Source organism: Helianthus annuus, chromosome 13 (genome assembly GCF_002127325.2).
Source record: "Helianthus annuus cultivar XRQ/B chromosome 13, HanXRQr2.0-SUNRISE, whole genome shotgun sequence".
NCBI lineage: Eukaryota > Viridiplantae > Streptophyta > Magnoliopsida > Asterales > Asteraceae > Helianthus > Helianthus annuus.
This window is the reverse complement of record NC_035445.2, coordinates 54,678,571-54,750,659: the sequence shown is the minus strand read 5'-3', so window position 1 is coordinate 54,750,659 and position 72,089 is coordinate 54,678,571. Positions and strand designations below refer to the sequence as shown.

Below are 72,089 nucleotides of genomic sequence, written 5' to 3'. Positions count from 1 at the left end.
AGGTCTCGAGTGAGATCTCGAGTCAAGTCTCGACTAATCTTGTAACATTTTTGAGGTCTCGACTCATTTAAGGTCTCGAGTCGCAACCTCAGTGTCTCAAGTCGTAATCATGGTCTCGACTAATGTGTTTTATGAGATCCCGAGTGCTTGATGAGGTCTCGAGTCGCAACCATGGTCTCGAGTTGTGATGATTGAAGCCCTTAGTCGAAATCTCAGCGGTCTCGAGTCGAAACCTTATGGTCTCAAGTCGAAATCGTTGTCTTGAGTTGTAAAGATTTGAGAGCACTTATGATTTCGAGTTGAGACCTCATGGTCTCGAGTCCACTGTTAACAGCTGTTAATGGAAAATAACTGAAAACTCGAAATTTTAGGGATTGTGTGATAGTGTTTCCTGTATTATTGTTGATCTAAACTTATCAAGGATTTTGAAAAATTATAACTGATTATCTTGTAACAGTTTTCGAAGATTCTAAGGGATAAAATTCAGATCAAAACAGTAAAAAAACACCCACTAATCCAGATTTCATTCCAAAACTTAAGGAATTTTCGAGTTTTTCTTAGAATGTGTGATGAACCCTAAAAAAATTAAACATAAATTCTGAAACCCGAAACCTGGATTTTAATTGTTTCTAAACAGATTTCGGTCATAAACATAACCCAGTTGATTTCAAGTGAGCATATAATTAATCTCGAGTGGACCCTTATAACTCGAAACCGGCTGTTACATTTATTAAGTTATCAAAATTCCGTTTTCCAGATTTCTATCCCAGAATTGATGGATACGAAAACAGAACTGACTAATCAACATATGCTCTGATACCACATGTTGGATCAGTTCTGTTTAAACATAATGGAAAACATGAAAACATACATGTTACAGCAGACAGTGCAGAGGAGAATCCAGTAAGAGATGATGCCATCGAGTTCGACATGTCAGTCAACGTGATCTGGTTCCTCCTTAGGGTGCTAACTTATGATGGTGATGAAACCGAATAGGGGATTCGGTATGGAGAAGAGGCCGATTGTGATGCTATGATTATTAGGTTAGGTCTAAGTGTGTAACCCTTTAACCTCCACATAAGTCTCCTTATATAAGCACCCAAGAGGAAACCTAATTAGTTAATAAGGGTAATATGGTCCATCAACAATTACCAACTAATTATTTAATAGGTTAATATATATTTTGATCTATATAATGTAAATGATTATAATGGCTACTAGATTAAATATTAAATCATAGTATATTTAATCTTACATGGGAGGCAATCCGGGTTTGGTATTTGGGTGTTGATCGAGTCCAAATGGCATGCTTGCGGCCGCTCAGGAGTGACCTAGAGATGATTTAGATGAAAGAGGCGGAATCGATAGATGAATTCGTCGGCAAGTTAAATTGGATGCCGTCAAAGTATAAGAGTCAAGGATTGACACAACATGGTGTGGTACTTGTGAGAAAGTTCTTAAATTCTATGCCAGATAAGTATTTTCCAATCGTTACTTCAAGTGAGCAATACTTAGAGGTTGAGTCAATGTCATTTGAAAAGGTGATAGGTCGTTTGAAAGCTTATAAGGAGCAACTGAATCCTACATCTCTATTGAAGATGTTCGTGGCCAACTAGTGTTCACTCATAATGATGGGAGAGGTAAAGCGAACAATGGTGGATGTAGATACTATGAGTGTTGCTAAAACGATGGGAAAAAGAAAACCGATGAAACTAATTTGGGTCGTGAAGGTCGGATCGGTTCAAGTGGTAATCAATCAGAACAAGGCGAAAAATGAGAGCCAAGAACAACACAACACAAGTCTCGAGTCAAGTTTTTTCGGTGTGAAGAGTTTGGTCGTTTTGCGTGGGAATGTCCAAAGGAAAAAACCGAAGTATGAGGAAGTGAACACGTATTAATGTGATTAGTAGGGTGCCAGCGCGATGCGGTGGGGGCGACACTTTGCATTGCGGCACTCGTTTCTGATAGTTTTCTTTTTCGTGTAATATTTATGATAATATTATTGTGGTGGATATATGTCATAAGTGTTACACATATGTAAAATCTTGGTTTTTTTATAAAAATTAATAATTAAAAGACAAAAAAATATTGTTTTTGTTATAAAAATTTATAATCAAAAGACAAAAAATAAAAGATAAGTTGTTATAATTGTAAAGTATGTTTTTTTTATTGGTTAAATTATAAAGTATAATTTTATTCTTTAAAGTTCATAATTTTTTTTAAATATCCACATAGTACTCATCCAATAAACTTTAAGTTTAAAATTTTTATTTTTATAAAAATAAAAAATAGTATTTGACTCGTAAGTACGTTTTATACCTTTAACTTAAATTATTAAATTTCGTTTTCTTCCAGATATAATTTTTTTGTATTTTTATAAAATTTCAATAACTGTTTTTATAAAAATAAAATAGGGGGTTAAGAGTTTATATCTTTATTAACTTTATATCATACTAAGTTCAGATTTCTAGTTCCTAACTAATCTTATCTATATGAGTCTACTTTTAACTTATAAACCTTAAAAATATGCAACAAAATCTACTATATATCTAGTCAAATTGGTAAAAAATTCTTTTGAAACTGACTAATATTATCTATAACAATATAGTTGAACTTATAATTCTTAAAAAATTCCAACACAATTTAGTATTTATCTAGCAATGATTGTAAATTTCTGGAGTATTTTATTTATATTACTTGTTACAAAAAATGTTTATAAAATAAATATTTTTTTATAAAAACAGATTTTTTTGTTTATAAATAAAGTAAAAAAAATGTTTTACACATGTAAAGTTTCGTTTTTTAATAAAAAAATAAAAGATAAGTTGATCTAGTTGTAAAGTAGGTTTATTTTGTTGGTTAAATGATAAAGTTTATAATTTTATTCTTTAAAGTTCATAACCTTTTTTAAATATTCACATGGTATTCATCTAATAAACTTAAAATTTAAAATTTTTGTTTTTTTGAAAATAAAAAATAGTAGTTGATACGTAAGTACGTTTTACACCTTTAACTCTAACTGTTAAATTTCGTTTATATATATATATATATATATAATTTATACTTCTATAAAATTATAAAAATAGTTTTTATAAAAAAAATAGGATGTTGAGAGTTTATATCTTGATTAACATTATATCATAGTAAGTTTATATTTTTTAATTAAGAAATGCAAAAATATTAGATTAATATCCAAGAATAACTGCAATATTTTATAATTTCAGCTTTACTATATCTAACTGCAATATCTATTTATTGCAACTTTAGGATATTAACTTATATAAGTTCAGTTGATTTGTAAATTTAGGATACTAACTTTATTTTAAACTTTATTGGTATGGTCTTGCATTATATTAACACCAAAAATAAATTTCAAATATAAAATAAACTTTATTCATACATCTAAATCAACATAACAACTGAAAATGAAAAAAAAACATAAAAACACTTGATAGATTTCATATTAGACTGCATGAAATCCGTTCCGGTTCTGAATTGACACTCGAGGTATTTTAATCAGGTTTTCTAGTTTGTGCTTGAATCAGCAGTATCTTCTAATTCTTCTTCTTTGTCATTGTCCTTAGAATCGTCTAAATTAATAACCTCACTCCATTTCCATTCAGATACTCTATTGGATCTCTTCCTTTGAGTCTCAAACTTCTGATCTTTAAAAAGAACAAAAAATGAATACAAAAGTTAAAAAAAAAAAGATTAAATAAACATTAAAATTACCTCTTCACTAAATTCACGTTGAAGATTAGACTTGTATGGACTAAACATTGCACCATTAGAAATAATATCAACACTTTTATCATCGTCATCCTGCAATAAAACACACATATAATAACATAACGAACATGTTAATATGAAAGATATACACAAAAATAATACTTAACAACCAGAGGTGTCCTGCTATGTATTTATAGTAGTAACTAAAGAAGTGCATTAGGGTTTAATTTTAGATTTGTCACCCCTTTATTTAGGAAGTTTGTTGTGGTTAGTTTAAGTTTTTATAAGATATATCTAAGTATAGATATTAGGCAGTTTTAATAAAATAAAATGTGACACATAATATCATCATTTTATGTTACGGTACTTTTAATTCTTTTTGTTTTTGTTTGCATAAATCGAGCCCATCTTTGTAGATTAGGCGTATTCGATCACAAGTATTAATTACTTGTATATTAAAGCATTATCGACTTATATCTTTTAATCCGTGTGTCGATATTGAACAAGACAACTATCGAAACGTCCACAAAAATGTGTAGGTCGTCATGCTGTATTTGGATTTTTTTAAACAAAATAGTTTATAAGATATGTCAAGAATACGTAACAAAAAATTATAAGTTTGTTGTGGAGGGGTTAATTGTAACTAATTATCTGTAATTTTGTTAAAACATCAGGGATTTAAGTGTAATAAGTTTATGGGCTAAAAAATAAATAGTGTTTAAAAGACCAAATTACCCTCATTTTAGGGGTCTTTCTACAAATAAAGGGGGGGGAGTTCTTATTTTTTGGGTATCTTAAAATACCCATCCCTCATGCAATATAATATAGTATAGATGAGAGTCGAATTAAGATAGGGGGATGTTGATTAAATCTTGATTTATTTATTTTTTTTTTCAATTTATGTTTGTCGGTTGAAGTCTAGATAATGTTATGAATCTATCATTTATATGGTGACTCTCCACATACATAACTCCTATAACTCCTATCTCTTTGATTTATTTTGTATTAATGTATGTGCCTATATATAGTGGCATTTGTATATGGTGTACATAGATCAATCAATAAGATTTATATTCTCTCATTCTCTTATTCTTCTGTTTATATTACTAATAGGTTTAGTTGTTTCACAACATGTTATCAGCACGAAGTGCTCTCACCAAAACTCTAATCCCCTGCCATGGAATCATAACATTCAAAGTTAATATAAAAGATTATCATAGCATGTTCAACAAGACTATCCCACACAAAGGCGGCTTAATGAAGATTCAAATTATTGTTATTACATTAGAACGTGCCCGATTTTGTTGGTAAGTTTTCAATTGAGTTTTACTTTAACCATTAGATTTGGCGTATTAGTTTGGATCCATATAGGCCCGTATGAATTTTATAGTTATGTGGCGTTTGATTGTCTTATGGGATGTTCGGGTTTAATCCGTCACCAAAACTGATATACGCATCTTAATTTCCAAACTCTTATTTTAATAATATAGCCTCATGTGTTTTGAATTGGAAATAACTAATAACAATAATAACAGTAATTAATTTTGATATACATACATATTCTTTAGTGGTTTCTAATACTAGCTTATTAATGTTTTAATAAAATTATGGTTCCGATGATACTATATTGTAATGAATTAATGGGATTGTAAGAATTTTATATTCGGTTGAGGTTGGACAATATAATTACACGCCATATCAATGTTTTTTTATTACTATACATGTTATTTTGTAAAATTTTAATAGTATTTGATTTAATCATTACTATACATGTTATTTTGTTTTAGTAATGCAAATAAGTGTTTAATCATAATTTAGTGATGCAAATAAGTGTTTAATCATAAAAGTATATAAATTGAATTATGTATGCGTGTGTTTTATGGCTAGTGATTTTATTATGCTATTAATCAGTATGGTTAATGTGATTTTTTAAGATATTTTATTAAGTTACTGTTTTGGCATACATAAAGTTTATATTCTTTTTTTATTTTGAAAACAAGTATTTGTGGAATATATGGTGAATGTTGATGATAAACTAACCATCTAAATATTTGATATAATTAATTTGTTATGAAGTTATTTACTAAAAATATATGGTTCAGATTTAATTGTTATTTCTACTCATATATATATATTACTTGAACTGAATATATTAAATAAATTAAGTAACTGTCGTTAGAAAAATTGGTTTTAAGATTATTTTATGACTTATGTAATTGGCTACATAGAAAATTATTCTAAATCTATTTGTCTTGTTTGTACATCAATAGCACATGCCTTAAATGATAAAACCATATAAACATATTCTAAGTCAATATGAGTTTTTATTATACGTTAAGTGTATTATTTAAATTGTTGATTCGTGAACCAACACTATTTTGTAACATGTGTTAACTGAATTGCATAATATTTCAATATAAACTAAATCAACTAAGATGATGATAATTTTGCATGATATTATCACATATTATTTGGTGTAAGTAATAGGCTTCTTTATTTCATATTGAAAATATTTTATAGATGTTTCTATTTTTTATGTGAGAGCATCAAATATTTTATATAAGATATGCATGTGTTTGGTCATGACATGATAAGTTAACGCATAATTTATATATTTTGCTTGAATGTGATGACATATTATTATTTCATAAGGATTTATTATAACCTTGTATTATTTGATAACATGTTATAATGTTATGTATTGTTTGATTTAACTTTGTAGTATATGTCATCTATATGCTATATATTGTTTGTATGTAGATATTATTAGATAAATCAAGCAAATAAAAAACCAAAATTTGTGATTTATCAACTCTCATAAATTATTATAAATATGTTCAGGTATGACATTTAAAGTGTGTCATACTCTCTGAAAGGTCATCATATGTTGACCAATAAATCTTATACGAGTCGGTCATGTAAGTTTTTCTCAAATTATATATTAATGAGAAAATAAGATTGTTTTTAAGAAAAAAACAAGATAAAGTTTTCCATTGTCACATCTGAGATATACTCTTGAAGTAGCAATATCAAATGAAAAGTTTGAAATGATTTCAGCTATGAAGCATTTTTTGGCTTTCCTTCATTCTTCAAAGTGAATGTGACTATATATTGATTATTGTGATCATAAACATAACTGAAAAATTGGTATGATGATCAAATTAATAATGAAATCGATTATAAAAAGTGTAATGATGGTCATGTTAACAACGAGATAGACCACCAAAAGAGGCGAATAAAGAGAGCGATCATATAAGAATAAAGTGTTGAAAGTTTGAGTTGCTGATACGATGTTGTCTCGTATTTTATATGTTTAGTATACAAACAATGTGCACATAAAACATAGTGCAAGTAATACATATATGACCATATGCTCATAAAGTAGCAATATTGTTAAAGAATATTCAAGGTTATTACAAGAATAAAAGTGGCGCGGAGCTATCCATTCCCTAAAGTGAATGTAATGATATAACGATCAGTGAAAGGTCACAATCATGTAATAACTAAGGAAATTGTAATGATGCCACCATGAATTTTGTATGATTATTCCTTGAATAAAATGTGATGATATAATAATTAGTGCAAAGATCGTGATCATGGTAATTGAGAAATGATGCTCATGTAATGAGATCAACCATGTTTATATGACTATTAAACGATTGTTATAAAGGTCATGATCATGGTAAATGAGGAAACTGTAATGATCCTCAACCATGTTTATATTGAAATCGACCACAAGAAGTGGCAACATAGCGGAGTGATTATACGAGAATAAAATATGGAAAACATGTTATAATATGAATGATTGAAATAATAATTGTTATTCTCTTGTATTTTCTATTTGTGTATTGAACAAACACGAGTGCAACTAACAGAATATATGATGATCACAAACCCGAAGTTTATAGTTCATAATTATTTAAAATGATTGGCATGACTGGTTAGACCATACCGAGTCTAGATGATGTGAAAAATATCAAAGAACTAGAAGATTCTTCATGGTACTTACACATGCAATATTTGCTCTCAAGGGAAGTTAATGATATACCTACTAAAGTATGGTTTAGATCCCTAAATATTTTGGAAATAATAAGGGAATATGTGTATCCCGACATGATACCATTTAGTATTCTGAAATCGATGCATCGTCTAAATGGTTATCAAATCCACAACCTGAAGCTTGTGAGATTGTGGTTGTGGCTTAGCTAATGTGATAGCAAGCTTATTAATCCAGATTACTATTGGTTACAAAACCAATGATCATTAGAGGAGTAAAAGTTCATTTAGGTACATGTAATTTTATATATAGTACCATCAATCACATCAAGCCAATAAGTTATAGTTCTCCCCATACAGTTGGTTTTGGTCAGGAACCAAAGATGTCTCATAAAAGATTTTGGTTGTGCGACATATATTGAAACTCATCCACCACACCGCACAAAGATGGGACTTCTAAAAAGTTTGAGAATGTTGGGTATAAATAATCGTCTATGATTGCATACTTAAAGCCATTAGTGAGAAATTTGTTTATGGCTCATTGGTTTTCACTTTAGTGAATGAATGTTCCCAATATTAGTGGGAGATAACAAGCAGTTGGAAAGTGAAAAGTGAATTGAATTATAATGTCATCTTGATCCTCAGAATATAAACTATGAACTAGAAGTTTAAAGTATAATTCATTTACTAATATTAAAGAACAAATTACTAGACAAGTTCACTGACCTAAATAGAGTGACTAAGTAAGTCACTTAATCAACTGCTTATGCTACAGTTATTTTTGTGTCCCAAGAGGACAACCACATATTTTGTAATGAGTCTATTGCACGCCTGAAGCGTGGTAGACTAGTCGATTCCAATAATAAAATTCCTCAAAAATTGGAGCAAGTAATTAAGATGGTCAAGTCGAGGTTATAGTAATAGGTTCTCCTGCAGAGACATTAGACATGATGGTTCAAGAAGAACCTCAGATACCTGAAAATAAAGAGATCTCAATAAGTTATATCATGTCTAAGATATGTATGGAATCGAATAAAAATCGACATCGTTATACTTTTGTATATAATGTAACGCTTAAAATGATTAAATAATAAGGATCAAGATTTAAGATCTGCCTATGAATGAATATTAAGAAATGATTGGCCAAAATAGAAAGACGCAAATAAGGCAGAGTTTAGTTCTCTAATGAAATGGAAAGTTTCTGGACCAACAGTCCATACAACTGAAGTTGTAAAATATGTTGGGTACAAATGTGTCTTTTATGCGAATCATGTGAAAATCAAATTAAGTGATATAAGTAAAAAATTGGTGGCACAAGAATTTTTGCAAAGACTTATGACTGTATAAGGAGACGTATTCTTCCGTGGTGGATGTTTTGACTTTCCAATATCTTGTTAGTCTGGTAATATACAAAAGAGAATTGACATGTGTCTTATGAAAGTTATGTATCACTTAATACTAAGTCATATAAAATAAGTTCTCGAGAATATTATGATTCTTATATAAATTCAAATCTGAATACGTATACATGTTGTATATGTTATTGAATTGAATATAACTGGAACTCCCCATGAGTATCCTAAAGCATTTGAGTGCTTAAGAGGTTAATTGAAACACCTTATGGATGTAATTATTGTGCACCAATACTCTAATAAACATACATAAAAAATGTGTACTTGGTTATTATGGCATCTCAATGTACACAATGTACAAACATGGTACAATATGGATTTTACAAATGAAGCAAGTGTTTAAGACATCCTTGCATATAATATAAATTCAATGAGGATGTTTGTGTGTCAACACTCCTAAAGAGTATATGCACATACATTGTTGGTCAAAGTGGAAAGGAGTACGAAAATGTATATTTATAAAGTTAGAAAAAGATAGTATGACTAAAATAGTCGATTCAGATGTGGTATAATCGACTTAGTAATGAGCTCAGCAAAGAGAGAAATACATAAATTGTAGTGAATCCATTTGTTTTCATTAAAAGAACAACATGAGGTTTATGAGTATTCTAATATATGTTGATGATATCATTGAATCTCCTGAAAAAAATAAAAATGAGCTCAATTATTAAAGGAAGAATTTGCAAACTAAAGATGGTATTGCAAGTATGTGGCTTGATATGTAGAACAAGTATTTGTATTATTATTATCCATCAATCATAATACATCTAGAAGACGGGGGACATTTTCATACGCACAAAACTTATGGTATACGTACATTTTATGATGTCCAAGTAGTTGGTATAGAAAATGACTCTTACCATCTCCTATCAAAGAAGAAAAGATCATTGGTCCAAAAGTACCATAGTTAAATACAAATTGTATATCTTGCTAGTATGTATACACGAACACATGTCATGAAATTCATTAACAAGATATAACACATGTATAGCGAGGAGATAATGTAACGGGTAAAACAGATATTTTTATACCCTTAAGGTACAAAAGATATGGATTCATATTTTACTAACCCATCCACAAGTTTGGTTAGTTTTGTAAGTGCAGGGAATGTAACAAAACATATTCATGGATCTTATGGTATCTACTTACAAGTGAAGGCAATTAAAATTTCACATGAAGATCATACATCAATGCTCATTGAAGGATTTGACATTAATGGATCAAGCAACATACCAAGCTGCACATCAATGGATTACGAAGTTATGAGCAACTTTCAAAGAAGCCGGACCTAAGTCACTTATAGGATACATGTAAAAATGAGGGGGAGCATTATACAAGTTGCACTCTTTTTCCCTTAACTAAGTTTTATCCCAATGGGTTTTCTTAGTAATGTTTTTAATGAGGCAACATACCTGATCCAAACGTATCAGGAGGAGAAAATACGTGCTGCACTCTTTTTCCCTTAGCTGAGGTTTTGTCCCATTGGGTTTTCCTAGCAAGGTTTTTAACAAGGCAGCATTACCAAGCGTATTAAAGGTATGTGGATAGTCAAGGGGGAGTGTTATGAATCTATCATTTATATGGTGACTCTCCACATACATAACTCTTATAACTCCTATCTCTTTGATTTCTTTTGTATTAATGTATGTGCCTAGATATAGTGTCATTTGTATACGGTGTACATAGATCAATCAATAAGATTTATATTCTCTCATTCTCTTATTCTTCTCTTTATATTACTAATAGGTTTAGTTGTTTCACAACAATTTGGTATATTTATCTAAGTAGGAGTTATTATTTTATTAGGATAGGTAGCTTAGTGATCAAGTAATATTTTAAGTACAAATAGGGGTTTATGATTCTTGTATTTTGTGGTGGTTTAATTTATAAGAAAATAAAAGAGTTGTGAGTGTGTTTCTCACAAAATCGGGTGTTTCTTTGATTCTTTTGATCCAATTGTTTCTAACAACTTTATCGTTGACACTTAGTGAAAACTAATAAAAGTCTTTTACCAATGCATTGTTAGTGAGAAATGTAAATCTTCAGTTTTGGTTGTTTCTAAACAAAATAAGCACTTGTTTAAGATATATGTGTGGTCAACACTATTCTTTCTAGACGAATAGAGGTATAAAAGGTTTTTCTAGGCTAATATTAGTATAAAGGCTCTAGTTTTAAGTCATTTGTTTCAATTATGCAGTTCAGGACAAATAATTTGCATCAGACCCCCACACCTTTTGACCAAGCTTCTCTATGGCAACATTTGCACCCTTGGAGGGGAGTGTGCAGCGCCCATTTGGGTGACCTGGCACCTCCCGTGTTCACATTTCACCATAACTATACATGGTCTAACAATAGTTTAATTTGCAAAGAATGTTAAATGACATTTAACTATTTAACCTTTTATAAACTTTTTTTAAAATATTTTTCAATTTTATAAACATATCATCTTTGACAAAAAATACAAGGCATCAATCTTTCAATCTTTATGATGTTTTCTTTTTAATTTGAATTTCTCTTTAAACCTTTTAAATATACATATTTTTTGTCTTCAAAAGATTTAATAAAATTATGTAACCTTAAAATTTTGAAGTACTTAAACATTTGTGGTATACCCCGATATGTTGTGTGTTTTAAGGAGATTTTGATAACACTTTTCAATGGAATGTCTTACATTTCTTCTGATAAACTCATGTACCTTTTAAGTGTTTCGTGTTAATCAGTTCTTTTAATATCTAATAGAAAAACACTTTAGGGATCTTGATATACCAGACAATCCAGTAGTGGTTAGAGATGAAGAAGAAGCCATCTTGATCGGTTCCCGTTTAGAGTGAGCAGTTAGGATGGAGAGGGATAATAACAGTTAGGGTTCCCAATAACCTGTATTTATATGCTTCACCCAAGGGGAAACCCTAATTAACTAGTACGGGCCTTTACGTCCATCAAATAAAGCCCAGTTAATTTTATAGGGATATTAAGGTAAATATTGATCGGGTTATTAGATAAATGATCAATAAGGGCACCATAAATTATTTATTACTAATTTACGCTAACATTCTCCCACTTGGCCGAGTGATCATTTATTATGAGTATTAGTAAGCCTGATCAGGAGTTAATACTCATTTTAGTTTTAAACCAAAATTGAAGCAGAAAAATACAGTCGTTGAGTTAGTTATTCAACTCAGGACCCCCATTAATCATACTACAATCCCAAATTTAAAACCTAAGCAAAATAAGGATCAATTTACAAGTAAGCCCTTAAATGATGATTTGTATAATAATAGTCTTTACGTCATTAGGCTAGCGAAACGTAGTTAGAGACAAACAAATCAAATGAGGAAATTTTATTATCATTAAAACGTAAGTAAGTATAATTTGCATTTAAATAAGGTCTTTACAAAAGCCCATCTTCAAAACATGTTCTTCGAATAGTCTAGGTGGGAGACCTTTAGTCATCGGATCCGCAAGCATATTTTCCGTACTTATATACTCAATACAAAGGTTATTTTCCTCAACACGTTCACGTACGAACAAATACTTTGTATCAAGATATAATCCAGCTCCGGTCGAACTGTTAGTGTTCGAGAAGTTAACGGCAGCTGAGTTATCACAGTACAGCTTCAATGGTCTTGATATGGAATTAACAACTTTGAGTCCAGTAATAAAATTCTTTAGCAACATTCCATGACAGGTAGCGTTATATACAGCAATGTATTCTGCCATCATAGTGGATGTTGAAGTTAGCTGTTGTTTATGACTCCTCCATGAAATAGGTCCGCCAGCTAACATAAAGATATACCCTGAAGTGGATTTCTTATCATCTTTGCATTTAGCAAAGTCAGAATCAGAGTAATCAACCACTTCCAAGATGTCACTTCTTGTATAAGTCAGTTTATAGTCTTTCGTCCCCTGAAGATATCGAAGTACTTTCTTCGCTGCTTTCCAGTGATCAAGGCCAGGATTAGACAGATAACGGCCTAGCATCCCTGTAGCATAAGCGATATCTGGACAAGTGCAGACTTGAGCATACATGAGGCTCCCAACTACTGAGGCATAAGGTATCATTCTCATTTGCGCCTTTTCATCCTCAGTTTTCGGACATTGAAAAGAACCGAAAACATCTCCTTTAACTATTGGAGCTACAGAGGGAGAGCTGTGTTGCATGTTATATCGACTAAGGACACGATCAATGTAAGCCTTTTGTGATAAGCCCAAAATTCCATTTCTTCTATCTCGGTGTATTTCGATGCCAATAACGTAAGAAGCCTCTCCGAGATCTTTCATGTCAAAGTTATGCGAGATTAAGCGCTTCGATTCATGCAACATATCTAAACTATTACTTGCCAATAGATATCATCTACGTAAAGGACAAGTATAGTAAAATTGCTCCCATTCATCTTGAGGTAGGTGCACTGATCCACTTGATTCTTCATAAAGCCTTGCGACTTCATGACTTCATCAAACTTAAGATACCATTGACGTGATGCTTGCTTCAAACCGTATATGGATTTCTTCAGCTTTTTGACAAGATGTTCTTGACCTTTAGGTTTGTTCAAGTTGCTTCATGAACACGTCCTCATACAAGTCTCCATTGAGAAAAGCAGTCTTGACATCCATCTGATGCAGCTCTAAATGAAAGTGAGCTACTAGGGCCAAGACGATCCTTAAGGAATCTTTTCGAGAGACAGGTGAAAAGGTCTCTTGATAATCGATTCCCTCTTTCTGAGTGTAGCCCTTTGCAACCAATCTTGCTTTATATCGTTCAACGCTTCCATCCAGATTTAGTTTTGTTTTAAAGACCCATTTACATCCTACGGGTTTAACACTGTTGGGTAATTCAACCAAATCCCAAACGTCATTTTTCTTCATGGAGTCAAGCTCGTCAATCATAGCTTTGCTCCATTCAGAAGACTGATCACTACTAATGGCTTCATTGTAAGAGGTAGGATTGGTAAACTTTCCATCATCAGATACGGCTTCAGCTAGGTAGGTTTCATAATCATCAAAATTAGTAGGCCTTCTCGCCCTAGATGACCTCCTAGGTTGATTCTCAACTTTGACACTTGAGGGTCCTTCATTCTCAGGTACATGCGGAGCAACATTTAATTCTGAATGAGTTGGAGGTGGTGCAGTGACATGCGGTTCAGCATCGAGTACAAGAGGAGTAGTAATAGGAGGTAATGAAATGGACGAGTGTCCCCCCCCCCCCCCCGCGTCTTGTACTTCTTGTAAATCATTGTAAGGATTTTCACTGCTCCCACTGACCTTAAAGTCCTCAAGAAACGCGGCATGCTTGGTTTCTACAATACGAGTGACATGGGAGGGACAATAGAATCTATAACCCTTTGAGTGATCTGGATATCCAATAAAGAAACAACTTGTTGTTTTCATATTCAGTTTCTTTAAGAAAGGGTTATAAAGTTTAGCTTCGGCAAGGCAACCCCATACTTTCATATATCTAAGACTCGGTTTCCTTCCTGTCCAAAGTTCATAAGGAATTTTAGGGACAGACTTCGAAGGAACTCTATTGAGTATATGAACAGCTGCTTTTAAGGCCTCGGTCCAGAGGAATAAGGGCAAACCTGAGTTAGCTAACATACTACGTACCATGTCCATTAGGGTTCTATTTCTTCTCTCAGCAACACCTTTCTGCTGAGGAGTACCGGGCATAGTATATTGGTTCACGATCCCCTGGCCCTTACAAAACTCATAAAATGGACCAGGAGCCTGACCCACGTCAGTATGTCAACCATAATATTCGCCTCCTCTATCTGATCTAACAACTTTTATTTGACGATCTAATTGTTTTTCAACTTCAGCGTTATAGTCTTTAAAAGTTGTGAGAGATTCAGATTTTTCTTTAATGAGATACAGGTGCATATAACGTGAATAATCATCAATAAACTTGATAAATGAAGTGTGTCCAGTTATGCCAGTGATGTTATAAGGGCCGCTAATATCAGTATGAATGAGTTCTAATAAATTAGAGCTCCTAGTGGCACCTTTCTTATTCGCTGATGTCATTACCTGTAAGGCATTTGACACATGCTCCAAAATCATTGAAATCGAGAGGTGGTAAGACCTCATCCTTCACGAGTCGCGTTAAGCGTTCTCGTGAAATGTGGCCTAAACGTTGATGCCACAACATGGATGAAGTTTCTAAGTCTCGTTTGTGTTTTCTCTTTGTTAAGTTCTCATTAATATTATATGATAACAAAGACTTGGAAAAATCATCATCTAATTCTAATCGATAGAGACCACCATCCAAGAAGCCATAACCAAATATTTGAGAATTAAAACTGATAGTAAGTTTGCCATGACCATGAGAAACAAGAAAACCGTCTACGTCTAACTTTGGTCCTGATATAAGATTCCGAGTAATCTCAGGAATATATAAGGTATCATAAAGTCTAATAGTTAAACTAGTTTTCATAACTAAATCTAATGTTCCCACGGCCTCGACTACTAGCGGCTTTCCATTTCCCAACTTAAGCGTTCTTTGGTTTCTTTCCAGCTTCCGGCTTGTATGGAATCACTGTAAGGAATTGGTTACATGAACCATAGAACCAGAATCAAACTACCAAGTATTAGATGGAACATTTAAATTAAAGGACTCAAGTATCACGAAAAGATTATCACTTTTCTTGGCTAGCCACTCCTTAAAGTCCGGGCAGTCCTTCTGCTTATGTCCCACCTTACGGCAGAACTTGCAGTGAATCTTCCCTTTGGAGTCATTAGAGCCAGAAGCACTTGCACCTGCATCCCGCTTTTGGACCTTTACATTAGGCTTCTTATTGTAGTACCCCTTCCTTTTCTTCGAGTCAGCAGTCATCAGGTAAGCAACATCGGCTTTCTCCAGTTTCAGACGTTCTTCTTCTTGCACGCACATGGCAATCAACTCGTTCATCTTCCATTGGTCCTTCTGAAGGTTATAGTTGACTTTGAATACTTCATAAGATGCGGGCAGAGACGTCATGATAAAATGCACCAGAAAGCCATCACTAATCTCCATGCTTAATCCCTTGAGCTTTTGGGCCATGTCATTCATTTTCAGGATGTGCTCACGAATACCGTTGATCCCATCATACTTTGTAGTCACTAATTTCAGAATGAGTGTGCTAGCTTGCGCCTTAGACGTCCCTTTGAATTGAGCCTCCACATTAGTCAGATATTCCTTAGCTGTAGCAGCGTCAGGAATGGCTCCCCTGATAGCAGGACTTATCCAATTTTTCATGAAGATAAGAGACAAGCGATTAGCTCTCTCCCACTTTTGATGGAACAGTTTTTCAGCTTCAGTACTCTTATCAGTAAGAGCAGGAGGAGCGTTTTCAGTTAGCGCACAGTCAAACTCCATGAGTGCGAGAGTAAGGTCAAGAGAATCCTTCCACGAAGCATAGTTCGCACCAGTCAAAGTATCGATAGCCATAGCAGGAGTTGATAGTGGATTAGAATGAGAAGAATAAGATACATTGCAAAAGAAGAAGTTAGAGTGACTTATGGGTAACCTAAAACTAAGGCAGGCGGAAATTAAGACCATTATACTAAGGAAGCTGTGATAACGTTATTTATACACACCAATTTTAAATAAGGTTCTACTTGAATGACGGTTTTCGCTTTGGCTATGACCAATCATACAAGTATTATGAACAGTCAAACTATGCAGATTAGATGTAACACATTACCTTTGGGCAAAAGTTGAAACACCATAATTTTAGGCACAAGTCAAAGTTTGCGAGACATGAGTGTAACACATCACCTTTGGGTAGAAAATGAAACACTCATGCATCTTAGGCAGAAGTCATGTGTATATCATATGAACAAATGTAATAAGGTAAGTGTTACACTATGCTTGTTCATATAATAAGTATATACACCTAAGTGACTATGCCTAAGTTCACTAAATAACGCCACAAGTAAACACATCACCTTTGGGCAGAAGTGGGAACTTGAAAAATGTTATTTTAGTTAAGCAAATTTTAAATCAATCAAAAGAATTAGTTGAATGATTACTTAAAAGTTAGGTTTATAAAACATAATAGAGTAAGGTTTTATAAATTTAACCCGTGAAACAATGAGGTTAATCCGACAAGGCTGGTTCAACTAATTTTAAGGGTTTTTTTATTATAATTTCGAAATATCTCATGTGTATCTATCCAAGTTAATTATTCGTTTATAAACTAAAAATAAAAAAATATTTATACGAAACTTGGAGATAAAGTTACACAACTTTAGGAAACATAATCAAAATCTAATCTATCACAAAATTAGGTGATACTATATGAAACATTCATATCAATAACTGAAATAAAAGTGAACATAATAATTATCCTATATATTAAAAACACAACCTTGTGAACAGTACATGGATATTTTAGGGATTTCACATTGTTTTGACCTCTCTTCTCAAATGCTTCTCAGCTACTGCCACACAAAGCGGCTATGGAGATGAACACGGCCAGGAGTTATTGATGGTTTCAGATCGGCCACGACGACCTCACCAACAATAGGCCAGAGAAAGTCGAACCCAGTCGACCAAAGCCCATTACAATCAGTTCAACGATTTAGACATTATAATATGAATCTGATAAGAAACCCTCAATTATTAATTGAACATATGAATAGATTTTCAATAAAGTACTCATAATTCAATAAAGTACTCATAATTGAATGAATATGCACATTAAAATATCAGCGAATCCAAAATTGAATTCCAATGTCAGATTACCGTCGTCATCAAAAAACAAAAGGACAAGCGATTTCTAATATATATTTTTTTCCAGTTTCAATTCCAGATCATAAGAGAATTTAAGAACTGAATAACATTACTCTGATACCACATGTTAATCAGTTCTTTTAATATCTAATGGAAAAACACTTTAGGGATCTTGATACACCTGACAATCCAGTAGTGGTTAGAGAAGAAGAAGAAGAAGCCATCTTGATCGGTTCCCGTATAGGGTGAGCAGTTAGCATGGAGAGGGATAATAACAGATTGTAGTGAGGGGAGGCCGTAAAATTTTTGGCGTGTCTTTAGGGTTCCCAATAACCTGTACTTGTATGCTTCACCCAAGGGGAAACCCTAATTAACTAGTACGGGCCTTTACGTCCATCAAATAAAGCCCAGTTAATTTTATAGGGATATTAAGGTAAATATTGATCGCGTTATTAGATAAATGATCACTAAGGGTACCATAAATTATTTATTACTAATTTACGCTAACATTTGGTTTAAAAATATTTAAAATAATGAATTACTTATAAAAAGTTTTATTTTCAACCGATGAAAATATTCTTATAAAAATTACTTATAACTTGTATTCTCAGTTCATCTAACAAACGAATTCAAGGTTTTGTACCTGGAAAAGACAGGATTACACGTTGTGACTATCTTATTTTGATTGGACCCATTTTTATCTGGCTTTTTATTTTACCCCGATAAAAAGTAGTTTATAAAATTAATTTTCTTTCGAATGTTACATAACAAGTTGAGTGGCAACTAATTACGCGTATATTAAATCAAAAACAAGTTCTAGCTTTCATTGTAAATGATCTAGAGAGCCATTCTAATATCTTGAGTGTTATGCTTACGAATCCCGCGATTACATTCCCTAGCCTCACATATAATGACACTGTCGTGCTTATGAACGGAACTAGAAATATATCGTAAATCATCCACAATACATACACTATCATTTTTTGACTCCGACTTATTTCCAATACTTTTTGCGAGGCAATTTTGTAGTATTGAAAGAACACCAATAGAAAGCTAGACAAAGTAGACGGTGGAGGATATAAGGACAAAACAACATAACACCGACAAAACAACAAAATTTAGACTATCTCCAATGTTACGTGCGCACTTAGGTGCCACGTAATCTACCACATAATATCCTTATAAATTCTTAAAACCCCAAGTCCATCTCCAACCCTACATATATCCTTACTCTCCTTAATTTCCACCTTATCACCTACCAATACACACAATATTTAAAAAAAAAATTCTTTTTTTACTTTGAGCCCACCTCATTGCATGAAATCAGTCGAACTCATGCCCCTGTGCAAAGGTATCTCACTTAAGGGCTTGATCTCAAAGGATCCATTGAAGATAGTCTTATAAGAGCATTCACAATAAGACATTTGTTGGTGTTTTTCGAGGATAGATAGAGTGAGGTGGAGGAAAGAGAAGATGACGTGGAGGTGAGAGATGATGGTTTTGTTCTTGCTCAAAAACACCAAAAAAGACATTTGTGAGAGTGACTAGGAGATAGAAGAGAGGGGATAGAATTGATGTTTTTGTGTTGTGTGGGCCAAGTGTCAAGTGGCATGCAACCCTGTAGGTTCGAGATTTCGGACCGAAACCGTGATTAGTGTGTGATTATGTTCAAGACGGGAGAGATTAGAGACCGATAAACAACTTCTTTGTATTAATCCGGTAGTATAACGTTACAAAGCGGCCCGATTACAAGCTAACCGAACAATATCAAAGGAGTACACATCCGGGGAGAGACCAAGTGGTGATCTCTCCCCCAAGTCTAAAACCTTCATCCTAACTCTCTCTCCCTGCAAATGAACCAAAAGGGTGATATTTATAGCCACACCCACTTCACTTGCACACACACACGGTCAAACAAATAACCCTCTCGTTTGACCACTTCAAACGAGCGGGTCAATACACGTTTGTTTGACCGTTTCACTCACTATTACATAATCAGCATAAAATAAATCTAATCTATTCGAACAACATCGGACACAAAAACTGCACCAACAAACCCTCCTAAAAAACACCTATATTAAGGGTGCTCTAACTCTCAAACAAAAGCTAAGCACTTTATAACGTGGAGGATGAGGAGCAACACCATTTAGGGCGACAAACCGATTTCACAGTGGGTAGCCGTGACCCGCTCGGCTACGCCGTCGCCGGTCCAACGGTTAGAGGGAGGAGTTTTGTAGAAGCCGATGGAGTTTGATGATTTTCAAAAGGTTTTGACTGTTCAACTGTCTTTTTTATATGAAATTCATTATTATTATTATTATTATTATTATTATTACTACTATTGCTACTATTATTATTTGATACTTATATAATACCTATAAATACATACATAAATCACACCAAGTTTATAAAAATTCAAACACAAACTCTCATATACTCTCATCTCTATATACTCATTTTCTCCCAATTTTTTACACAATGTCTGACGAGATTTTCATTCCACCATTCAATATCCTTGATGTATTATATTAGCCTATAATATTTTTTGGATATCGCCAAGCGAGCCGAAGTAGATGACATGGTAACATGTAAAAAAAGAATGGTGCCCAAATAGGATACAATGTTTTGTTTGAAGATTATTTTTTCGATGAGTCCAAATACCATGAAGGTATATTCAGAGAAAGGATTTGTATGTCGAACTGTCTATTTAAAAAAAATGTAGCCGACATAGAAGCAAAATACGAGTGGTTTCAAGAGGGCTTGGACGGGAGGATAAAAAAGAGTTTTACGGCTATACAAAAAGCACATCCGTCGTTAAACAACTTGCAACCGGTAATCCTCCTGACGAATACGATGAGTATATATGTATGGCTGAGAGGACGCCACGTGAATGTCTTTAATATTTTTGTAAATTTTCAGTAAGCGATAAACCGACCCTACAAACAGGGGCATTAAAGTCATTTTACACCTTACCCCCCCCCCCCCCAACTATTCCTCGCCTTATTCAGCCATGGGTCCAAACAACAACCCGACCATCTTGTGACCCGCTTGCAATTGTGGACTTTGGAAAGCCCAAATTGGTGGCCCGGCCCACATCCCGCAGCAAATCAGTAAGCCTTTTAAGAAGGGAAAAACAGTCCATTTTCAATACCAAGGCATTCATGCCCAAATACCCGTCAGACATTTGTCCGTCTAGCCCATGGCATAGATGTCGCCGATAATCTATCGATAAATACCGACGGAATACCGACACACTGTTTAATATGTAGTTTTTCTTTTATGTTGTTTTTTTTTTTGTTGGTATTCCTTCCATGGGTATTCACTGACGAATATTTCTCCGTTGGTAACCTTACGTCGGCGATACTCATTTGTTTCTCCTAGGCGCAAAACACAAATATAACTCACCCGACCCAAAATAAAACGCACAATAATAAAAAGTACTTATGACACGTACATGAAATTTATATTTCTCTCCAAATATAATTTTAACAAAAAACTAATATATTGGTAATTAAAATCATCTTATCAATATAAAAAACTAAAAACCTCTTAAACTATTCGTATTAAGAAAACTAGTTATATACCCATTATAGAAAATCAAAAACCTTTTTGAAATCATTATATTTAGAGAAAATTACCAAAATAGCCAAGAAAAAGTTTGACTTACCAAAATAGCCACCTCATAAGTCTTTAGAAAGGGGCATCACGGATTCAAATGCGCGGGATGCCTCTTTCAAGACCCCTCATGCGTCTTTAAATATGGAAGTGACACGTGTCTCAATGATTAGGTAGACTCCTCCAATGCCTCAGGCAGACTCATCCAATGCCTCAGCAGACTCATCCAATGCCTTCATCCAATGTCTCAGCAGACTCTTCCAATGCCTCAGGCAGACTCTTCCAAATATTTTAAGAAAATACTTTAAAATTTAAAAAAAAATACTAAAAATATTTTTTTAATTATATATTTTTTTAATTTTAAAAAAATATTTTTAAAATTTATATACGTAAAGTATTTTAAATTTATATACATATAGTATTTTTTTAAGTATTTTAAAGATATCTTTACGTATATAAATTTACAATATTTTTTTATTTTTAAAAAAATAATTGAAAAAATTAATTTAAATATTTTATTAAAGTATTTTTTTGAAATTTTTTTATGTATTTTCTTAAAATTAGCCAAGATATCTTTACTTATATAAATTTTAAAAAGTAATTTTTTTTAAATTTTAAAAAAAATATTTTTAGTATTTTTTTAAATATTTTAAAGTATTTTCTTAAAGTATTGGAAGAGTCTGCCTGAGGCATTGGAAGAGTCTGTTGTGGCATTGGATGAAGGCATTGGATGAGTCTGTTGAGGCATTGGATGAGTCTGACTGAGGCATTGGGGGAGTCTACCTAATCATTGAGACACATGTCACTTCCATATTTAAAGACGCATGAGGGGTCTTGAAAGAGGCATCCCGCGCATTTGAATCCGTGATGCCCCTCTCCAAAGACTCATGAGGTGGCTATTTTGGTAAGTCAAACTTTTTCTTGACTATTTTGGTAATTTTCTCTTATATTTATTTTACCCAAATTATTATTATATATATCATTTGTTGACTAGATAGGTACATTATTTTTTACTTTTGTTTTTTTTTCTTTTAATCTTACTCCTTTCAACTTAAACCCTTAACTTTCTAAAACTTTATTAAATGACATTTTGAACCCCTTGAGTTTTACGTGTTTACTTTTGTGTGCATGTCAGTATAAATTCAGATTGGTTTACGTTTATACGTAATTTCTTCTTCAAAAATGTCACACCCCGACCACGTAAAACATCAAATCGTGGCGGAAACGTCGGGGAGTGTTGTAACAGAATTATTGTTCCACAACCAAGGTAATTAAAATAATATTTTATTCATCACCCAAGCGTGGAATACATTGTTCAAAACAAGAACCAACATGTTACATTGTCTTAAAACTACTGAAATAAGGAGTACATAACGTAATTAAACTAAGTCTAGCTCTGTTTTATGTCACTAAGGCCCGAGTCCACCCTAGCGTATCACGATCGGCATCCTATGCATTAGCTCCTGAAAACACATGTGAAAATAGGTACGTCAGCATAAAAATGCATGTGAGTAACATAGGTTTTATGAAAATAGGATTCATGACTTAAGTTTAAGAAAAGTGCTTAATAAAAGTTAGTCATGAATCTTGTAAAATGTTTTGTTTTGTAAATCATTTGAAAAGCGATGAAATCAAATGATATGTATAAATAGAAAAATAACGTATGGTTAAAAGAATAACCAAGTAAAAATAAGTTGTATAAAACAAGTTGTTTTTGTAAAACGAAGTCTTGTGAAAATGTGTTATTTGTGTAAAAATGTATAAGTCCAAACTAAATGATTTAAATAACGCTATGACATGTAATACAATACAAGCACTTATATATAGGAAGTACCAGCGGCGTATCCACCATGCTTGTATCATACTACACACATATCGTTACTTAAGTCATTAAACAAACCACCAATGTATAAAGTCCATGTTTAAACCAACCATCAAATGTTCTTGTCTAAACCATTGTCATATGTTTAAAACCCAAAAATGTAGTCATGTAGTTAAGTGTAAACAAAAGTTATGTATGGTAAGTAACAAAATGAGAATACTTAACCATAAGTAAAAAGGAACAAAACAAAGTATTTTGAATAAATCAAAAAGTTATGTTTTGCCCAGTAAAAGCTTGTTTTATTGATACAAACATTTATGTGGTAAGTTAACGCATTACATTCAAGCCTTGAGACAGCAGGATAACCTTAGAGTAAAGGTTATCAAAGTAAAATGTTTTCGGATTCAGTCATTCCTTTCACCCAAACAAACCTAGGGTGTCAGGAACGGGATTTGTCAAGTCCTATGGTACCATTACTTACTACCGAGCGGCGTAGCTAATGTTAATGAATGTAGTAAAGAACCGTTTATGCAAACCAAATGTCATACCAAATGTAAACAAGTTATGTGAAAACAATGTACTAAGTATGCTAAGTAAACATACAAAGCAGAAAAGTCATGTAAAACAATGTGCTAATATGCCATGTAAACATATATAGCAAAACAATGTAATGTAAATCAATGTGCTAGCATGCTAAGTTAACATACATAGCAAAACAATGTAATGAAATCATGTACTATAAGTGTACTAAAGAACATAGCAAGCATATGATGTGAAAACAAGAAAGCACGAAAGTAACAAGTAGGCACATGTGTTTCACCCCAAAATGTTTGGAAAACAGTAAAAGAGGGGTACTATGTACTCACTTGAGATTGCTTAGAAGTCGTAGGATAACCACCAAGCAATGCTAGAAGATCACGGAATCAAACGGCACCTATATAGGTATCTACATTAATAAACGGACCTATCGGAGGATCGGGTAGTACGAGGGTTCGTAAACCAAATAAGTATGGGAACTTATGTAATATGGTTTGACAAAGCCTACATACTAAAACGAAACTTATCCTAAGTGCTTTTGACCCGTTACGACCCGTTTAGGTAGCTTATGCTACTTTAACGCGTCGTTTGCGTAAAACGCGTTCGGAAAGCCTAACTAGTCCTATGACAAGTAAGATATGCCTTAACATGCTTAATATTGTTGTTAAATCAGTTTAGATACCAAAAATTATGTTACATAGGTTTAAAATGAATTTTTGGCGAAAAAAGGTATTTTGGTAATTTACCTAAGGCATAAGAACTACTTATCATACAACTACTTAAACGTCGTGACCATAAGGTATAACCTCGGAAGGTTATTCCCTATACAACTATGGTCACCTAAAATGTTTGGTCGGATCCTAAAGATCGACCAAATGGGTCGGGTTCGTAAGCATAAGCGATTGATTAGATCGCTTACCTTTACGACCCTAAACAAGCACAAATCTAAAAGCGACGAGCTAAACATGCTAGAACATGTTTAGTAATGTTAGAAAACAGGTTTGGTATTAAAACAAACGGTTTTAATACCCTAGAGTAGTTTGGTTACAAAATACGCGAGAAAACGCATTTTGGCCGAAACTACGACTCGTCACTGAGCCTAGATAACGTGGTAATCAGTAGGTATAGTTACTAGGGACTATAACCATCGTGATTACGCTCACGTTATGAAGTTCAAACGAACTTCGCATTGACCAAAAACTGGTCAATGCAGAAAGTCAAACACAGTTTGACTTTAACGCTAAAACGAACGAAAAACGCGAAAGAATACTTACAGAAGGTCCCCGCAAGATTGATATTCCAAGTATTTCTCAGGTATGAAGTGTTCAACACTTCAACTTAGAGAAAATCTCAGAATTCAAGTGGGTTTTGAGCAAGACATGGTGGGGGTATTTATAGATGTAGTAGAACCATTAGGATCGTTCGTTGAATAACGTGCTTCGATCTAGGCCGTACACATCAAGCCCATTGTTTTACAAAACCAGGGGAGCCCCCAAACCAGCCCATAGATTGCCCAAAACCATTTGCACAAGTGAGGAACAGCTGGATCAAGCTGGATTGCATTTTCTGGTATCTGGCACCTGCTTACGGACCGCATGGAGTAGGTCTTACGGTCCGTAAGGACCCTGCAGGTCAGAAAGATTGAATTTGGCAGAACAGGCCCTTGTACCTCCAAACTTGATTTTTGATGCGTTTTGGCACGTTTAAACCCCGTTAACCCCATTTTAAGGATCTAAAATGAAGTTAAAGTATAGGGAACTTGAAACATGCTCAAAAATATGCCGGATGTCGGTTCGTTTGGCCGTACGATTGCGTTGTTCGGTTAATTACGACGGAAGTCGTAACGGACGCAAAAATGGTCCAAATTGCGCGACGATTGGATTTTTGACAAGCTAATCACTAAAACATAATATTTTAATGATTACATAAATTTTTTGGATGTCCGGATGAATTCAGAATGTAAGTTATGCGCGAAAATGCAAACTTATGCACTTTTTGACGCTTTTAGTCCCTGAATGACCCAAAAGTTTATTTTAGCACACCGAACCCATCAAAGCCTATTTCTAATCTATGTAAGGGATATTTAAGGTGTGTTTAACTTATGGCCATGTTCCGGAATGTTTGTTACAGTTCAAATCGGCATACTTTCGCAGTTTGTCAATTTTAGTCCCTGTAAGCGAATAAACTTGATTTTGCCATACCAAAGCCTTCAAAACTTATTTCTAAGTTATGTAAAGGTTATTTAAGGTATGTTAAGCATAAATTGATGTTCCGGAGTATTTGTCGCGTTAAACTGACTACGTTTACGCACCAGTTTGCGTATAATTCTCCAGAAAGCGATATAGAGTTTGAAATCGAATAAAAGTCAAAACATGAAAAACATCAAACATAAACAAACAAACATAGGGATCAAATAACTTTATTTCATTGATAACTGAACTGTTTACAATTATCACAAGCACAAATGTCACAGTCTCCCCTACTTGTGGAAATTTCGTCCCGAAATTTGTTTAGAGGAAACTCGTGGGAATAGATGTGGATATTTCGCCTTTATTTGATCTTCACGTTCCCAAGTAAACTCAGGTCCACGTTTAGATTCCCAGCGAACTTTAACCAACGGAATGCGCTTGCGTTTAAGCCATTTGACTTCACGATCCATAATTTCCACAGTTTTCTCAACAAAATGAAGTGTTTTATCAACACGGATTTCGTCAAGCGGTATGTGGAGGTTCTCATCAGCTAGACACTTTTTGAGATTGGATACGTGGAAAGTTGGATGAACATTTCCAAGTTCGGGAGGTAATGCAAGCCTGTAGGCTACCTTACCGATTCTTTCGACGATCTTGAATGGTCCAACGTATCTAGGTGCAAGTTTTCCTGTCTTTCCAAATCTGATCACACCTTTCCAAGGTGAGACCTTAAGTAATACTCGATCACCGAACTGGAATTCCAAGGGCTTGCGTCGTCGGTCCGCGTAACTCTTTTGACGGCTTCGAGCTGTCTGTAAGTTATCACGAACTTTCTTATCCTTATCACTTGTCTTTAGAATGAGGTCAGGTCCAGTAAGCTGAGCCTCACCGATCTCATTCCAGCAGACTGGTGAACGACATTTTCGACCATAGAGAGCCTCGAAAGGAGCCATGTTGATGCTGGAGTGATAACTATTGTTGTAGGAGAATTCAATCAATGGAAGATGTGAATCCCAACTACCACCAAAATCGATCACACAAGCTCTAAGCATATCCTCCAAAGTCTGGATTGTTCTTTCAGTTTGGCCATCTGTTTGTGGATGATATGCTGTGCTTAGATTTAGTTGGGTCCCCATAGCAGATTGCATGGTTCTCCAAAATCGAGAAGAGAAGCGAGCATCCCTATCAGAAATAATGTTCAAAGGAACACCATGTCGAGATACAATTTCATCCACGTAGATTTTGGCCAGATCTTCAGCAGATAGATTCTCACGGATCGGCAGAAAATGCGCTGACTTTGTAAGACGATCAACAACTACCCAGATGGCATCATGACCTTTCTTAGTGCGTGGGAGTTTAGTAATGAGATCCATAGCAATGTTTTCCCATTTCCAAACTGGCATCTCAGGTTGCTCCAAAAGACCATAAGGATGTTGGTGTTCCGCCTTGACCTTGAGACAAGTAAGGCACTTGGAAACGTACAAGGCAATGTCTTTCTTCATACCAGGCCACCAATACTGAGTACGAAGATCCTTATACATTTTATCTGAGCCAGGATGAATAGAATAACGAGACTTATGGGCCTCATCCATAAGCAGAGTGCGAAGATCATCTTGGCTTGGGACCCATAAACGGTCCATGAAATAATACGATCCATCTTCCTTCAGCACAAGATCAGGCTTAATGTGATGGGGTAATTCCTTACCCATCAAGTATTGTGAAACACAAGCCTGTTGAGCCTGAGTAATGCGTGCTTGGATATCAGATCGAGCTTGAATAGCAGATTGAACACGAACACAATGAAGCATAGTACGTTCCTTACGACTCAATGCGTCAGCCACAACATTCGCTTTACCGGGATGGTAGCGAATTTCGCAATCATAGTCATTTAGGAGTTCGACCCAACGTCTTTGCCTCATGTTGAGTTCTTTCTGATTGAAGATGTGCTGAAGACTTTTGTGGTCAATGAAAACCACGCATTTTGTACCGTACAAATAGTGTCTCCAGATTTTGAGAGCAAAGACAACTGCACCCAACTCAAGATCGTGAGTGGTGTAGTTTCTCTCATGTACCTTCAATTGTCTAGATGCGTAGGCTATGACTTTGTTCCTTTGCATCAGAACACAGCCAAGACCCAATTTCGATACATCACAGTAAACAACAAAATCATCATTGCCCTCAGGCAAAGTCAGAATAGGTGCATTACAAAGCTTCTGCTTCAAGGTCTGAAACGCTTCTTCTTTTTGGAACCCCATTCAAAGGGTTTATTCTTCTGAGTTAGAGCAGTTAGAGGAACTGCAATTTTTGAGAAGTTCTCGATGAAGCGGCGGTAATAACCCGCAAGACCAAGAAAAGAACGAACCTCAGTAGGAGTAGTAGGCGTATCCCAATCCTTAATCGCACTGATCTTGGAGGGATCTACATGAATACCTTTTTCGTTGACAATATGTCCCAAAAATTGAACTTCCTTAAGCCAAAATTCACACTTGGAGAACTTGGCAAAAAGTTGCTCTTTCTTTAGGAGTTCCAGAGTAAGACGAAGATGGTGCTCGTGATCAGCTCGCGTCTTAGAATAAATCAAGATATCGTCGATAAAAACAATGATGAACTTATCTAAATAAGGCTTGCAGACCCTATTCATTAAGTCCATGAAAACAGCAGGAGCATTGGTCAAACCGAATGGCATGACTGTGAACTCATAATGCCCATATCGAGTGCGGAATGCTGTCTTGGGAATATCCTCTTCATGCACACGAAGTTGATGATACCCAGAACGAAGGTCGATCTTCGAAAAGCAAGTAGCACCCTGTAACTGGTCAAAGAGGTCATCATAGTGAGGTAGGGGATAGTGGTTCTTGATGGTAAGCTTATTCAGCTCACGATAATCGATACACATTCTGAAGGATCCATCCTTTTTCTTGAAAGTCTCACCTTGGAAGGGTGTGGTTCGTTTTGGCAAACGGGGCAAACTAAATCCACGGTACGTCGGACCATTTGAAATCATAGAAAAGATTGGCAAAGTAGCCTACAAGTTGAAACTACCAGCTGAACTCGGGGCAGTTCACAACGTCTTCCATGTATCGAACCTAAAGAAGTGCCTATCAGATGAAAACCTCATCATTCCTTTTAAGGAACTCACTATCGACGAGCGGTTGCATTTCGTCGAGGAACCAGTAGAAATCACGGACCGGGATGTGAAGGTCCTCAAACACAAGAGAATCCCTCTTGTCCGAGTTCATTGGAACTCCACACGTGGCCCAGAGTACACCTGGGAACGCTGACAGAAAAGTACCCCCAGTTATTCGAAACCAATGCTACCACTACTGAGGCTGAGGCTACTACTTCGGAATTTCGGGACGAAATTCCAGATCAACGGGGGGAGGATGTGACACCCCAGGAAAACCAGTGAACGTTATAATTTACCTAGCTTCCTCAGTGAGTGCATACCAAATTTCGGGACGAAATTTCCAATTAGTTGGGGATAATGTGACAACTCGAACTTTAGACTTGCTTTGATGTAACGCTACGTGCTTGCGAGAACTAAATTATATGATCTAATGAATGTTATGATGATGTTATGTGCCATATGTGTATGCATGCTATATGAATGATTATGTGTTCGCGAACCCAAACCACACACTAAAACCGATCGCACAAAGCAAACCGGTCACACAAGCCCATTTCGGGCCACACCTTGTTCACGGACCCTTAGAAGTAACCGGATGGGCTCGGCCCACTCCCCACTCGCAACACAAAACCGAGTTTAAGGGTTTTGTTCTATTGTTTTGCAAAAACAAACACACACAACCCTACTTGCTCTCTATCTCTCTCATTTGCTTGGAACCCGACGGCAAGAGCCTCCACAATTCGGATCACCCTCTCTTCTTCTCTAATTCGGTTAGTACTTGTCATGTTTGTAATTGGTTGTGTGTATGTTGATGTTTTTGAATATGATTGCTTGATACCGAATGAGTCTTGTTAACGGGTTGTGTATGATAATTTTAGATTGGATCAATGATAGTTAGTGTTCATATAATTGGCTTGCTCATGAATCGGATATAGGTGATTGTATGATTGTAATCGGCCACATGTATACGTGATTAAATCAGATTGTAACTGGTTAATATGCTAACTAAATCGGATTAGTTGATGCTCATTGATTGGCTTCGTGAATGTTAGAATCGGATGTGTTTATGTGTTTAGATAAATGTTCTTGATTTTGGATTATTAATGTTCATACGAAATTCATGATAAAAGTCCTGTTTGATCGATAGTATGCTTGGTGGATTATGGAAAAACTGTTAATTGATCTGAATTGTGAAACTGCCTAAGTTGTTTGCTAGAATCACGGAGTGATTGTTACAGGAATTATGGAAACCAGTTACACACACGGTTGCGACTCAGATTGCGAGTTGAAATCTCACCGTCTCGACTCGAGACCACAAACAGCACAAGCCGAGACCATGGTTGCGAGTCCCGTTGCGACTCGTAACCGGACCATGACGAACCGAGATCACCATTGCGACTCGTAACCAGCTGTTGCGACTCGTAATCTCCGGTTGCGACTCGAGATCTCCGTTGCGACTCGAGACCGGCTATGCACAAACACTGTTTTGGGCCTACACTGTCACGGGCCCAATCTTATGACTGTTATGATATTGGGCTGCTTATTGTCATTGGGCCGGGTAATGATTGGACCGAACACTTAGATTGTTTATCGGATTGATGATGCATGTACGTGTTTGCCATGATTATACGTGATACAATATACGCGCTACATACGAACCTGACTTGTATAATAACCATGATAGGACGTGGTTGACCATTTACTAGCTTAACTGTACTCTTTGTGTATCTGCCGAGCAAACCAAGGTGAGTTCACACAGCCAAGGCATGGGATTCCCGGGTTGGGAATTGGGTTGGATATGTTGATATTGAAAGAGTTACTCGTACTTACGCATTCTCTAGACTATAGACCATCGTCCTCAGGTTAGTCAGGACACGTTACGTAAAGCCTACGTAACCCAGTATGTTTGCCATTTGTCTCCCGGGTCGGGAGGACACGTTACGTAAAGCCTACGTAACCCAATACCATCCACTGGCTTCCAGGTCGGAAGGCCACGCTGTGTAAAGCCTACGTAGCCCCCACGCGTACCATGTCCTCGGGGAAGGGCACGTCACGTAAAGCCTACGTGACCCTGTACGTTTTTCCTGTTCTCGGTAAAGAAGAACACATGGTCGGAAGTTAGTCTAGTAAGTACCGTTAATGAGAAGTCCTCATTAGCCAGTATAAACGTGGGAAGCCCCCACCTTTAGTACACACTAGTATGGGAAGCCCCCACTAGCTATACTTATGCACTATGCTATGAACTTACTTTCTGTGAACTCGCTCAACTAGTTTGTTGATTATTTGCTGCATGCCTTGCAGGACCTTAGATACTTTATGGAGCTTGCACAGGGAGGAGCAGGTCGTTGTGGGATACGGATCATGAACTTATTCGGAACCTATAACTATTTTGAGATTACATACTATGCTTCCGCTATTTAAACAATGTTTGGTTTTGAAACATCAATCATGTCGTGATGGATTACATTAGTTACTTTTATCATTATTAAATGCTATGTTTGATATGATTGATGGCTTGATCCTGGTCAGTCACGCTCCCAAGCGGTGGTACTCCGCGGGTGGATTTTGGGGGTGTGACAGATTGGTATCAGAGCCATTGGTTATAGAGAACTTGGTTTTAATATGGGAAAACGTTTTTATTAAAACCGGACTATAACCAGAACAGTGCTCTCAACGATCCACAACGACGCTTCGCTCCACGTGCAAGACTCGACATCCTAGGTAATAAGGTTTATGTTATTGCCTGTTTGCTAGAACTGTTTAGAACTTTGCTCGCATTATGTTTAGATGCACATGATACCATAGCATGAGAATCCCTACGTGCTTACACTTTTCTGTCATCGCCTATTCGCGAACCATTCTTACTTACGCTACTTGTTACAATGAAGATCATGTCTGGACGAATCAACATGACACAAGCCCAGCTAGAGGCTCTCGTTCAAGCTCAAGTTGCTGCGGCAGTTGCAGCAGCTCAAGCAGGTAGTATATCCTGCAGTATAGGCACACACTAGGATCTTTAGATCCTACATTAACTCTCGTATTTAACTTCGTCCTATTCGTACACAATAGGTCAACACGCGCAGCAGCCTGTTTGCACATTCAAGAACTTCATGGACTGTCGTCCGAATTCCTTCAGCGGCACAGAGGGGGCAGTGGGACTCCTCCATTGGTTTGAAAAGCTAGAATCAGTATTCGAAATGTGCGAGTGCCCTGAGGCTCGCAAGGTCAAGTTCGCCACCAGCACCTTGGAAGGAATCGCGCTAACCTGGTGGAACGCGCAGGTGCAAATTCTTGGGTTGGCAGCTGCTAACGCCACCCCATGGAACGATTTCAAGGAACTCATCAAGCGTGAGTATTGCACGCGTGAAGACATTCACAAGCTGGAAGACGAGCTGTATAATCTGAAAATGGTTGGATCAGAGATCGAAGCGTATACTAAACGGTCGAATGAGTTGGCCGTTCTGTGTCTAACTATGGTGGACCCTCCATACAAGCGCATTGAGTTGTATCTCAAGGGATTGGCTCCAGAAATTCAGAGCCACGTGACGTCGGCTAACCTCGAAAACATCCAGGAAATTCAGCGCCTCGCTCATCGCATCACCGATCAGGCAGTGGATCAGAATAAACTGCCCAAGCGTGTTAGTGCTACTGCTAACGTCACCACCTCGGTTACTCCTGCTACATCTGGTGACAGTAAAAGAAAATGGGAAGGAGATTCTAGTAAAGGTTCAGCGACTGTGCAGCCACAAGCTCAGCAGCAGATGATTGACCACTACCAGAGTCCTAGTCAACAATCCTCTGGTGGTCACAGACAGAGGAGATATCAGGGAAGTCAGCCTAAGTGCCACAATTGCCACAGACATCACAATGGCCCGTGTAACAAGGGTCGTTGTCAAAGGTGTCTTAAGATGGGTCACGAGGCCAAAGACTGTAGGAGCCCTCGTCCTGCGAATCAGAATCAGCAGCCTCAGCAACCAGCTCCACAGAACCAGCAGCAGCAGCCACAGCGTGGAAACCGGGGATGTTTCCAGTGTGGGGCTGAAGGTCACTTCAAACGCGACTGCCCTCAGTTGAACCAGAATCGCAACAACAATAACCAGGGCAACGGGAACAACAACGGGGGAAACAACAACAATAATGGCAACGAGGCAAGAGGTCGAGCTTTCGTTTTGGGAAGAGGAGACGCAGTGAACGATCCCAACGTTGTTATGGGTAAGTTTCTCCTCGACAATATTTACGCTACTGTTTTGTTTGATTCGGGTGCGGATACAAGCTATATGTCTGTGAAAATGTGTCAACTGCTAAAACGTGCACCAACACTTTTACCCACCAAACATGTAGTAGAGTTAGCTAACGGTAAAAGTCTAGAAGCCACGCACGTAGTTCAGGGTTGTAATCTTATCCTAGCTGGTCAAGCTTTCTCTGTAGATCTTATTCCCATAGTTTTGGGTAGTTTCGACGTCGTGATTGGGATGGATTGGTTATCCCAACACCAGGCAGAAATCTTATGCAGCGACAAGATTATTCGCATTCCTCGTTCGGATCAGGAACCTCTAGAAGTTCAAGGCGACAAGAGTGGTGCTGTGGTTGGCATCATCTCATTCTTGAAGGCTCAGAAATGCTTACGAAAGGGGCACACTGCCATTCTGGCACTCGTTACAAACGCCTCAGCAAAGGAAAAGAAATTGGAGGATATTCCAATCGTACGTGATTACCCTCAGGTGTTTCCTGAAGACTTACCTGGCTTACCGCCTCATCGTCAGGTCGAATTCCAAATCGAGCTCGCTCCAGGAGCAGCACCTATAGCACGCGCACCATATCGTCTAGCTCCATCAGAATTGGAGGAACTATCAAAACAGCTGCAAGAACTCTTGGAAAAGGGTTTCATACGACCAAGCTCTTCGCCTTGGGGAGCTCCAGTACTCTTCGTGAAAAAGAAAGACGGTACGTTCAGGATGTGCATCGACTACCGTGAACTCAACAAGGTGACGGTGAAGAACCGTTATCCTCTTCCGCGCATCGACGACTTATTCGACCAGTTGCAAGGGTCGTGTTACTATTCGAAGATAGACTTGAGGTCTGGTTATCATCAGCTGAGAGTCCGGGATGAGGACATCTCCAAGACTGCATTCAGAACTCGTTACGGTCACTACGAGTTTCTTGTCATGCCGTTCGGGTTAACGAACGCGCCTGCTGTATTTATGGATCTTATGAACAGGGTGTGCAAACCCTATCTCGACAAGTTTGTCATAGTATTCATCGACGACATTCTGATTTACTCCAAGAGTCAGGAGGAACACGAGCAGCATCTTCGTCTTATTTTGGAACTCCTTCGGAAGGAACAGTTGTACGCCAAGCTTTCTAAATGCGACTTCTGGCTTCGTGAAGTCCACTTCTTAGGCCATGTGGTGAACAGGGATGGGATCCATGTCGATCCATCCAAGGTAGACTCGATCAGAAACTGGCCTGCACCGCGTACGCCAACGGAAATACGCCAATTTTTGGGTTTGGCGGGTTACTACAGACGGTTTATCAAGGATTTCTCGAAGATTGCTCAGCCGCTTACGTTACTGACACAGAAGGGTGTTACCTATCGCTTGGGAGAGCCCCAGGAGACTGCTTTTCAACACTTAAAGGATAGACTTTGCAGTGCACCTATCCTCTCTCTGCCAGAGGGCACAGATGACTTCGTAGTTTATTGTGATGCATCCATTCGGGGACTTGGATGTGTGTTAATGCAGCGCGACAAGGTTATTGCCTATGCCTCTCGTCAACTCAAGGTTCATGAACGCAACTATACGACGCACGATTTAGAGCTGGGAGCTGTTGTTTTCGCGCTTAAGATATGGCGACACTACCTGTACGGTACCAGGTGCACGATTTACACCGATCACAGGAGTCTCGAGCATATACTTAAGCAGAAGGATTTGAACATGCGTCAACGACGATGGGTCGAGTTACTTAACGACTACGAATGCGCCATCAAGTACCATCCAGGCAAAGCCAATGTTGTGGCTGATGCCCTCAGTCGAAAGGACACCTTACCGAAGCGCGTGCGAGCGCTACAGCTTACGATTCAGTCTAGCCTTCCAGCACAAATACGAAATGCTCAGGTAGAAGCATTGAAACCAGAAAACGTCAAGGCTGAAGCCTTACGCGGCTCACGACAACAGATGGAACAGAAGACAGACGGCGCCTACTACGTAACGGGCCGGATTTGGGTCCCTCTCTATGGCGGTTTACGCGAACTTGTAATGGATGAAGCTCACAAGTCTCGCTATTCGGTACATCCAGGGTCGGACAAAATGTACCACGATATCAGCACTACTTATTGGTGGCCTAGTATGAAGGCCCACATTGCTACGTACGTTGGAAAATGCTTGACCTGTGCGAGGGTCAAGGTTGAATATCAGAAACCAGCTGGCCTACTTCAACAGCCTAAGATACCTCAATGGAAATGGGAAGAAATTTCCATGGATTTTGTTACAGGCCTACCCAGATCCCAGCGGGGAAATGATACCATATGGGTGATCGTGGATCGACTCACCAAGTCTGCACACTTCCTACCTATAAAAGAAACGGATAAGTTCTCCACTCTCGCAGACGTCTATCTTAAGGAAGTTGTTTCGAGGCACGGGGTGCCCACATCTATCATTTCGGATCGCGATGCACGATTCACGTCAGAACTTTGGCAAGCGATGCATAAATCCTTTGGCTCACGATTAGACATGAGCACAGCATATCACCCTCAGACGGATGGACAGTCTGAGCGAACGATCCAAACACTAGAAGACATGCTTCGGGCATGCGTCATCGATTTCGGCAACGGCTGGGAAAAGCACCTCCCTTTGGTGGAGTTCTCATACAATAACAGTTATCACACCAGCATTCAAGCCGCTCCATTCGAGGCATTGTACGGGCGTAAATGCCGGTCACCCCTCTGCTGGGCAGAGGTGGGGGATAGTCAGATCACGGGTCCAGAGATTGTAGTGGACGCCACAGAAAAGATTGCACAGATACGACAACGCATGGCGGCAGCACGCGACCGTCAGAAAGCCTACGCGGACAAGCGTAGAAAGCCATTGGAATTTGAGGTCAGGGACCGGGTTTTATTGAAAGTCTCACCTTGGAAGGGTGTGGTTCGTTTTGGCAAACGGGGCAAACTAAATCCGCGGTACGTCGGACCATTTGAAATCATAGAAAAGATTGGCAAAGTAGCCTACAAGTTGAAACTACCAGCTGAACTCGGGGCAGTTCACAACGTCTTCCATGTATCGAACCTAAAGAAGTGCCTATCAGATGAAAACCTCATCATTCCTTTTAAGGAACTCACTATCGACGAGCGGTTGCATTTCGTCGAGGAACCAGTAGAAATCACGGACCGGGATGTGAAGGTCCTCAAACACAAGAGAATCCCTCTTGTCCGAGTTCGTTGGAACTCCACACGTGGCCCAGAGTACACCTGGGAACGCTGACAGAAAAGTACCCCCAGTTATTCGAAACCAATGCTACCACTACTGAGGCTGAGGCTACTACTTCGGAATTTCGGGACGAAATTCCAGATCAACGGGGGGAGGATGTGACACCCCAGGAAAACCAGTGAACGTTATAATTTACCTAGCTTCCTCAGTGAGTGCATACCAAATTTCGGGACGAAATTTCCAATTAGTTGGGGATAATGTGACAACTCGAACTTTAGACTTGCTTTGATGTAACGCTACGTGCTTGCGAGAACTAAATTATATGATCTAATGAATGTTATGATGATGTTATGTGCCATATGTGTATGCATGCTATATGAATGATTATGTGTTCACGAACCCAAACCACACACTAAAACCGATCGCACAAAGCAAACCGGTCACACAAGCCCATTTCGGGCCACACCTTGTTCACGGACCCTTAGAAGTAACCGGATGGGCTCGGCCCACTCCCCACTCGCAACACAAAACCGAGTTTAAGGGTTTTGTTCTATTGTTTTGCAAAAACAAACACACACAACCCTACTTGCTCTCTATCTCTCTCATTTGCTTGGAACCCGACGGCAAGAGCCTCCACAATTCGGATCACCCTCTCTTCTTCTCTAATTTGGTTAGTACTTGTCATGTTTGTAATTGGTTGTGTGTATGTTCATGTTTTCGAATATGATTGCTTGATACCGAATGAGTCTTGTTAACGGGTTGTGTATGATAATTTTAGATTGGATCAATGATAGTTAGTGTTCATATAATTGGCTTGCTCATGAATCGGATATAGGTGATTGTATGATTGTAATCGGCCACATGTATACGTGATTAAATCAGATTGTAACTGGTTAATATGCTAACTAAATCGGATTAGTTGATGCTCATTGATTGGCTTCGTGAATGTTAGAATCGGATGTGTTTATGTGTTTAGATAAATGTTCTTGATTTTGGATTATTAATGTTCATACGAAATTCATGATAAAAGTCCTGTTTGATCGATAGTATGCTTGGTGGATTATGGAAAAACTGTTAATTGATCTGAATTGTGAAACTGCCTAAGTTGTTTGCTAGAATCACGGAGTGATTGTTACAGGAATTATGGAAACCAGTTACACACACGGTTGCGACTCAGATTGCGAGTTGAAATCTCACCGTCTCGACTCGAGACCACAAACAGCACAAGCCGAGACCATGGTTGCGAGTCCCGTTGCGACTCGTAACCGGACCATGACGAACCGAGATCACCATTGCGACTCGTAACCAGCTGTTGCGACTCGTAATCTCCGGTTGCGACTCGAGATCTCCGTTGCGACTCGAGACCGGCTATGCACAAACACTGTTTTGGGCCTACACTGTCACGGGCCCAATCTTATGACTGTTATGATATTGGGCTGCTTATTGTCATTGGGCCGGGTAATGATTGGACCGAACACTTAGATTGTTTATCGGATTGATGATGCATGTACGTGTTTGCCATGATTATACGTGATACAATATACGCGCTACATACGAACCTGACTTGTATAATAACCATGATAGGACGTGGTTGACCATTTACTAGCTTAACTGTACTCTTTGTGTATCTGCCGAGCAAACCAAGGTGAGTTCACACAGCCAAGGCATGGGATTCCCGGGTTGGGAATTGGGTTGGATATGTTGATATTGAAAGAGTTACTCGTACTTACGCATTCTCTAGACTATAGACCATCGTCCTCAGGTTAGTCAGGACACGTTACGTAAAGCCTACGTAACCCAGTATGTTTGCCATTTGTCTCCCGGGTCGGGAGGACACGTTACGTAAAGCCTACGTAACCCAATACCATCCACTGGCTTCCAGGTCGGAAGGCCACGCTGCGTAAAGCCTACGTAGCCCCCACGCGTACCATGTCCTCGGGGAAGGGCACGTCACGTAAAGCCTACGTGACCCTGTACGTTTTTCCTGTTCTCGGTAAAGAAGAACACATGGTCGGAAGTTAGTCTAGTAAGTACCATTAATGAGAAGTCCTCATTAGCCAGTATAAACATGGGAAGCCCCCACCAGTAATATGAACACAAGGTTTGGGAAGCCCCCACCTTTAGTACACACTAGTATGGGAAGCCCCCACTAGCTATACTTATGCACTATGCTATGAACTTACTTTCTGTGAACTCGCTCAACTAGTTTGTTGATTATTTGCTGCATGCCTTGCAGGACCTTAGATACTTTATGGAGCTTGCACAGGGAGGAGCAGGTCGTTGTGGGATACGGATCATGAACTTATTCGGAACCTATAACTATTTTGAGATTACATACTATGCTTCCGCTATTTAAACAATGTTTGGTTTTGAAACATCAATCATGTCGTGATGGATTACATTAGTTACTTTTATCATTATTAAATGCTATGTTTGATATGATTGATGGCTTGATCCTGGTCAGTCACGCTCCCAAGCGGTGGTACTCCGCGGGTGGATTTTGGGGGTGTGACAGTGCTGCTTGATCTTGTTGCTGAGCAAAAGGCTGAGCAACTTGTTGAGCCGGGTTCTGAGCTGCCCGATTCAGATTGGCAGGAATGCGGCATGTAGCAGCAAGATGAGCAGGTCTTCCGCAGTTGGTACATTGACGGCACTGGTGGTGCGGTTGATGATGTCCGTTACACTTATTGCACAAAGGTGCATTGCCAAAGTATGGTTTCTTGGCAAGAGGTTGCGCAGGCTGATTTGTCTGCGTATTAACGGCAAAATTTTGGGAAGCCTTCCGCTTCCTAGAACCCTTCGAAGAACCCGCATCATTCCCCTTCTTGCTTTTACCTTTCTTGTTATCCTTCTTATCAGACTCCTGCTTCTTACCCTTCTTGTCACCCTTCCTGTGCAACTTACCCTTTCGAATCTGCGACTCAGTCAACGTTGCAGATAGTTCGATTGCCTGACGAACAGTGGTAGGCTTACTACCAGTAACGATGTCTTGCACAGAGTCAGGTAGACCATCGATGTATCTCTCGATAGCCTTGTCGAGTGGGGTGACCATTGTTGGGCATAATAAACTCAACTCTTCGTACCTGTCAGTATATGCCCGGTGCTCGCCACTAAACTGCTTTAGATCATCAAACTCCCTTTCCAGCGCTCGTAGTTCATGACGAGGACAAAACTCACTCATCATGAGAGTCCTTAACTCAGCCCATGTTTGTGCTAAAGCAACTTCAGCACCACGATCTCTCATAACCCCGTTCCACCATGTCAACGCCCTCTTTTGAAAAACACTAGAAGCAAACTCGACTTTGCGATTATCAGGACACTGAACATGACGAAAAGTATTCTCAATGCTCTCAAACCATTGAAGGAGCCCAGTTGCCCCCTCAGTACCACTGAACTTGAGTGGTTTAGCCGAATTGAAGCTCTTGAAGTTACAAGGAGCGTTCTGATTGATGTTGGCTTGGTTAAACTGAGCAATAAGATTCGGGAACGCAGCAGCCATATGCTGTGCGATGATTTCTGCCAGTTTGGCATTAGGTAGCTGATTTTCGCGTCGAGGAGGCATGCTAAAAAGAGGAAAACATGAGAGGAAACGAGTGAGATGATTAGATGAAAAGAACGAGATGAAACAAAATCAACAAAGCAAGGATGGTGGTCATTCGTCCGTATCACAAAAAAAATGACACACAGTGACTAATCAAAGTAAATGGGTCCATAAATAATGCTTAGCGAAGACATGCTCGCCTATGAGTGAACACTCACCCCAGGAGTTCCCAGGTAAGAGTGACTGGTCTGATTATGTGGATTTGTACGAACACTCTAGCCTTAGACAGAAAACCCAGGGTACAGGCATTCACCCTTCCAGTTTGCACGTGTTCACATTATTTAGAACCCAAAACATTGACGAGATTTTGAAAACTTGGAAGGCACAAGGCCAAAAGAATCATTAAAACAAATGATAAATTTTCAAAATCAATTTGAAAAATCAAAAGGGTTCAAAACCATATAATAAATCATTTGAAAACAGAGGATTGTTTTTCAAAAATCGTTTTAGAAAATTGGGTTCTTGTTCTGGTGATCACCTAAGGATAGGTGAAGTGCATGTTTTAAGATCTAAACACAAGACAACTTGTGTTGGGGTCCTAGAAAGGTTATAGTCTAGGTCAAAGCATTACTAATCACCTAATTCCCTATAACCATTGGCTCTGATACCAACTCTTCTATCATACCCCGACCACGTAAAACATCAAATCGTGGCGGAAACGTCGGGGAGTGTTGTAACAGAATTATTGTTCCACAACCAAGGTAATTAAAATAATATTTTATTCATCACCCAAGGGTGGAATACATTGTTCAAAACAAGAACCAACATGTTACATTGTCTTAAAACTACTGAAATAAGGAGTACATAACGTAATTAAACTAAGTCTAGCTCTGTTTTATGTCACTAAGGCCCGAGTCCACCCTAGCGTATCACGATCGGCATCCTATGCATTAGCTCCTGAAAACACATGTGAAAATAGGTACGTCAGCATAAAAATGCCTGTGAGTAACATAGGTTTTATGAAAATAGGATTCATGACTTAAGTTTAAGAAAAGTGTTTAATAAAAGTTAGTCATGAATCTTGTAAAATGTTTTGTTTTGTAAATCATTTGAAAAGCGATGAAATCAAATGATATGTATAAATAGAAGAATAACGTATGGTTAAAAGAATAACCAAGTAAAAATAAGTTGTATAAAACAAGTTGTTTTTGTAAAACGAAGTCTTGTGAAAAATGTGTTATTTGTGTAAAAATGTATAAGTCCAAACTAAATGATTTAAATAACGCTATGACATGTAATACAATACAAGCACTTATATATAGGAAGTACCAGCGGCGTATCCACCATGCTTGTATCATACTACACACATATTGTTACTTAAGTCATTAAACAAACCACCAATGTATAAAGTCCATGTTTAAACCAACCATCAAATGTTCTTGTCTAAAACATTGTCATATGTTTAAAACCCAAAAATGTAGTCATGTAGTTAAGTGTAAACAAAACTTATGTATGGTAAGTAACAAAATGAGAATACTTCACCATAAGTAAAACGGAACAAAACAAAGTATTTTGAATAAATCAAAAAGTTATGTTTTGCCCAGTAAAATGTAACACCCCAAAATGGGTTTGATAATTTAAACTCGGTTAATATAAAGGAATCGGGTAAAATACCGTTTAGGATAAAAGTGAAACCGTAAATTAAAGTTGACTAGGAATATTTAACCGAGTGGTGACATGTATATGAGTAACAAGATAATGAGTGTAAGTCTCATTATTAATTGAAACGAAATTTGAGGGACCGAAACCGTTAAAAAGGGAAACATGATTTATTAAATTAAAGGAAAACACACACACACACACACTAGGTGTGTGTGGAACGATCAGGAAGAAGAACAAGGGTTCAAACCCTTGTTCTTGATAAATCTTCAAATTGAAGGGTGGAATGAAGTCCAAATTCACAACCGAACATGAATTAACGATCACCTTCACAAGGGGATCATAAGGTATGTCTTAAAAATCAGATTTGATGATCTTGTTTGAAGTGGGTTATGATCAATCCATGGATTTGTATGAAATTAAGCATGTAGAGGTGATAGAAACACTAAATAGAACTTGTGTTATGAATAATTTTAAGTAATTGGGTGATTTAGAATAAAACCCATTGCATGAGTGTGAAGATGATGATCATGATGAATTTGAAGATGTTATAGTGTGATCTTGTGATGTATAGGGTGTTGTATGATAGGCTAAGATAGATAAATTTGATGTGGAAATTATGATTGTGAGATTTTGCTTGAATGTAATAGTTCATAAGATGAAATAAGGAAGAACATGCTTAAAGCACTTGTACATTATGCTTAGGAAGTAGTACGCACACCAAGTGTTTGATGAAATGTCTAAAAGACAACAACAAGTGAAATTATATGCAAGTAATGGGTAAATATATATAGTTCATGTGAAGATTATCTAGGGATGATGTCGAGTATGCCTTATGCTTGTTTAAATGAATTAATGATGTGGAGTATGCTTCAAGTGGGTCGTATATTAGATGTGAATTTGATATGGTTTTTCATATGTATGAGCATATATGCTAATAAGAATGTGAATGTGATGACATGAGTATATAGGAATCATGTCAAGATGGATGGGAGCTTTGGAGGCTAACGGGCTATGGAAACTCAATCAAGTAAGCGAACGAGAATACGGACGCGCAAGGTAAGTGCACTCCGAACTTACTCTTTAGTTGTTAATGTATTTATGATATGTGATTTTTGTTGAATGCAATGTAAGAAGATATGGATTGATGCAAGTAGTAAGTTAAGTTTTAATGGAATGGTTGGAAGTGGTTAAGAAAAAGATTCGATTTGGTTTGGGTAAGAAAGGGAACTTACATAATGAAATTATGCTTAAATGAATAAGATGAGTTATGTATATTTGAGGACAGGATCATGTAAATGGAAGCTAATGTACTAATCGTTTTTCTCTTGAGAATTAATGTGAAGTATAGGCATGGTAACAAAGGATGTGAAGGTTGACTCCACAATCTGATGCGAGAAATCGAGTGGATGGATGAAGGGGCTAGTATAAGAAAAAGCATGAAATGTTGACGCGCTATTATGCTTGTGCTAAGATTTTTGTATTATGTCACCGGTTGCTAATAATGTGTTTGAATGTGGTGACTGCAGGCTATACATGTTTGGATGTTTCATCTAGAAGCGTACGCGGTTGAAGATCGAGTCAAGACACGGATTGTATGTGGGTGTATACGTAGTCACTTAATTGAGTCATGTATGTTAGTTTTTGCATTAAATTATAAAAGAGATTAATGTATTTAAATGAAAGAAAGAATATCATGAAGGAAATTTCTAGTTATGTAGTGTCCGCTGCAAATCTTAGGTTAAAGCGTTTTAGGGCGTTACAAGTTGGTATCAGAGCCTCGGTTTGAGTGAAATCAAGTACAAATAAGTGAGTACTTGAACTCAAACCCGTGTGCTCTTGTGACTAATGACCTGTACAATCCGAGACTCGATCAAGACCGAAAGGTAAGATTTAATATAAGTATGTATGAGAGAGGTTACTAACAATGATGTATATTGAAAGGTGAGCTTGTTGGAAAATGAGGACGTTCTGTAGTTGCGAGTTAGTACGAAGGCTAAGGCGTGTGATATGTTAGGAAAATGGACCCCAGGTACACAAATTTTAAATTTGGTAAGTATCGGTATGTAGCGTACCCTTATATATGAGGGTGAAATCCTCGAAGGATTCATATGAGTGTGGCACGAACTTAAGACCGGTTCCTGGATATAAAGTGCTAATTCTCATGAAGGCCCGAGACTAGTATGTGGATTGCACGCCTGGCCAGTGTGCAAAAAGCATAGGACGCTCGTGAGACCATGAGAGACACCACGTGTATGTCCGGACGAACTGGGATGGGGGTCGTGTGGGAGGGAAAAAGGGGTCCAACGATTCTTTAAGAATCGGGTTGAACATGAGAAAGAAAGAAAAGAATGGAAAGTATGAGTGAAAGGTTTGAATTCGTGAATGAATTCAAACATGAATGGAAAGGAAAGAATGGAAGGTATGAATGAAATTTTGAATGCGTAGGTGAATACGGATCAAACTTATAAAGAATGGAAAGAAGGAAAAAACGGATCAAGTTCGCGGAAAAAGTATAATTCGATGCAAGGTAAGTAAAGTTTACGCTCATTTCGTAGAATACTTATTTGTTTTATGGGTGATAAGTACGATAAGGTGAATTTGAAATAAGATGTTCCAACACGAATCGATACGGGTCGGAACAAGTTAGAACTGGCAGTAAACCATATTTGATGGTAAAAAAAAAGGGTAAAATGGTAATTTGGTCATGGAATGATGAAGGTATAATGAGTTTTGAAAGATTTTGTTATGAGGTATGCCATGATAAGTAATAAGGGTAAAACCGTAATTTAGTTACATGGATGAATGAAAATAATGTTTAAAGAATACCTTATGGCGTAAGCGATAATGGGTTAAATGTATGGAAGAAAGGTTTAAAGATTATAACCATACGGTAAAAATCCGAAATGAGCCAAATGAGCGAATGGTAAATCGACACCATTTTATTTAAAATGTAAAAGGTTTGGGACGTTTAGACTAAATGGGTCAATTAATGATGATATGATCAATTGATGAAGATGATTAATGAACGTTTGTTGAGTTTTATGCTCACAGGATGAATAGCATATGGAAATTACGTTGCTATTAATTAGCAAGTAAAAATGCAATGTAATTAAACGGGTCACCGCATGATCCAAGCCAGGTATGTACAAATAAGATTGTAGATATAAAGTGAGACTTTTGGTTAATTATGTATTAAGGTCTTTGTTGTAAGAACCGGAGCATTTGTTGACCAAATCGCCCTCGAATGACAAAGCGGGTAAACGACCCTTACGAGCTATTTGGAAACAAGTATTATGAACGAGTAAGTCTTTTGAGAAGGGTAAAGGTTAAAGGTATAAGCTTTTGGGTTTTGCCGTAATTGGAGGATCCGAGGGGTAAAACTCGGATTATATAGATCACCACGTTAGCTCCACCACAAATGTAGTTGTGGTGGAAAGCCAATTGATAAGAATTGTGAAAATATGAAGTTAGAAGCGAATAAAGGTGATCCATACTTAAAATAGACTTAAATACCCTTAACGGGTCAAAATAGACATATGAGCGAAAACGGGTTTAAGAACGTATATAAACCCGTGATATGAGCCTACTACGATAGACAATATTAAAATTTTAGGGTTCATGAGAATTTGGGATCAAACAAACGTGTTTGTTTGATAAGTGTATGAACGGGTCGAATAACTCTTAAATGAATATTAAGCCGAAAGCTTGTAAGTTAAGAATTTTCTTAATCCAGGCGTAGGATTTTGAGTCCATATGAAAGAGGACCAAATTTTGGTCATATAGGAAGAAACGGGAGGTTAAACGGGTAAATGGTTCAAAAGTTATGCGCGTTTAAGTATGCAAGAACGACGGAAAAATCTGCTCATGTACAGGTTCCACCGTAAATTACGGTGGGTACCGTTATTTACGGTGGGTACTGGGGATAAATGTTTGCACCGTAAGACAGGAAGTTTCCACCGTAAACAAAGTTGCCACCGTAAGTTACGGTAGGTACCGTAATTTACGGTGGAGGTCAAAATTGAGCAAATATATATATGACATTGTGTAATCATTTTGGGATGCACTTTTTGGCTGAAATCAAGTTCTGATGCATTTTTGATAAAGGACTTTTGCCCAAAATAAAAATTTTCCAAGCTGACCTGGCAGCTCGACCCCAGCCAGGGGCTCTGCCCCTTGGACCCCGCCAGGGGCTGCCGCCCCTTGGACCCCACTTCTCTCAGGGGCGCTGCCCCCGAACCCCCGTTAGTATAGGAAGGTACGTACGTATGTATGAGTTATGTATGAACGTATGCAAGTATGAAGTAATGTATGAAAGATATGCACGTATGAAGTTACATAGTAATGTATGCACGTATGAGGTTATGTATGATTGTACACACGTATGTAGAGATGTAGGAAATGTTTGTACGTATGAAGATGCGTATGTAGGTAAGTACGAATGTATGCATGAGTGTATGTGTAAATGTAGAGATGAAGTAACATATGAACGTATGTGGATATGTATGAAGTAGGCATGAATGTATGAACGTATGCATGAAGAAAGAATTATCGTCCATGAAGGTACGAGGAGTATGTATGAATGTATGCATGTACATAGAGGTGTAGGAATGTATGTAAGTATGCATATATATATATATATGTGTATGAATATATGCACGTGTGAAAGCATGTACAAATGTATGACTTAGATACGTTTGAGTATTAACGTTATTAATCGTGTTCCCGTTGAGAAAGTAATGTAATGCAAGTACGAGAACATTGAATGCATGAGGAATTGAAGTTGATCTCGGAAAGGGTAAAGTTATGTTATGTTACGAATTGAACCAATTATGAACCTTGTAAGGGTTTTATGAATATGAATATGTTATCATATTAAAGTGTTGAATATGTTATGGAAGGATGCTCACGATGAGAGCTCATTTTGCTGACGAACGAAATCAACCTGGTTAGAGGTCAATAAAAGAATGAAATCCTAGTTCAGTCTCAAAGTATTCAGTAACGCCCATATGTATGAATGTATTAAGGTATGAAGGTACCTATGAATGTATGTATATTTGAAGAGATGTAGGGAGGTATGTATGTATACAAGTAGGACTGTATGAAGATATGAAGATACGCATGAATGTACGTATGTATGTAGAGAGAGATACGGATGGTATGAATGTATGTAATAAATGTATGAAGGTACGTATGAGTGGATGCATTATATAACGATAAGTAAGCATGTAAACATGTACGTATAGATGTGTTATTGTTGCAAGTATGTATTCGGTGTTTGTAAATAGATGTATGCGTGTATATATATAAACGTATGTAAGTATGTATTAAGTGGGATTGAATGTGCACAAAGGAATAAAGCTTGTATGTATGAACATACGTGTGAGTGTACGAACATGAGTATACCCAGTAGCATGTAACATTAATAGACGTAGAATGATGTTAACCTTAGGACAAGCAAGTATGGGTGACTATGAAATGGTAGTTTTGTTGTGATAACGAAACAAGAACTATAGGCTATACATTGTATGTATGGAATGTAATCTTAAAAGATGAGATAAAGGTATTATATTTGTTGTAAACGGGTCATATGAATGTATGTATTATTACAAGTTTGAAGAAGTATGCATATTGACCTGTTACTAATGGGTAAAAAGGGTATGTGACAGTATGGGTTATTGTAATGAGTATTTGTGCGATGAAAGCAAGAGTGGCATGTCCAACATGATATATGAATAAAAGTAGAAATAATTGAGTTGTTATGATCAATGAACGTATGGAAGTGTTATGCTCGATTCAGGAAATTAAGGATAGGACGTACGGTTATATTGGTTCATGAATGAGACATTTTTATAAAGTATGAGTACATTCTTGATATGGTATGTATTTTGAATGAAATGAATGAATAAATATGTAGTGATGGATGCCACTAAGGAACTAACATGAGGCAAGAATTTGGAATCTAAAGATGTATGAGTATATCTCAGAATTGTGTTACATAGAAGGACCGGTAAGTAAAGGGTTATGGTCTCGTGGAAGTAAGCGAGGTTTCGGGGACGAAACCTCTTTTAAGGGGGGTAGACTTGTAACACCCCAAAATGGGTTTGATAATTTAAACTCGGTTAATATAAAGGAATCGGGTAAAATACCGTTTAGGATAAAAGCGAAACCGTAAATTAAAGTTGACTAGGAATATTTAACCGAGTGGTGACATGTATATGAGTAACAAGATAATGAGTGTAAGTCTCATTATTAATTGAAACGAAATTTGAGGGACCGAAACCGTTAAAAAGGGAAACATGATTTATTAAATTAAAGGAAAACACACACACACACACACTAGGTGTGCGTGGAACGATCAGGAAGAAGAACAAGGGTTCAAACCCTTGTTCTTGATAAATCTTCAAATTGAAGGGTGGAATGAAGTCCAAATTCACAACCGAACATGAATTAACGATCATCTTCACAAGGGGATCATAAGGTATGTCTTAAAACTCAGATTTGATGATCTTGTTTGAAGTGGGTTATGATCAATCCATGGATTTGTATGAAATTAAGCATGTAGAGGTGATAGAAACACTAAATAGAACTTGTGTTATGAATAATTTTAAGTAATTGGGTGATTTAGAATAAAACCCATTGCATGAGTGTGAAGATGATGATCATGATGAATTTGAAGATGTTATAGTGTGATCTTGTGATGTATAGGGTGTTGTATGATAGGCTAAGATAGATAAATTTGATGTGGAAATTATGATTGTGAGATTTTGCTTGAATGTAATAGTTCATAAGATGAAATAAGGAAGAACATGCTTAAAGCACTTGTACATTATGCTTAGGAAGTAGTACGCACACCAAGTGTTTGATGAAATGTCTAAAAGACAACAACAAGTGAAATTGTATGCAAGTAATGGGTAAATATATATAGTTCATGTGAAGATTATCTAGGGATGATGTCGAGTATACCTTATGCTTGTTTAAATGAATTAATGATGTGGAGTATGCTTCAAGTGGGTCGTATGTTAGATGTGAATTTGATATGGTTTTTCATATGTATGAGCATATATGCTAATAAGAATGTGAATGTGATGACATGAGTATATAGGAATCATGTCAAGATGGATGGGAGCTTTGGAGGCTAACGGGCTATGGAAACTCAATCAAGTAAGCGAACGAGAATACGGACGCGCAAGGTAAGTGCACTCCGAACTTACTCTTTAGTTGTTAATGTATTTATGATATGTGATTTTTGTTGAATGCAATGTAAGAAGATATGGATTGATGCAAGTAGTAAGTTAAGTTTTAATGGAATGGTTGGAAGTGGTTAAGAAAAAGATTCGATTTGGTTTGGGTAAGAAAGGGAACTTACATAATGAAATTATGCTTAAATGAATAAGATGAGTTATGTATATTTGAGGACAGGATCATGTAAATGGAAGCTAATGTACTAATCGTTTTTCTCTTGAGAATTAATGTGAAATATAGGCATGGTAACAAAGGATGTGAAGGTTGACTCCACAATCTGATGCGAGAAATCGAGTGGATGGATGAAGGGGCTAGTATAAGAAAAAGCATGAAATGTTGACGCGCTATTATGCTTGTGCTAAGATTTTTGTATTATGTCACCAGTTGCTAATAATGTGTTTGAATGTGGTGACTGCAGGCTATACATGTTTGGATGTTTCATCTAGAAGCGTACGCGGTTGAAGATCGAGTCAAGACACGGATTGTATGTGGGTGTATACGTAGTCACTTAATTGAGTCATGTATGTTAGTTTTTGCATTAAATTATAAAAGAGATTAATGTATTTAAATGAAAGAAAGAATATCATGAAGGAAATTTCTAGTTATGTAGTGTCCGCTGCAAATCTTAGGTTAAAGCGTTTTAGGGCGTTACATAAAAGCTTGTTTTATTGATACAAACATTTATGTGGTAAGTTAACGCATTACATTCAAGCCTTGAGACAGCAGGATAACCTTAGAGTAAAGGTTATCAAAGTAAAATGTTTTCGGATTCAGTCATTCCTTTCACCCAAACAAACCTAGGGTGTCAGGAACGGGATTTGTCAAGTCCTATGGTACCATTACTTACTACCGAGCGGCGTAGCTAATGTTAATGAATGTAGTAAAGAACCGTTTATGCAAACCAAATGTCATACCAAATGTAAACAAGTTATGTGAAAACAATGTACTAAGTATGCTAAGTAAACATACAAAGCAGAAAAGTCATGTAAAACAATGTGCTAATATGCCATGTAAACATATATAGCAAAACAATGTAATGTAAATCAATGTGCTAGCATGCTAAGTTAACATACATAGCAAAACAATGTAATGAAATCATGTACTATAAGTGTACTAAAGAACATAGCAAGCATATGATGTGAAAACAAGAAAGCACGAAAGTAACAAGTAGGCACATGTGTTTCACCCCAAAATGTTTGGAAAACAGTAAAAGAGGGGTACTATGTACTCACTTGAGATTGCTTAGAAGTCGTAGGATAACCACCAAGCAATGCTAGAAGATCACGGAATCAAACGGCACCTATATAGGTATCTACATTAATAAACGGACCTATCGGAGGATCGGGTAGTACGAGGGTTCGTAAACCAAATAAGTATGGGAACTTATGTAATATGGTTTGACAAAGCCTACATACTAAAACGAAACTTATCCTAAGTGCTTTTGACCCGTTACGACCCGTTTAGGTAGCTTATGCTACTTTAACGCGTCGTTTGCGTAAAACGCGTTCGGAAAGCCTAACTAGTCCTATGACAAGTAAGATATGCCTTAACATGCTTAATATTGTTGTTAAATCAGTTTAGATACCAAAAATTATGTTACATAGGTTTAAAATGATTTTTTGGCGAAAAAAGGTATTTTGGTAATTTACCTAAGGCATAAGAACTACTTATCATACAACTACTTAAACGTCGTGACCATAAGGTATAACCTCGGAAGGTTATTCCCTATACAACTATGGTCACCTAAAATGTTTGGTCGGATCCTAAAGATCGACCAAATGGGTCGGGTTCGTAAGCATAAGCGATTGATTAGATCGCTTACCTTTACGACCCTAAACAAGCACAAATCTAAAAGCGACGAGCTAAACATGCTAGAACATGTTTAGTAATGTTAGAAAATAGGTTTGGTATTAAAACAAACGGTTTTAATACCCTAGAGTAGTTTGGTTACAAAATACGCGAGAAAACGCATTTTGGCCGAAACTACGACTCGTCACTGAGCCTAGATAACGTGGTAATCAGTAGGTATAGTTACTAGGGACTATAACCATCGTGATTACGCTCACGTTATGAAGTTCAAACGAACTTCGCGTTGACCAAAAACTGGTCAATGCAGAAAGTCAAACACAGTTTGACTTTAGCGCTAAAACGAACGAAAAACGCGAAAGAATACTTACAGAAGGTCCCCGCAAGATTGATATTCCAAGTATTTCTCAGGTATGAAGTGTTCAACACTTCAACTTAGAGAAAATCTCAGAATTCAAGTGGGTTTTGAGCAAGACATGGTCGGGGTATTTATAGATGTAGTAGAACCGTTAGGATCGTTCGTTGAATAACGTGCTTCGATCTAGGCCGTACACATCAAGCCCATTGTTTTACAAAACCAGGGGAGCCCCCAAACCAGCCCATAGATTGCCCAAAACCATTTGCACAAGTGAGGAACAGCTGGATCAAGCTGGATTGCATTTTCTGGTATCTGGCACCTGCTTACGGACCGTATGGAGCAGGTCTTACGGTCCGTAAGGACCCTGCAGGTCAGAAAGATTGAATTTGGCAGAACAGGCCCCTGTACCTCCAAACTTGATTTTTGATGCGTTTTGACACGTTTAAACCCCGTTAACCTCATTTTAAGGATCTAAACGAAGTTAAAGTATAGGGAACTTGAAACATGCTAAAAAATATGCCGGATGTCGGTTCGTTTGGCCGTACGATTGCGTTGTTCGGTTAATTACGACGGAAGTCGTAACGGACGCAAAAATGGTCCAAATTGCGCGACGATTGGATTTTTGACAAGCTAATCACTAAAACATAATATTTTAATGATTACATAAATTTTTGGATGTCCGGATGAATTCAGAATGTAAGTTATGCGCGAAAATGCAAACTTATGCACTTTTTGACGCTTTTAGTCCCTGAATGACCCAAAAGTTTATTTTAGCACACCGAACCCATCAAAGCCTATTTCTAAGCTATGTAAGGGATATTTAAGGTGTGTTTAACTTATGGCCATGTTCCGGAATGTTTGTTACAGTTCAAATCGGCATACTTTCGCAGTTTGTCAATTTTAGTCCCTGTAAGCGAATAAACTTGATTTTGCCATACCAAAGCCTTCAAAACTTATTTCTAAGTTATGTAAAGGTTATTTAAGGTATTTAAGCATAAATTGATGTTCCGGAGTATTTGTCGCGTTAAACTGACTACGTTTACGCACCAATTTGCGTATAATTCTCCAGAAAGCGATATAGAGTTTGAAATCGAATAAAAGTCAAAACATGAAAAACATCAAACATAAACAAACAAACATAGGGATCAAATAACTTTATTTCATTGATAACTGAACTGTTTACAATGATCACAAGCACAGATGTCACAAAAAAAATAAGTCATGTCAAACATAATCCAATTTCATTTGATGGTATAAATTCAATTTGCTTTGCGTTTCATGAGTTATGTCAAATATTAACGTTTTGATGCCTATTTATATTGATGTTGTCGGTTGGTATACGTTTTAGCATTTATGTATGTGTCAGTATATATTCAAGTTAGTTTACGTTTCGATGTAACGACATTTTGACCCCCCCCCCCCCTCGAGTTTTGCATGCTTATTTTTATGTATGTTTCCATATAAACTCAAGTTGGTTTACATTTTGACGTAATTTATTTCGAAAATGAGTCATGTCAAATATAATACGTTTTATGCTTATTTTATAGAGTTGGGTCTATTTTATAAACTCAGATTACGTTAAAAAAACCAACCCCGCAATGCGGGGATATCAGTTCTAGTTATATATAAAAATTGCCCATGTTTATTGGTACAGTAGAGGAAGGAGAAGCAGTCGCATTGTGTGTCGCTCAGGAGCGCCTCTCTTGTGATTGTGACTACATAGAATCCTTTTACAAAGATTGATTTTATTCACAAAAATATTTTCTAGAAATGCTTAGAAGTTGTATCAACTTGAAGTTGAAAGGCAGCCAGCTTACTTCACACAATTTGATACAATATCAATTGAACCATGATCCATTCAAAGATTCATAAAAAAAATGTATTGAAAGAAGTTAGTTTTCGGTTGTTGTAAAAAATCTATAGCACCATTCTAATATCTTGAGTGCGATGCTCACGAATTGCACGATTACTTTCCCAAGGTTTACGTAGAATGACACTATCGGGCTTATGAACGGGACCAAAAACATACTGTAGATCTTCAACAATACTTGGACTATCATTTTCTGACTCCTAAAGAACCCTGAAATGATAACATTTTAAGGTTTTGATGTTAGCATAATCACTAGGAACACATTAGAGTAATTAATGAGGTTAAGTTAATTAGTTACATACATTCAGTAGCCTCTGGGAAAGCATCAAATAATGAAGTCACAATCTTTAACAACACCTGCAAGCAGTATGAAACAAATAATGCGCAAACGCAATTACACGTGGCAATCATGACCCGTTCTTCAAGATTGTTTAATTTTTATAATAATTTGTTGGGTCTATTCACATTAAACAATTTCAACCTGAGCGTATACTGGTCGAAGCTTGTTTTTTATCCGATCCAAATTGTTTTTTTTTTTTTAATTGAAATGACCCGTTTTGACCTGTACCCATTTCAACACCTACGAGTAAAAGGCACATACCAGGAACAGATCGCCTGGTTTGATTGGTGACTCAACAAAAACTTGTGCATTCCTGCATGAAATTTTTAGTTTTGTTGTCATAAGTTGGGTATATATATTATGTTTTGAATTAGAAATAATACCTAATTGTTAATCTTTCTCCTTCCCTTGTTAATCTGTACAGACTGCAGCCTCTCGTGAATGGCACCTGTTTGTTTTTCCATTCTGTCATGGACATGTAAACCGTTATTCCGGCTAACTAGAGGTCGTAGTTTCGAAGGATACATGTATAAATGGATTCGGGTTATGTTATCTCACTAAAGGGTTAAAACAAATAGAATGAAAAAAGATGGCTTATAACCACAAAAATCATTTTATTTCACTATTCAGATTATGATTGAAATAGAATATTTTCCTAAATCATATGAAGCTAGCTTTTTATAAATGAAAAAGATAGAATAAAAAAGCGTTTCGGGTCTACCCAATGTGTTTCGATTAATGAAGTTGAATATAAGAAAGTTAAGTGAGTCGTGATCAGGTCAGTGAATGTACCAAGGTGCCAATTGACTCCAGCTATCAGATCATCATCACCTTCATAGATATGACTAACACGAAACTCAACGTTTGGACCCATTCCTGCGGTTAGCTGTTTAAGAAAACGGCTAACCTCCTGCACAACATATGGTTTCGATAACGCCCTAATTCATCTAATGATTTGCATTTAAACAAGCTAAAGAACAAAGGAAGATGATAAAACTGTGACCTTTTTGCCAGAGAACGGTTTAGGAAACGAGTAGTCCTCAAAGAAACAATCTTTGGCGAGATAGTTTTCAAGTCGCTTTACATTCTTTTCATTCATGCATTTGTAGAACTCTTTTATCATCTCTGATGGTGTAGGATCAGGTGTGATATCCGAGTCACAAATCATCATTGATGACATGATTCTCACGTTGTAACGTTGCTTTCCATTCCCACTTTTCATGTGCAACAGCATTCGGTTTTTATTTATTTCTTGTTTGTATGATGTTGAAAGGCAAATACCAAAAGCCGAAAATGGCATTCGGATAGCCATTGTGTGGGAATCGACGGTCGATGTTGTTAGTACATGTATACAGGATATGTATAGTGCAATTGTGATCTTGTTACTTTGATGGAAAGAAAAGAACCACATGTAACTTGTGCTTACAGATTACATTTGGAATTAGATACTTAACAACACATTTTCTCATCAATCTGTTCTTAAAGAAATAATATAAAATAGTCCAGAAACATTCAAAATCTTAATAACCAAACATAGAACATATGACCATCATGTTTGACCCTTCTAACGTTTGTTAAACAAGTAAACACAAACCAAAACACCACCAATAACAAACTACTCAACAGTTGTCACTTGTTGCCATTCTCCATCAACAGCTTCTTTCCATAAAGTGACATTATTGTCCCCAGAGGCAACAGCCAGCAAATTCCCAGTAAGCGACCACGAGACCCTCCAAACAGGGGCGTTAAAGTCATTTAACACCTTACCCTTCCACTCCTCCCCTTCCTTAGCCATAGTCCATATAACAACCCGACCATCTTGCGACCCACTTGCGATCGTAGACTTTGGAAGGCCCAAATTGGGGGCCCAAGCCACATCCCGAACCAAATCCGTGTGCATTTTAAGAGCCGACACACAGTCCATTTTCCAAACTCCGTTAGCAAACTTCCAAATCTTCACAGTGTTGTCATTCCCACCAGAAGCCAGTTTCTGAACAGGTTCAAACTCGCCTGACCCAATTAACGAACCGGGCTCCATCGAAGGGGCCCACGTGACAGAGGTTACACCAACCGGATGAGCTTGCTCGATCTTTGTAGTGTCCCACCCACCATCTGACCTGGCAGTGTAGACGGAGATGTTCCCGTCAGACGACCCGCAAGCCAAGCAAAGGCCGAGCTCGTGTGGGGCCCACGCGATTGAGTTAACAGATGACTTGTGGTCATTGAAGGTGTGAGCAGGTGTCCAAGTGTTTAGATTGTCTTCTTTCCAGATTATGACAGTGCCATCGTATGAACATGATGCGAGAAGTGAGCCGAACTTGGGGTGAGCCCATGTAACCTGCCAAACAGGCCCGTTATGACCGGTCAAAGTAGCGAGGGGCACTGATGTTAAACTGTTTATCTTGATAGTGGCATCGGAGGAGGCAGATGCCACGCGTTTTCCGTAATAATCCATGCTGACGTCATGGATGATGTCTGAGTGACCTGTTTCAATCTTTTGGCCTGGCATGGTTTGCTATTGATGCTTGTTACCTCGCTATATTTGCTAAATCCTGCACGTACAGAGAATTAAAATGAAACTTATATTAGGCACTCCATGTAAGACGCGTATCAATGCTTCTTTTGTTGTTTTGGCAATCAGCAATCAACACTTTGAATATTCAAATTTTTCTTTCGATAAAAAAATGGAAATTTAGCATTAGAAATTATATGTACCCTTCTGATCTTCTCAATTCTAGCCTCTACACTTTGGATTTTTATGGTACATGACGAATGAAATTCAATGTGATTTTGGAAATAATTCTGTTTCTTCATATCATTTTCCGAAAATCTACAATCTTGTTGTGTGGGTATCATATTGACGATAATACATTGTTACTCCTCACAGTACATAAAAATAATAATGTCAGATGGTTGAGACTCGAGATTAATGAAACATTAGCACTTTCTTCTATAGAAGGCCTTTCTATGTAGTCAAAGGCGCAATGGGCTCGCTTGTCGCCTAAGCAGGGGCGGATCTACATACTAAGCAACGGGTCGACGCGAACCCATCGAATTTCGAGTTTTTAGTAGAAAACATATATAAAAAATCTGGGTGAACCCATAAATAATTTATGAGATGAACCCATAAACAAAGTTGAAGAGTGATACGGTGGCAAAGAGATTGTCTATCACTCAAGAGGTCCCTTGTTCGATTCTGTTTGGTGTCATTTGTATGTTCTTTTCTTCACCAAATTCACCACAGTTATCTGCTATGGGCCAGAGAGAGGTTCATCCATCGCACTTGTCTCAAGTCCCTCATTCTAATCTACAATACTAAAATCATTCTAATATAATATACCAGTTGAAGAGTGATTAAACAAATTGTTGATGAATTCTTCATTTTGTTTCTCATGAATTCACTGGATTATGTAGATGTGTTAGTTTATTTATGAATGGTTTAACTGGATAAGAACTCAAAATATTTCATATGCTTTATCCGAATGATTTTTTGAGTGCAAATATGGTGTTGTGCACACTTAGTTCAGTCTTTGCTTCTAAGTTCTAACGGGTACAGATTTTTGCTTAATCTAAATGTGTTCACATTTGTGCTGTTGTTGTTCATGCTAGTATTCTAGTAATAAAATTGTTTTGTCATCATAATTAACATTTGGATTATTCATAATATAAGGGTTTATTTTGACCAAAAAAAAAAGTGTTTGCGGGTCGACTCGAACCGACCCAAACTGTCAAACCAACCCTAAAACTTTTATGCCCGGTCCTATGAACTTGAAGCCTCTAAAAATAGTGAACCCACCGGAAAAAAATTCCCGGATCCACCACTGCGCCTAAGCGCAAGCTATTTAGTTATTGTTGGCACAATTTAATCAAAAAAGAAACATAAGTTTTTGGGAGAGACAAATGCAGACTCTTTGATATTAATTATAAACCAGAAAATTAGCACACAAATTACAATACCCTGGACTCCTATTTATAATAAACTAGAACCTTAATGACCAAGTCACCTAAACATATACTTGGAAACAAATCCTAGGCTAAAATAAAAAACACTACATTCTATTATAAACTATAATACCAACTGACACATTGTCATGGGTTACCTTGTAATGCAACCCGGGTATAGAATCTAAGAATGATTAGTAGGTCTTTTATTTTATAAGTATTTTACAGTTGTTTTCCTAAGTATTAGAGTAGCGATTTAGTTGATTTTCACTTCAAGTCTTGGTCAGTTGCTCTTTAGTTTTAAGCCTATAAAGGCAAGTAACCAAGACTTAAAACAGAAAAACAACTAACCGACTACTCTTAACACTTAGGAAAACAACAGTAAATATTTATAAAATAAAAGACCCACTAATCAATCTTAAACTCTAAACCCAAGTTGCATCACAAGATAATGCATGACAACGTGGCCAGTGCTCCCAAGAAGAATGTGCACGTAGGAAGCTTGAGGAACGAGATTTGCACGTATCATAAAATCATCTACCCGATATGAAAAATCTTAAAGCCTTCTAAACTAATCGAATTAATATACATCTAATATAACTAGCATAGTTGTTAAAAGCCATCGCCTCTTGCGCCTAGGCCCAATTTCCAGGCGAGGCAAAGCAATTGCGCCTTAAGTCAAGGCAATTGCGCTTTAATTCTTCAAGTGATGGTTCAGGCGCAGATTCCGACGAGACTCCAAGATCCGGAGAGTTTCCGGCCAAATTCTCTAAATTCTGACAAAATTCAAGCTACATTACTACTCTTATCTAACAAAAACTACTTTTCTACACTAATATTTTATAACTTTTTAGTACTAAAAAGATGATAATAAATAATATATAATAGCTTTAGTTTATTTTATTTGAAGAATAATATTAATTTTCTAATACATAAACTTTTTTTTCATTGTGCGCGTTATTTTTCTCGGGCCCTCGCTTTTTTGCGCCTTACGCCTAGGCCCCAAGCGAGGCCTATGCGCCTTGAGTGCGCCTAGTGCCTTTAATAACTATTATAACTAGTTGTATACTAGGTGCCAACGACGACTACATAGACGTCTTAAACAAAACACAATTCTATTTACAGCCTTTTTTTCCTACAACTGCTTAAAATTGTAATGCAGCCAACCTTATCCAAATCGAAAACTCGAAAGTACACAGTGCTATTCATATTCATCAGATTCTTCTCCAAATCCAATTCCTAAACGTTCCAAATCCAATTCCTAAACGTTCAGAAGCTGCTACACATGGATACAACATTATAGATACAACAAAACTTCTAATTCACCTAATTTCATACACATCGATTGATCAATTATCATTCATAACTCATAACTCATAAAAACGTATTAAATCTCATACACCGTAACTCACACACATAAGAATCAGAATCGAATTCATACGGATCTGAATCTGTGTAATTGAATAGCGAATGGATCATACGGGTTTAGATCTGAACAAATAGATTTAGTGAAATTAACAGCATATAGAGTGATTGATTAATTACAGATCTAGAGATTAAAACCTTCATAGGTAAAATAAAAGGATCGATGGTGGAAGAGTGAGTACCTTTGAGGAAGAAAGTGGAGTCGCAGATGGAATCAAATCGTTGGATGGTAGGTTATGAGCGAGATGGTGAGGGTTTCCTTGAGACAAAACTGTTTCGATTCCGGATCGGATCCGGGTCAAGTAAGCTCTATTTTACTTTTCATATATTTTAATTTTAATTTTAATTAATTTTATTTTAAATAAATATAGAGTAAACTGTCATTTTGGTCCTGAGGTTTGGTCACTTTTGACATTTTAGTCCAAAACTCAAACCTTTTGCATCTGGGTCCCTGTGGTTTCAGTTTTATTGTCATTTTGGTCCAAAAGTGAAATCAGGTCACATTTATTTTGAAAAATCCTGCTATTTTGTCCTTTTCCTCAGGGGCAAAATGATCATTTCATTTGTATTTTATTTAAAGCTTTTATTAAAGGAACTATTTGTCTAAACAGGTTCAAGTTTTGGACCAAAATAAAAAATTTATATGTTTTTAAACAAAACCCTGCAACACCTTGTATCTTCTTCATAGCCTCACCACCACCACTACCACCACAGCCTCACCACCATCACCACCATAACCTTAGAATTTCTGTTCTTCGTTCTGATTTTCGGATCTAACCTTCTTTGTTGTTCGTGTTTCTTGATCGGAGATTTATTTCGCCAGATTCCGATTTCAGTGATGATCAACGAAGATGTTTTTGTCCTCGGTTTGTATGTATCAAGTGTATAGATTGATTATTGTTCGATTTCATTTATAAATTTTGTATTTGAATGTGGATACTTGTGATTTGAAAACAGGGGTTCAAATTCTTTCATTGGATTTGAAAAACGAAACAGTTTTTGATTATTCAAGCGTTTTTGGGTTCTTACTTATGGTTGTATCGAACATATTTTTGGTTTATCTTTGATTTTTTCGATCATTCTTGCTGTTGTCGGAATAAATTTGGTTTTTTTATTAGAAAACAGGGACAGGAGTTTTCTGTAATTTCAGGGATGATCGTAACAGGGATTGTAACAACTCTCATTAAAATTAATAATTAGAATGGTAATTAGCTATTAAGAAAACCCTAATTGAGACACCCAAGTAATTCTGCACTAACCCTAAAATTTTCATAACAATCAGAATCAGGATCAGGGCCCCTAAAACTCAGGGGGGGTTAAACTCTAGTAACATTTATCCTTTAACTTGCTGGAGAAGTAAAATTTCGTTGATTAAACAACTCATCCAAGCTACTGGGACACGAACCTACCCTACCCTAAATTGTTACCCGTCGCGACACGCGACAGGACCAGGTCTCCCTGTCGCGACACGCGGGGGAGTCCAATTTTCAGTATAAATAGAAGGGGTTGGGACTTGAATTCAGATGTTCATTCGACGGAAAAACTCATAATATACGTTGAGTTATGCTTAAATTACTACCAAACACACACTAATATCGAATTGCTGCCGCGGAACAGGGTAATTGCTCGATCGCTATTAGATTCAGTTTCCGGGATCAATATACCCAAAGAATGTCTAAGTGTCGCCCACCTTGGGCTATGCTTTGTCGTTTGTCGGTAATCCGATAAATGAGTTGAAGCATTGTACTTTGTCGTTGTCGATAATTCGATAATGAGTTGAAGTACTATACTTTGTCGTTTGTCATTTTGATAAATGAGTTGAAGTATTGCACTTGGTCATTCATTGCAAGTATTTGATCTCGGGAAAATTATCGTAACTGCTGTATTGATCACTAACTCTGTTTTGTGTGCATTATTGTGAAATTAGGTTAACAGGGATAAAATCATATTCTGTCAGTACTAAATCTGCAATGTGAGTCATTCTCTTTTTATCAATTGTTTTACAATACTCCAAACCAATTTTTCAAAGTTATAATTACAGTGATTAAGTTTATGTAATCACCAAATTACAGCCGGTATGTGGGGTATTGTGCACGGTATTATTATTGTTTTAATCACATTAGGTGGGCGAGCCTAAAAGAAAGTGATATACGTCACTCATTGGGCCAGCCAATGGTGATATGACCACAGTCACAGAGCTGGTCTGTGACAAATACCTATTCTTAAATGTTGGTTGATAATAAACATATGTAAAAACTCTTAATACTGTGAATTATAACAAATGTGTCGTTTTCAGTAAAATGAATGATTCACTCAGTATTTCCCCGCTGACAAAATCTTTTTCAAACATGTTTCAGGTGATCTGCTGTAAATCAGGAACAAGTGCTTAGCAGCATTTCAAGCTTAAAGTGGTGGCTCAATAATAAATAAATAAAGATGTTTTATCACTAAACTTATGTATTGTAAATTATCGGGGTTTTATCCCGAATTGTGAAATAGAAATAATCGGGAAAAATTTAGCTTTACAACGATCCTGATGTTCAAAATTTTCCGCTGCTAAAACTCAATTAAACAAATATCACGGGGTTTCTGTCCCGCGGCTCCGGAAACGGGTCAAACCGGGTCGGGGGCCGTGACAGAAACAAGGTGGTATCAGAGCCACTGAGTTAAGCTAATTAAGTATTTAACCGATACTTAATTTTTCCTGATTACTATTATGTGATTATGTGATTATGTGCTTTTAATTGATTATTTGTTAGTTACAGTATGGGTAAACAAAAGTTGCAAGATATCTATCTTAAACTAGATAGATCGATTTACGAAGAAGGAAGTTCGTCTAAAACTAAAATTTCAAAGCTCCCTACGATTCCTGAGGAAGGAATATTTGTGCAAAAAGCGAATTATGAAAATCCGCTTTCTCCTAGAAAAAGGAATATGATTATTAAGAAAAGTAAGGAGCAAATCAGAGAAAAGAAAATTAAAAAGGAAACCTTGGAGTTACTTAAGAAATCCCCTTGGGAAGATAAATTCGATGAAAAATGGGCAAATTTATATATGCTAGCCACTGTGGCAGAACATGCAAATCTTTAAAGATGCCCTAAAATTTGCAAGCAGTACTTCCCAATAAGTAAATAAATAAAAGTTAGTAAAATAAAATTTGAGTGTGTTTTCCTGTATTTTGTACAAATAGTATGCAATAAAACTTCCATGTTATTTGTTAAACTTTGTTCCAAAGTTTTAACTTGATATTTTGTGCATTTTGCATATATGCTACACAGCATGAACGAGATATCTGAAGCTTTTCAGAACCTCAATCTGTACCCAGTGAACATAGAAGTTTCTCATGAATTCACGGGATATCTTGCTGATGTGGACCAACCTGTAAAACTCCCTACTCCACCAGTGACCAAACCAAAAAGGAGGCCAAAGAAAAATTATGTATGGGGAAGCCGTATACGTAAGAGAAAGTCAGTTACAAAAACCCCTAAAACTAGTAAACCTTTAGACAAAGGAAAAGCGATTGTAATCCAGGAAAACCCTAATCCGCAAGAATAAGAAACTGAAGCTAATAATGAGGTTAGGCAAATGGAGGAGCAGTTCGATCAGTATTCTCAGGAAATAGAAATAGAAATAGGGCAAGGTTCTAATCCAACCCAGGTAGAAGTTGGAGAAAGTTCTAATCAAACCAAAAGAGTTACTTTTCAGGATCAGATAGATATTTTACTAGATAAATGTGAGACTATGCAACCTGCCAGTCCGGGTATTTTTACTTATCCTATCGAAAACCCAATTCCTATGAATTTTGCACCAACCATCACTGAACCAATAGTCCATAACCAACGATTGGCAATTTCAAAATATTGTCAATAACTCTTACTCATTTCTTCCACAGTTCGACCCAGAACCCCTACCCAATCCACCAATGAGCAATGAGAATTTGGCTGAACTTCGCCATTTCGGTGAAGAGTTGATGGATGCAGGGAATAGAATTAGGGAAATAGGGGGACAGATTGCCTGGAAATATGATGAGAGGGAATTACGTTTCTAGAATAACAACTAGGAGGATGGGAAAGTTATCTTTGTATAATAATAAAAGTAAATAGTGAAACCAGTTGTAACATAACGAATAAAACGTTGTAAAATATCGGTGTGTATTGATGCATACTATACTGATATAAAATGCAATCGAGAAATCGATAATTTTGGCTTTATGTGTTATAACTTGTTTAATGATTTGTATAAATTGTTAATTGCTAATTATTCATAATAACTTATCATCAGATGGCAAATAACGATAACGAACCAGTAAATGAAGTTAATCAATCGGAGCAACACCCAGAAGATCAATATATGACCAAACAAGATATTGAAAATATGGTTGCCCAAGGAATAGCTAACGCAATTCCAATGTTCATTGCTGTTATGAAAAATCCAAACGATCCGCAACATATCGTACCTAGCAAACATACTATTGAAGATGATTTCAGTAACAGTATAAACGGGGGCAATATCAATCATGACAATGAATCTCAGCACACACAGCGCCCTAAGAAACGAAAGGCTGCAACACCTGGTTGCACTTTTAAAGAATTTCTTGCTTGTAAACCCGCTGAATTTGCAGGCAACGAAGGAGCAACTGCAACACTGCGATGGTTAGAGAAAACCGAAGCAGTAATTGCAATAAGTAAATGTGCTGAAGAAGATCAAGTTATGTATGCCTCAAATCTGTTTAAGGAAGGAGCACTAGAATGGTGGAACACAGTGCTACAAGCAAAAGGAAGACGGGTGGCTTATGCTATGACTTGGGAAGAATTTAAGAATCTTGTCGAAAGAAAATTCTGTCCTGAGTATGAAAAGGAACAAATGGCAAATAAATTCCTAAATCATCGAATGATCGGAGTAGATTGTCGTGGTTATACTTCGACATTCTTCGAATATGCGAGAGTGGTACCTAACCTGGCTTCGCCAGAACCAGTACTTATTTCTCGATATATTTGGGGATTAATTAGCGAAATTCGCAATATCGTTAAGGCTGCGAGACCTCGCACTATTGACGATGCAGTGGAATTAGCTAATACCTTAACCGATGAACTAATCCGTACAAGAGATGAAGATAGAAAGAAAGAATTGGCTCAGAAAATTACCCAAGGATTTAGGGTAGGTAATAGTAATAATTTCAAGAAAAGAGGAACAGGGCAATCTTCAAATGTGCCATTATGCAAATTTTGCAAAAAGAGACATTTTGGAAAGTGTAATAGAATTTGCAATTTTTGCAAAACAACCGGACATCGGGAAGAAAACTGCAGAAAGAAATCCATAATTTGTTACAATTGTGGAGAAGCTGGACATATCAAACCAGAGTGTCCTAAGCTAATCAACCCAGCAGACAACAAACCCAAGGCAGCTGAAGGAACTACTAAGAAGAATGTTAGAGCATTTCAGCTGACTACTCAAGAAGCAGAACTCATTCCGGATGTGATCGCCGGTACGTTTTTAGTCCACAACGTCTATGCAAAAGTATTATTTGACTCTTGTGCGAACCAAAGTTTTATAAATACTTCATTCTGTCAAGCTCTTAAGTTACCATTAACTACAGTTAGGCAGATCTTTACAGTCGAAACTGCAGATGGGAATTCCATAGAAATTAATCAGGTTTTGCAAAAAGTAGACATAGAACTTTTAGGTCATAAATTTACTGCAAACCTATTTCCTATGAAATTAGCTGAATTCGATGTTGTATTAGGAATGGATTGGTTAATAGCCAACCATGCTCAAATCATATGTGATAGAAATTCCATAGAAATTCAAGCACCCACTGGAGAAATAATTAAGATTTCAGGAGATAAACCTCGGAAACCATTGAAGTTCATATCAGTAATGAAAGTTGCTAATTATGAACGGAACCAAGGAATAGTATATATGATTTCAGTAATCATTTGTACTAAAGGCAAAGAACTCAAGGAAATTCCTGTAGTCTCAGAATACCCAGATGTATTTCCAGAAGATTTACCTGGATTACCACCAGACAGAGAGGTAGAATTTAGGATTCATCTAATTCCAGGAACTACACCTATAGCCAAGGCACCCTATCGATTAGCTCCTACCGAAATGCTAGAATTGAAAAAGCAATTAGATGAATTACTAAGCAAGGGATTTATACAACCTAGTTCATCCCCTTGGGGTGCACCAGTGTTGTTTGTGAAAAAGAAAGATGGATCAATGAGAATGTGTATTGATTATAGAGAATTAAATAAAGTTACAATTAAGAATCGGTACCCATTACCTAGGATTGATGATCTTTTTGATCAATTACAAGGAGCTAGGTATTTCTCTAAGATAGACTTAAGATCTGGATACCATCAATTGAAAGTTCAAGAAGAGGACATACCTAAAACTGCTTTCAGAACTAGGTATGGTCATTATGAGTTTACAGTCATGCCCTTCGGATTAACCAATGCCCCAGCTGCATTCATGGACATGATGAACAGAATCTGTAAACCATATTTGGATAAATTTGTGATCGTATTCATTGACGATATACTTATTTATTCCAAAAGTCAAATAGAGCATTGTCAGCACTTGCATGCACTCTTAACTTTGTTAAGAAAAGAAAAGTTATATGCTAAATTCTCAAAGTGTGAATTCTGGCTGCAAGAAGTGCAATTTTTAGGCCACATGGTGAATCACGAAGGTATTCACGTAGATCCTGCTAAAATCGAAGCAATTACCAATTGGAAGGTTCCACAAACTGCAATGGAAATTAGAAGTTTTATAGGATTAGCTGGTTATTATAGACGGTTTATTAAGGATTTTTCCAAGATAGCTGTACCATTAACTAAGTTAACCTGTAAAGCCACTAAATTTGAGTGGGGACCAAAGCAAGAAGAAGCCTTTAGAATCTTAAAGCAGAAATTAACCAATGCGCCAATCTTAGCCTTACCAGAAGGAACAGAAGATTTTGAAGTATATTGCGATGCTTCAAAACTAGGATACGGATGTGTGTTAATGCAACGCAAGAAGGTAATTGCATATGCTTCCAGACAATTGAAAAAGCATGAAGAAAACTATACGACTCATGATTTAGAATTAGGAGCCATAATTTTTGCCCTTAAGATTTTGAGACATTATCTGTATGGAAGTAAATTTACTGTCTATACAGATCATAAGAGTTTAAGGTATATATTCGGGCAAAAAGAGTTAAACATGAGGCAAAGAAGATGGATGGAAGTCTTGAGTGATTACGACTGTGATATTCAGTATCACGAAGGAAAAGCAAACGTAGTCGCTGACGCCTTAAGTCGTAAGTATCATGAAAAACAAAGGCGAATCCGTGCTCTTAGAATAAATCTACAAGTAGATTTAAGAGAACAAGTGAAGGAAATCCAGAAAACGGCAATCAAGGACGATGCCGAAGGAATGAGAGGTTACCTAAAAGAATTGGAACAAGGAAATGATGGAATTTGGAAATTCCACAAAAGCAGAATTTGGGTACCTAAACAAGGAAATTTAAGATCGAAAATCTTAGAAGAAGCTCATAAATCTAGGTATACTGTACACCCAGGAAACAATAAGATGTACCAAGATTTAAGGAAAAATTTCTGGTGGATAGGAATGAAAAAGGATATAGCTGAATATGTATCTAAGTGTTTAACTTGTTTACAAGTTAAAGCGGAACACCAGAAACCCTCAGGTCTATTACAACAGTTAGAAATGCCTGTATGGAAATGGGAACTCATAACAATGGACTTTGTTACTAAGTTACCCAAAACCAGAAAAGGTAATGATGCAATTTGGGTAATCATGGACCGATTAACCAAATCAGCTCATTTTCTACCCATAAAAGAAACCTTTAGCATGGAAAGGTTAGCCAAGTTGTATGTGGATGAAATAGTATCCTTACATGGAGTCCCACTCTCCATTGTATCGGATAGAGATAGTCGTTTTACCTCTCGATTTTGGACAAGTTTCCAAGAATCAATGGGAACCCGACTTAATCTAAGTACCGCATATCATCCACAGACAGACGGACAAAGTGAAAGGACGATCCAAACTCTGGAAGACATGCTTCGAGCATGTGTGATTGACTTTGGAGGTAATTGGGATAACCATTTACCATTGATTGAATTCTCCTATAACAATAGTTATCATTCAAGTATCGAAGCTGCACCATTCGAAGCACTGTACGGACGTAAGTGCAGAACTCCAGTATGTTGGGCAGAAATCGGAGAAAGTCAATTATCAGGTCCTGAGATTGTACAAGAAACTACTGACAAGATAACTCAGATCAAGGAAAGACTGAAAACAACTAGAGATCGCCAGAAGAGTTACGCAGACAAACGTCGCAAACCGCTTGAATTCCAAATAGGAGACAAGGTACTTTTAAAAGTATCTCCTTGGAAAGGTGTTGTAAGATTCGGTAAGAAAGGGAAACTGAGTCCTCGATATGTTGGACCATTTCCAGTGATTCAACGAATCGGACCAGTTGCTTATCGCTTACAACTACCAAAAGAACTAGCTGGAGTACATGATGTATTTCATGTATCCAACCTTAAGAAATGTTTATCAGATGAATCTCTGGTAGTACCTCTTCAAGACATAGAGGTAAATGAAAAACTGAAATTCATAGAAAAACCTTTACAAATAGAAGACCGGAAAGTCAAATTCCTCAAACACAAGCGACTTGTGTTGGTAAAAGTCAAATGGAATTCCAAGAGAGGACCGGAATACACTTGGGAATTAGAGTCAGAAATGAAGCGCAAATATCCTCATCTATTTCAGTGAATCTCGAGGACGAGATTTTTCCTAAGGTGGGGAGGATGTAACAACTCTCATTAAAATTAATAATTAGAATGGTAATTAGCTATTAAGAAAACCCTAATTGAGACACCCAAGTAATTCTGCACTAACCCTAAAATTTTCATAACAATCAGAATCAGGATCAGGGCCCCTAAAACTCAGGGGGGGTTAAACCCTAGTAACATTTATCCTTTAACTTGCTGGAGAAGTAAAATTTCGTTGATTAAACAACTCATCCAAGCTACTGGGACACGAACCTACCCTACCCTAAATTGTTACCCGTCGCGACACGCGACAGGACCAGGTCTCCCTGTCGCGACACGCGGGGGAGTCCAATTTTCAGTATAAATAGAAGGGGTTGGGACTTGAATTCAGATGTTCATTCGACGGAAAAACTCATAATATACGTTGAGTTATGCTTAAATTACTACCAAACACACACTAATATCGAATTGCTGCTGTGGAACAGGGTAATTGCTCGATCGCTATTACGATTCAGTTTCCGGGATCAATATACCCAAAGAATGTCTAAGTGCCGCCCACGTTGGGCTATGCTTTGTCGTTTGTCGGTAATCCGATAAATGAGTTGAAGCATTGTACTTTGTCGTTGTCGATAATTCGATAATGAGTTGAAGTACTATACTTTGTCGTTTGTCATTTTGATAAATGAGTTGAAGTATTGCACTTGGTCATTCATTGCAAGTATTTGATCTCGGGAAAATTATCGTAACTGCTGTATTGATCACCAACTCTGTTTTGTGTGCATTATTGTGAAATTAGGTTAACAGGGATAAAATCATATTCTGTCAGTACTAAATCTGCAATGTGAGTCATTCTCTTTTTATCAATTGTTTTACAATACTCCAAACCAATTTTTCAAAGTTATAATTACAGTGATTAAGTTTATGTAATCACCAAATTACAGCCGGTATGTGGGGTATTGTGCATGGTATTATTATTGTTTTAATCACATTAGGTGGGCGAGCCTAAAAGAAAGTGATATACGTCACTCATTGGGCCAGCCAATGGTGATATGACCACAGTCATAGAGCTGGTCTGTGACAAATACCTATTCTTGAATGTTGGTTGATAATAAACATATGTAAAAACTCTTAATACTGTGAATTATAACAAATGTGTCGTTTTCAGTAAAATGAATGATTCACTCAGTATTTCCCCGCTGACAAAATCTTTTTCAAACATGTTTCAGGTGATCTGCTGTAAATCAGGAACAAGTGCTTAGCAGCATTTCAAGCTTAAAGTGGTGGCTCAATAATAAATAAATAAAGATGTTTTATCACTAAACTTATGTATTGTAAATTATCGGGGTTTTATCCCGAATTGTGAAATAGAAATAATCGGGAAAAATTTAGCTTTACAACGATCCTGATGTTCAAAATTTTCCGCTGCTAAAACTCAATTAAACAAATATCACGGGGTTTCTGTCCCGCGGCTCCAGAAACGGGTCAAACTGGGTCGGGGGCCGTGACAGGGATGATGATTTCTGGGTAGATCCAGAAATCAGAACGAAGAACAAAAATTCGAAGGCTGTGGTGGTGATGGTGGTTGTAACATTTGTGCTTAAAATCATTATGAACAGTTCAATTATCAATAAAACAACGTTATTTGATCTCAATGTTTGTTTGGTTATGTTTTACATTTTTCATGTTTTGACTTTTGTTCGATTTTAAACTCTACATCGCTTTCTGGAGAATTATACACAAACTGGTGCGTAAACGAACACAGTTTAATGTGAAAAATACTCTGGAACATCAACATATACTTAACATACCTTAAATAACCTTTATGTAACTTAGAAATAAGTTTTGAAGGCTTTGGTATGGCAAGAACAAGTTTATTCGCTTACAGGGACTAAACTTGACAAACTGTGAAAGTATGCCAATTTGAACTGTAACAAACATTCCGGAACATGACCATAAGTTAAACACACCTTAAATATCCTTTACATAGCTTAGAAACAGGCTTTGAGAGGTTCGGTGTGCTAAAATAAACTTTTGGGTCATTCAGGGACTAAAAGTGTCAAAAAGTGCACAAGTTTGCACTTTCGCGCATAACTTACGTTTTGAATACATCCGGACATCCAAAAGTTTATGTAAGCATCCTAATATTATGCCTTAGTGATTGGCATGAGAAAAATCCATTCGTCGCGTCATTTGGATCGTTTTTCGCGCTTATGCGCATTCCGTCGTAATTAACCGAACATCGCGATCGTACGGCCAAACGAACCAACATCCGGCATATTTTTGAGCATGTTTCATGTCCTCAATGTTAAAACATCATTTTAGGGCCTTAAAGATGGCTTAACGGGCCTTAAACGTGTCGGAAATGGCCTTAAACCACAACAGGGACCTAAACTGTAAATTCTGAAACTTGTTTTCTGATCTGGACTCCCAGGCGGGGCGCGTAAGATTTGTCTAAATCTTCACGTGGGCCACGTCAGACTTACAGACCAGATTCAATGTTTAATCCACTTGCAGCACCCTTTCGATCACCCAAAGGGCAACGACACGTGTCAAAACCCTATGGTGGGGGCAAAATAAGCCACCACAACTTTGCGACAAGTGTACGGATTGGATCATGGCACGATATTCAAGAAACGATCCTAACCGTCTTGCTTTTCCTATAAATACCCCCCCCCCCTTTGGTTAAAAACCCACAAAATCTGATCTAAAGCTCTAAGTTGAGGCCTTTGCTTCATACCTGAGCTCCTGGATCGAGATTAGCTTTCGGGGACCCTTCATAAGTGTTCTTTCGTTCTTTTATTCTCTTTTCGAGTCCGAAAGTCAAGCTTTGTTTGACTTTATGCGAGTTTTCCGTCACGTGCAGTGTCCTGACAATCGCAAGGTCGAGTTTTCTTCGAGTGTGTTTCAGAAGAGGGCTCTTACGTGGTGGAACGGGGTAATGAGGGACCGTGGTGCAGAAGTTGCTCTAGCACAGACATAGGCTGAACTTAGGGCACTAATGATGAGGGAGTTCTGTCCTCGTCATGAGCAGCGAGCTTTGTAGAAAGAGTTTGATGACTTAAAACAATACAGTGACGAGCACCGGGCATATACTGATAGGTTTGAGGAGTTGAGTCTGCTTTGCCCGACAATGGTTGCCCCACTCGACAAGGCCATCGAAAGGTACACCGACGGCCTACCTGACTCGGTACAAGACATCATTACTGGTAGTAACCCTACCACACTCCGTCAGGCGATCGAGTTATCAGCGATACTGACTGAGTCGCAGATTCGAAAGGGAAAACTACACAAAAAGGGTGACAAGGGTAAGAAGCAGGCAGCTGACCAAGAAGATAGCAAGAAAGATCAAAACAAGAAGGGAAAGGATTCTGGTTCTATAAGGGGGTCAAGGAAGCGTAAGGCTTCCCAAAATTTTACGGTCACTGCCCAGGTTAACCAGGCAGCTCCCAACCAACCCGCACAGCCTCCAACGAAGAAACCTTATGCAGGGAATGCACCTTTGTGCAATAGATGCAACGGTCACCATCAGTCGCAATTTCCGTGTCGTATCTGTACTAACTGTGGGAAGCCAGGTCATCTTGCTGGTGTTTGTCGTTTTGCTCAGAATCAGGCAGTTCAGAACCCGGTTCAACAAGTTGCTCAGCAACAAGGTCAAGTTGCACGACCTCATTTCCCTCCTGGTTCGTGCTACAATTGTGGGGATCTGACCCACTACAGAAACCGGTGCCCAAGGCTAGCCAACCAGAATGCAAACCAGAATCAGGCCCAGGCTCGAGGTCGAGTCTTCAACATGAATGCACAAGAGGCACAAGCAGATGATAATGTGGCGAACGGTACGTTCTTTATTAATAATCAGCTAGCATCTGTTCTTTTTTATTCGGGTGCCGATAAGAGTTTTGTGTCGTTATCTTTTGAACCATTACTTCGCGTGTCTAGAACAAAACTAGGTAAACCATTGACAGTAGAAGTGGCGAACGGTGAACCCATTGTTCTTAATTCTGTTCTCCGCAACTGCCAATTGAACCTTAACAACCATCTTTTACCTATTGACCTCACGCCTATGCAACTTGGAAGCTTCGACATTATTGTGGGTATGGATTGGTTAGCCAAGCATCACGCAGAGATAGTTTGTTTTGAGAAGATCATTCACATGCCGCTTTCGTCAGGTGAGATCCTACAGGTTCGTGGTGAGAAACCTGCTAGTGGTCTCAAACTCATGTCTTGTTTTAAAGCTCGGAAGTATCTGCGGAAGAACTATGTGGCCTTTTTGGCACATGTTGTAGCAGATAAGGGCAAAGGTAAATCCATTCAAGATATTCCTGTTGTTCGGGATTATTCTGAGGTATTCCCTGAAGATTTACCTGGTCTACCCCCAGCACGCCAAGTCGAGTTCCGTATTGATCTCGTACCTGGTGCAAATCCCATTGCCAGAGCTCCATATCGTCTTGCACCGTCTGAGATGCAAGAATTGTCTAAGCAGCTTCAGGAACTCTCTGACAAAGGTTTTATCCGTCCTAGCTTTTCCCCTTGGGGTGCTCCCGTTCTTTTTGTCAAAAAGAAGGATG

The 72,089-nt window shown here is 37.3% G+C and overlaps 2 protein-coding genes and 2 long non-coding RNA genes across 4 annotated transcripts; 2 read left to right on the top strand and 2 right to left on the bottom strand.

Annotated features, from left to right (window-relative positions):
- The first annotated feature begins 41,981 nt into the window (after positions 1–41,981).
- Positions 41,982–43,474, top strand: LOC110902755. Its single transcript, XR_002571398.2, has 3 exons — positions 41,982–42,105; positions 42,730–42,817; positions 43,288–43,474. It is a non-coding gene; the product is annotated as an uncharacterized LOC110902755 (long non-coding RNA).
- Positions 43,475–48,116: 4,642 nt separating this feature from the next.
- LOC110902754 lies at positions 48,117–49,608 on the top strand. The gene is made up of 3 exons (XR_002571396.1): positions 48,117–48,239; positions 48,864–48,951; positions 49,422–49,608. It is a non-coding gene; the product is annotated as an uncharacterized LOC110902754 (long non-coding RNA).
- Positions 49,609–52,951: 3,343 nt separating this feature from the next.
- LOC110898033 lies at positions 52,952–54,723 on the bottom strand. The gene is made up of 6 exons (XM_022144772.2): positions 54,381–54,723; positions 54,170–54,287; positions 53,761–53,842; positions 53,639–53,690; positions 53,340–53,394; positions 52,952–53,247 (listed from the first exon to the last, which is right to left on the bottom strand). The coding sequence occupies exons 1-6, from the start codon at positions 54,687–54,689 to the stop codon at positions 53,060–53,062; spliced, it is 804 nt and encodes a 267-aa protein (XP_022000464.2). The 5' UTR covers positions 54,690–54,723; the 3' UTR covers positions 52,952–53,059.
- A 76-nt stretch (positions 54,724–54,799) lies between these two features.
- LOC110898034 (protein transport protein SEC13 homolog B) lies at positions 54,800–59,045 on the bottom strand. The gene is made up of 2 exons (XM_022144773.2): positions 58,927–59,045; positions 54,800–55,929 (listed from the first exon to the last, which is right to left on the bottom strand). The coding sequence occupies exon 2, from the start codon at positions 55,884–55,886 to the stop codon at positions 54,993–54,995; it is 894 nt and encodes a 297-aa protein (XP_022000465.1). The 5' UTR covers positions 55,887–55,929; positions 58,927–59,045; the 3' UTR covers positions 54,800–54,992.
- Positions 59,046–72,089: the final 13,044 nt, after the last annotated feature.

Excerpts from the sequence above, each read along its gene's own strand:
- LOC110898033 (XM_022144772.2), bottom strand. The coding sequence starts at position 54,689 with ATGGCTATCCGAATGCCATTTTCGGCTTTTGGTATTTGCCTTTCAACA. Across the intron at positions 53,395-53,638 it reads AACCAGGCGATCTGTTCCTG|GTGTTGTTAAAGATTGTGAC; the intron begins GTATGTGCCTTT and ends TACTGCTTGCAG. Across the intron at positions 53,248-53,339 it reads TTTCCCAGAGGCTACTGAAT|GGTTCTTTAGGAGTCAGAAA; the intron begins GTATGTAACTAA and ends TTATCATTTCAG.
- LOC110898034 (XM_022144773.2), bottom strand. The coding sequence starts at position 55,886 with ATGCCAGGCCAAAAGATTGAAACAGGTCACTCAGACATCATCCATGAC.